Source organism: Vipera ursinii, assembly GCF_947247035.1.
Source record: "Vipera ursinii genome assembly, chromosome: 4".
NCBI lineage: Eukaryota > Metazoa > Chordata > Lepidosauria > Squamata > Viperidae > Vipera > Vipera ursinii.
In genome coordinates this window covers 94,938,610-95,010,698 of record NC_139514.1, presented here as the reverse complement: position 1 = coordinate 95,010,698, position 72,089 = coordinate 94,938,610, and positions in this window count along the sequence as shown.

Below are 72,089 nucleotides of genomic sequence, written 5' to 3'. Positions count from 1 at the left end.
CCAAGGGTTTTTTTAATCCTGTAGTCTGTGTAGGGGCTCTGCTCTAGCTGCTTTCATGGGGAGGAAGGTGTGATAAAAATTCAAGAGCCCCAAGAAAGCTTGTAGTTCTGCTTTATTTTTAGGTGTTGGGGCCCTTTTGATAGCTAATACCTTAGATTCAGTCGGATGGATTCCGTGAGCATCTATCCTATACCCTAGGAATTCAGTGGATGTTATCCCTATCGAACATTTTTCTTTTTTCAGCTTTAATTCAGCAGCACGAAATCTGCTGAGCACCTTTTGCAGTCTTTCTGCCAATGCCCCTTCGTCTTCACCTGCTATTAGGATGTCGTCAAAGTACGAACACACCCCTGGGATGCCTTTCAAAGTTCACTCCATGACTTCTTGGCAGATACCAGGAGCAACAGAAATGCCAAACTGCAGTCTGTGAACTTTGAAAGCCCCGCGGTGTGTCACGATCGTCTGCGCATCCGCCGTCTCCCTGGTAACAGAGAGCTGCAAGTAAGCATGCGCGAGATCTAACTTTGCAAAGATGGTGCCGGACTAAATCGCGGAGAAGACGTGCTTCACCACAGGGACAGGGTAAGCATGGGGGTTCAGGGCGCAGTTGAGGGTGGCCTTATAGTCTGCGCAGACCCGCACCTCCCCATTAGATTTAACTGGGGTGACAATTGGGGTCTCCCAGGTTCCCCCTTCCATGGGTTCCAGAACTCCTAATTTTACAAGGCATTCCAGTTCGTCCTCAATTTTTTGTTTGAGGGCGAACGGAACCCTTCTGGCCTTAATTCTAACTGGGAGGATGTCGGGCTTTAATTTTAGGTTGATAGGGGGCCCTGTGTATTTCCCCTAGCACAGTTTACAGACCCTAGATAAATAAACTGTCCTTGTAGACTAGTGATTTGTGTACAGATAGGACATTTTCCCAGTTTGAAAAGAGTGCTGCGAAAGACAGCTGCAAAACAAGTGTTGCACTGAACTAAGCCAGACATGCTGAGATGAAAGGAATCTCAGCTGCACTTGCCCTGAATGTACCACCACTATTTTTGATTTTTAGTTATGTGATTTGCGTGCTGTTAGGCGCTCGGGCCGCTACTATGCTCCTCACCCACCTTAACTCACAGTATTGCAGCTTTTCCCAGCAGCCTCTGGCAGTTTAAAAGCAAAGAGGGTCCAATCAGCAAGGGCTTAGCTACTTTGCTTCTCACCTACCTTAACTCAAAATGTTCAGAAAGAAGTAGCTGGCATTTGTCTAAGCTCTTTCTATAACAATATGAACTTTCACAATAATTTGGGTAATCAAAATAGCTGGATGTTATATTTTGGAGAAGAAAGAAAAACTTGTGTTTTTATTGCACTGCTTACTGTAAAATCTCATTAAGCTGAAGAACTAGACCTAGTTTCGATGTGCTGCAAGCATTAGTTTTCTTTAAGCTGTTGCCCTTCAAATACATTTTCTTTTCGTTCCCTTCAGCCATCCTATTTTATGGGTCTCAAGCCCACCTATCTAGAAGGAATTGTTCATGCCAAAGATTCCAGTTTGGGACAAATCATGGATGTCGCCACCAAAGGAAATTTGTTAGGGAGAATTTCTTACCATTCAGTCCTAGGTTAAAAATGTGTCCTATATTTATTTCTTTTTGACTCTCTCCTCTTCCTTGCTGTTTCAGGCAGCAGAGGAGGAAATGGAGAAGGATGAATTAGTTTTCTCTCATCCCTCCTGAACATATTTATGTTCAAATTATTAGTGATTCAGGCCTAAAATCCAAAGAAAGTGATAAAAAGAACAGTTTTGATAATGTCAGGATTCCACTTGTTCAGAACCTTCTTATTCAGATGGTACAATTCACTACAAAGGCTGCATGTTGCTACACATCCATGTTAGTTGAGTAAGTTCAATAGATGTGAACAGCTAAAAGAAATATGAACAAACAATTCAGAATCAAACAACTGGCTTTCTTTGAAAGCTGATTTTTGCTTGAATTTAACTGTTCCTCCACAAAGACAGGCCTAAATCTAATTAAGTGAACTCTGTGGAAATTCAGTGGCAGTTCTTGAAAACACAAGATTTATGTAGGTCTCAATAAAACAGCTAAAGAAACAGCATTCTTTTCAAAAGCTTCTGAAACAGTGGTTGGTAAAGCAGTGTATTTAACTGATTCTCTAGAGTATCCTAGTTTAATAACATGTCACGCTATAGTACATCAGATTAGAGTACAGTCTTGCAGCGATAATATAAACTACAAGACCATGAAGTCATAAGACATGGTAATGAGACTTCCCAGGCTGGTGTAATGTGGCCTAAAGAAAATGGCTGCAGTTGGTGCTCCCTTTGGCAGTGTTGAAAGAAAAATCATCAGATCCAGTTCCAAGCTGGGAGTAAACAAAATGAAGGCTAAAATGGAAGTAAAAATGGAGGCTGCTTAGAAAGAAGATTCCAATTTATTGATGAGCAGAACCAGCAACAGCATGCAGTTCTGGGACAGCTGACCAAATGGAGTTGAGAATGGATGGATCTTTATAGGGCTCCAAGACTTTGAAGTGGAAATGTTTCTGGGTTAAGATTTTTCCCCATTACTCCTTCAGGGAAAATATTCTATCCTGCCTTTTTAATATTCCCCAAAATATTTCATTCTCTTGAGGGTGGGGATGCTGACTTTCTACAGCAGCACATATTGAAACACTACAGAGATCTCACCCAAAGCTGGTTTCTGTTGGATATTTCTAATCAGTGTGATATATGGTGATATTTCCCATAATACGTGAGTTTGCACATGTTCACATTGTGCATGTTTTGCAGTTGTGGATGTAACATCAAAAAATGCTCGACAAATGTAATGAAAGAGCACGTTTAGTGATTTGAAAGAAGGTTGGGACAGTCATCATCATCATTTGTTTATAACAACAGAGTTTGAAAGAAAGTAGGTTTTTTCAGAGGATCTTTAAGGTTAGCTGAAAAAAATACTTCTCTTCTATTTTTCTCAGGTTATAGAAGCTATAACAAGAATGGAATTGGGCAGGGAAGTAGCAGCATTTGCTTGGATGTTGGTCGGGCTTAAAATCAGTGATATTTAAGGAAGAAATCCTTTTTAATGAGAGCTGTCTTGCTCTCTCTGTCTCTCCACTCCTAACTTGAATGCTCAACTATAGAACTGCGGTGAAGTTGTGCAGGGAAATGCCTTCTTCATTGCGGTCCTTCGCTTTGGATAATGGTTTTGATGTTCCCGCTCCCCAGTGGCTGAGTGGCTTCCAGATGCATGGGTTCTGTTTCCACAGTGTTCCCAAGTTCCCATGGTGAGCCATGGTTCTCGATAGCCCAAGGCTGCTTTCCAATTTTTTGAAATTTATCTGTATTTTCAACAATTGTAAGCAAAGATTAATCCATATCAATACTCTGTCTGATATAGATTTGGTAATGGATCAGATATAAGCATTTTTATCACGAAATGTAAATAAATGTCATTGTGTGTTGTGGACAACTCTTTCTCCATATGGCTGCTCTAGACTATAAAAGCTATTGGCTATCCAGAGTGGCTAAGCCATTATCATAAAGTTGGTACTACACCAATCTCTCCTGCCACTTTTGCAGATCTTTAAGAGAGAATTTGACAAACATTTGAGATAACTGCCCCCTTGAAGCTGTTTTGTGAAGTAGCACAGTCCCTTTGCTGCCAAGAAAAATGGTTTGCTTTTCTATGCAACCCCTTCAAAAACAATTTTGGCTTTTGTTAACACTGGAGGGCGGTAAGAGGAGGCTGAGACAGTGATTTCTACTATAGTTTAATCAATCTCCCCACTGTTTAATTTATAGTGTTTTCATAGCCTCATCCAGTTACTGCTGAAGTGATAGAAAGATTGTTCTCATTGTTCCTATTTTGGCAGAACAACAGCTGAGAAGCTGTATGTTGCTAGTAGGGAATGCATGTGAAATCTTTAGCTCTTAGAAAAACTGCAAGAATTTTTTGCACACATATAAAGGGTGCTTCTAATTCCTTTGTCAGTTTTGGGGGTATCAGAAGATACTTCTTCTGCCTTTGAAAGTAATGGAATTAACTAAGAGGGAAATAAACAAACAAGCAAATAAATAAGACAATGGTGAGACATCAAGGAGATAGGAAATATTGTGTTGTGGCATACTGCGTCAAAAAAGCAAATTATGTTAACTTCACAGTGTGAGGCAAATCAAAGCCAGCTCTCACAGGCTGGATCTTTGATGATGGCTGCATCATGCTTTTGCTATTAATGTCTTCAAGATAGTCTCCTCACAGATTTCATTGTTTTGAAGTTTTATTCTAAAACAGGGTGCTAAAAGCTTTTGAAAGTTTTTTTCCCCCTGTAAGATTCTAATAAAAGGAAATGCTTATCCCACCTCACTCCTTGAAAGCATTTAAAAAGCAATTGAGAGTCATGATGCAGACATGGCAGTGAGCTTCCATGCTGTCAGCAATACCATAAAGGGACTATAATACAAACATTTGAATTTATCACAATTGAAAGCAGACCTGGAAATACCAGAAAGTAATCTGCATTACATATTTTCCCAGTTGCAGCTATGAACTCCTAAACAACAGCCTACCACTTCCATAAAGTAAACCATGGAATTTGTTAAATGTTATCTTTTGAACAATTTTATTCATTTTAGGATACTGGGTAAAATATGTATGTTGTTACTTGGATTTTCCAGTTTCCAGTGGTGCAAGATTGAAGATTAGTATTTATAGAGAAAACGAAATGAATGTGTTGCCACCCCTAATCAGCTCCCTAATTTATAAGTAGCATCTTTGATGCCACGCTCAAACAAGAACAATCAGAATGTTCAAAATACTTCTGATATATTACCCAGCTCCATAGACCTTATAATAACTAGTTGTGAAATTTCTTCCATGCTGATATTATTTCCAACCTCTTACTTCTGTAATAAAAATAATTTTGCTTTCTTGTTTAAAATGTTTCAAGGTGCCAACATTCATTTATGGCTTTACTTGCCTCAGTGACCTCTCAGTGACATTTACAAATGTTACACACCTCTTGATTTCCCATAAGTCACCTCTGGATAAATTCCTCAAGGCATATCCATTTTTCAAATGCATACTGTTAGCACCCTGAAAAATTGTTCTGCTGACAAGCACAAATATTCAAGTTTTGATCTAAAATGTACACAATCAGAGCTTGGGTTTTGAAATAACACTTCAAAAGTTAATTTGAAGCGACCTCCTTTAATAAAGAGCCTATCTAGATGATAGTGCTCCCACTGATTGTTTGTCAAATATAACAATAACAATATTACACAGAATATGAAACAGAAAACTATCTTTCTTGAACACTATTTTCCATGTGTTATGTATTCTATTAAATTAGTGTTTAGGCCCACATTTTTTAATTATTCTAAAGATAATAAATTAATAAAATCCTAATGTAGATAGATTGCTTTTCCAGATATATTTAATAGCCATTTATAGTTATATGGAGACATATAGCTAGAGCTGACTTAAATGACTTTCAAAGATGGGTGTTAGAAATTCTGTACACTATATAGCCTTACAGAACAAAGTGCACAGTCCACGTGGCCTTTCTGCTTAACTATAATGGGAAACCTCAAATTTTACTCAGAACAAAAAGACATAGAGGATATAGCATAGAATGATCTTGTACTTCCTCATATACTGATGTTATTATGCTGATTTACAATATTCACCCTCTAACTTTCCTCCAGCTCCTGTTCCATATAATTTTTCAGAGGAAAAATGGTTACTAGGAATAAATATGTTTACTGTGTGTGGACATAGTGCTCTGAGCAAACCCATAGATTTGACTGCTAATTCTATCACTCTGCTGAGGGGGGGAGGAGCCAAGATGGTGGACAGGCAGCAAAGGCTGTAAAGAGCTCCTCCAAAAATAAAAGCTTTATTTTATTTTACTTTATTTTAACTTTTTAACCTCTCTTAATATTGTATTTTTAACCTACCCTTTTTAATCTATTTTAACCTTTTTAAATCTTTTAAACCCATTTTTAACCCATTTTAACCCTTTTAAACCTATTTTTAAACTTATTTTTAAACCTGTTTTAACAAACCTGAATGGGGAAAAGGAGGAAGAGACAGCACTCTGCAGGAGAGAGTTTATCCAAGCCAGTGAAGCAGCAGAAAATGGAAGATTATATTGCAAACAGACCGTCTGTTCCAGTAAGTAACTCATTCACAGGCACCTTATCAGATAAATTTAATTTATGTGACTCATTGGAATGGGACTTACAAACCGAACTGGAAGGCAAACAGCGTGTAGAGCTGTCCTCCTCCCTCTCGGAGAATGGCTCCCCTGCTTGGAACCCAGCAGCAGCCTTTTTTACACAGGAGGGAGATGTAACAAATTTAAGGGGGAAAATGTCTAGACTTCCTCTCTAGACAATGTTTGCTTACAGCTCAAACTGTAAACTCAATATATGATCTTTTGTCAATTGTCATAAATAAGGTCTACTGCCTGAAAGAATCTTTCGCAAAGTTTGTTAGGAGCCACCCAAATACTGTAGAAGGACTTGGGAGGACAACCACGGATAGACATGGGATGGCTAATTCAGAAAATGAAACTAGAGAAGGACCTTGTCTTCCTTCCAAAAATTTGAACACACATAGAGAAAACACTCAATCAGGTAAAGGCCTAAGACAGGGGTAGGGAACCTGAATTGGTGAAAGAGCCACTTGGAACTGGTTCCCTCACCAAAAAAACCCCCTGGGGGCCGCAAAATGCATGTGCGCATGCACATGTGCGTGCTCATGCACAGAATAGGGTTTGATTAAAGAGTGGAGCCTACCTAAGGCGAGATATATACCGGCCCTGCCCCCTGTCCAGCTCTGGTATGGACGGCTCCGCCGTGCTGGCTTTTCCTCCCCTCAGAAAAGACTGCTCCGAGGGAGCGGAGGAGGAGGCCGAGCCGACAGGGAGAAGGAGCTGCTGCGGCAAATCTTCTGAGGCTGCTGCTCAAGCTTGCGTATTTTATTTATTTATTTATTTTATTAGATTTATATACCGCCCTTTCCCGAAGGACTCAGGGCGGTTTACAGGGCATTTTAAAATCATACCAATACAAAATACAAAGTTAAAAGACAAATAAAAGATTAAATTATCCCTGAAAATAAAACCCCAGTTAAAATTCTCAGCCTGGGCCAGAGAGCTCAAAGAGCCAAGTCTTCAGGTCTCGGTGGAATGAGCGTAGGTCAGGGGTAGTCCTGAGCTCCACGGGCAGCTGGTTCCAGAGGGCAGGCGCACCTCCCCCTGGGTGTTATCCGCCGGCAATCTTTTACCAGCGGCACCCTGAGGAGACCCTCCCTGTGCAAGCGCACTGGATGAAGGGAACTTGATGCTGGCAGCAGGTGTTCCCTCAAATATCCCGGACCCAGGCCATTTAGGGCTTTAAAGGTCATCACCAGCCTGCTGCAGGATTTGGGGGTTTTTGTGGGATTTTTGCATGCAGTTTATTTATTTAATAGTCTGTCATCAAAATTATACACAAAAATTATTACAGCAAATAGTAACCCCTACTGATTATGGCATAATTGAAACTGTAACCATTTTATAAGTTTGTTTCTTTTTACTAGTAAAACGCCTTCCCAGCTGAATGACAATCCATCTGAAGGAAATGACCAGGCTGAGCCCGAGGGAGGGGTCAAACACATCATCAGTCATGAGTCCCTTCAGTCCCTTCCTAGTCCAGCCCACCTTGAATTCCTTTGACACTTATCTGCCACCAATTTGCTTTGACCCTTAATAGTTCTGACTCTTGTAGAGAGCTTAAGTTTGCAATTAATCTTTTATGCTCATTTGAACTGCCTGGATTTTCTGATTTTTCTGCAGCTTGACACCAGTTCCTTATCAATATGACCAATATAATCTACAGTACAATTCTAATTATCATTTGTTAAAATAATATTTAAAATAACGTAATTAAGCAACAAGCCGATATAAAGTTGGCTGAAAGGAGGAGGAGGAGGAAGAAGTGCAGAGCAGCCAGTCAGAGCCCTGATTGTTTGCTTATTGAGAGAGAGAGAGAGAGAAAGAAGGAGGGAGGGAAGGAAGTAAGACAAGAAAGGAAGAAGGAAGGAAGAATATGGGAAGGAAGGAAGGAAAAAATAAAGAGAAAGAAAGAAAACAGTTGCTGCTTGACTTGCTACGGCCGGGCGTGTTGCGTGGCTGGCAGCTTTGCGCGGTCAGGCAAGGGGGGCTTCTCCCTCTGGGCTCTTCCTTCCCCTTTTCTGGTCTGGTCTGCAATCTTGCCCACTGCTTCTCTGCCTCCTCCTTCCTCCTCCCCCCCTTGCAGAAAAAAAGGAGAAGGCAGGCGGTGGGGCAGGGGGTTTCCTTTCCTTGCTCAATTCCAATGTTTGCAAGAGAGGCAGAAGTGATCGCCCTTTTTCAAGCAGGAAATCTTGCACGGGAATTGCAGCCGGGGATTCCCCTTCGCCCCCACACTTTCCCTGGCTTGCCCATATCTGGAGTTTCCTTCCTCGCGAGGAGACCCACAATACCCGTGCTCTATACAGTCAGTAAAAACAAGACCAGGAGCTGACTGTGGCTCAGATAATGAGCTTCTCATTGCAAATTTAGACTTAAACTGAAGAAAGTAGGGAAAAGCGCTAGGCCACTCAGGTATGAACTAAATCATATCCCTGACGAACATACAGTAGAGGTGACAAATAGATTTAAGGAATTAGAACTGATAGACAGAGTGCCTGAAGAACTATGGATGGAGGTTTGCAACATTGTACAAGAGGTAGCAACTAAAACCATCCCAAAGAAAAAGAAATGCAAGAAAGCAAAATGGCTGTCTCAGGAAGCTTTGCAAATAGCTGAGGAAAGGCGGCAAGCAAAAGGCAAGGGAGAAAAAGAAAGATACACCCAACTGAATTCAGAATTCCAGAGAATAGCTAGAAGAGATAAGAATGCCTTCTTAAATGAACAGTGCAAAGAAATAGAAGAAAACAATAGAATAGGGAGGACCAGAGATCTCTTCAAGAAAATTGGAGAAATGAAGTGAACGTTTCATGCAAAAATGGGCATGATAAAGGACCAAAATGGCAGGGACCTAACAGAGGCAGAAGAGATTAAGAAGAGGTGGAAAAATTACACAGAAGAACGAGCTTAACATCCCTGATAACCACGATAAGGTGGTCACTGACCTCAAGCCAGACATCCTAGAATGTGAAGTGAAGTGGGCCTTAGGAAAACTGAGCAACAACAAAGTTAGTGGAGGTGACAGTATTCCAGCTGAGCTATTCAAAATCTTAAAAGATGATGCAGTAAAAGTGATATACTCAATTTGCCAGCAAATTTGGAAAACTCAACAGTGGCCACAGGATTGGAAAAGATCAGTTTACATTCCAATTCCAAAGAAAGGCAGTGCCAAAGAATGTTCAAACTATCGCACCATTGCACTCATTTCTCATGCTAGTAAAGTTCTGCTTAAAATCCTACAAGCTAGACTCCAGCAGTATGTGGATCGAGAACTACCAGAAGTGCAGGCAAGATTTCGAAGAGGCAGAGGAACTAGAGATCAAATTGCCAACATACGCTGGATCATGGAGAAAGCTAGGGAGTTCCAGAAAAAACATCTACTTCTGCTTCATTGACTATGCTAAAGCCTTTGATTGTGTGGATCACAACAAATTGTGGCAAGTTCTTAAAAAGATGGGAGTACCAGACCATCTTATTTGTCTCTTGAGAAACCTATATGCGGGTCAAAAAACAACAGTGAGAACTGGACACGGAACCACTGATTGATTCAAAATTGGAAAAGGATTCCAGCAAGGCTGTATACTGTCGTCCTGTCTGTTTAACTTATATGCAGAGCACATCATGAGAAAGGCAGGGCTAGATGAATCAAAAGTTGGAATTATGATTGCCGGGAGAAATGTCAACAACCTAAGATATGCAGATGATACCACTCTAATGGCAGAAAGTGAAGAGGAACTAAAGAGCCTCTTGTTGCTGGTAAAGAAGGAGAGTGCAAAAGTTGCCTTGAAACTTAACATTAAGAAAACCAAGATCATGGCATCCGGCCCTCTCAATTCCTGGCAAATAGATGGGGAAGAGATGGAGTTAGTGACAGATTTTATTTTCCTGGGCTCCAAGATCACTGCAGATGGGGACTGCAGCCAAGAAATTAAAAGATGCTTGCTCCTGGGGAGGAAAGCCATGGCAAATCTAGACAGCACACTAAAAAGCAGAGACATCACCCTGCCAACAAAAGTGTGTATAGTCAAGGCTATGGTCTTCCCAGTTGCAATGTATGGCTGTGAAAGATGGACCATAAGAAAGGCTGAGCGCCAAAGAATTGAGGCCTTTGAACTATGTGCTGGAGAAGACTCCTGCAAGTCTCTTGGACTGCAAGGTGATCAAACTGGTCAGTCCTAGAGGAGATCAACCCTGACTGCTCTTTAGAAGGCCAGATCTTGGTTGAAACTCAAATACTTTGGCCACCTAATGAGAAGGAAGGATTCACTGGAGAAGAGCCTAATTCTGGGAAAGGTTGAGGGCAAGAGAAGAAAGGGACGACAGAGAATGAGGTGGCTGGATGGAGTCACTGAAGCAGTAGGCGTGAGCTTAAATGGACTCCAGAAGATGGTAGAGGACAGGAAGGCCTGGAGGAACGTTGTCCATGGGGTCACAATGAGTCGGACATGACTTCGCAACTAACAACAACAAACCTTTATTGTCATTTTTTTACTGTGGGCACAATGGCACCCATCAAAAATGAAATTTAGTTGCCCACTCTCAAAGTGGAACACATAGATGACACACACCTTACCATGCTATATACACATATGTATAGACCCACACCTCTACGTATACATAACAAATAAATATTAAATACTGTCCATCTTGAATATATAACGGTAGGAGGAAGCTTGAGAATTCACAAGGTTAATGATGCAGAAGCTGAGCCAATCATAGATTATCTCAGTTTTCTATGCCAGCCTCACAGCTTGTTGGATCAGCATGGCAAGAAAGCCAAACTGTCTAATACTTTGAAGCTTTGAGTCAATCGTGGCAGAATGTGTGCTGACATTTTGTTGGGAATGCACAATTGAAGGCATATTCCAAAACTTATTCCATACTGAACAATCAAATATAATATTGATATAAATATAAACAATATTCATTTCCAGATTCATACTGGATGCGTGCTCCATGCTTGAATGTTTTTGTGAAACTCACATGTTCTTCAGTTTTACTTTACAAAAGCAACTGATGGAGGAAAAATGATTTGGATTCGGAAATATTTTGGATTTCATGTGGACACAGCTTGTCTCTGCAGTTCATTAAAACTGCCTGATCTTTTTTCAGACTTTTACATAAGTTTTGATAAAAAGCTGCTGCTGCTTTAAGAATGCTATTCACATTCAGGAATGGATTCCTTAAAACAGTATGTCTTTTTATTCAAGCTTATAGAAAGTTCTGAAAAAATAGGTTTACTTTGATGATTAGCCAAGATGTGCTGCACCAACATGAAACATGACATTTTTCAAAAATTATTTTTTGATTTTATTTTCAAAGCATGCTCAACTCTAGTTGGTAGTATTCCTATTGCATTTTGCCTTGAATTCCAATGGTGCTAATGAAACATAATAGGGTATATGTTATACCTGTGTAATGACAAATCCTCTACATAGTTCCCTAGAGATAAGATCCACTAAAACTTAATGACATATATGTGTGAGTAAGCATGCATAAGACTGAAGTCTTAGAATGATGAACTCAGACTCTATGAATCCGAGAAAGCAATTTTATAACTAGTTTCCCCCCCCCAACACTTTTCTGCACTGAATTGGCTGATAAACAAGTTGACTTGTCAATTTGAATTTGGACCTATTTATCTAATTTCATGATTGTCCTAAAACCAAACCTGCTTTTCATTAAGCAGAACAATTATGTCAACAAAAGGGTTACAAATGTATTGAAAATAAGAATGCCATGACTGATTTTGATTTTCCATATCAATTCTAGAGGAATTTTCACTAGTGCAGCCATCTATCCATTGGGAATGATACTGCTGTATATTGGAATGTGGAATGATAGTAATACATTGGATTCCAAGCGACCTTGGTACTGAAGGTCTACTTAAATGTATCTCAATACACCTCAGTAACTCACTGCCAGTTCAAATTTGATGCCCACTACCTATGGACATGGATAGGTCCAGTCTCCACTAGAAGACTTTATCCTTGAAAGGATTTCATTCCTGGAAGCTGCAGTTATCATTTGTAGCCTATGTAGCCCATCAAACTCCTTCCTTGAATTGTCTCAGAGACCTCTATCCCCATTATTTAGTTTAAATGTTCCTCCAAAAAAGCTGTGATTTTATTGCCAAGTAACTTAGTCCCTTTCTTGGATGGATGCAGACCATCTCTTTTATACATTTTTTCATTGGACCAGCTACAGACATCATGACTAATATAACCAAAGCCTTCTCCTTTACACCACTCCTTTAGCCACATATTAAATTCTGCTATACGCTGGCCTTTTCCATTTTGCTCCTTATACACTGGTAAAACCTCTGAAAAAGTAAGCCTACAGCCTATTCTGCTAAGTTCCTGCCCCAAGCTCTGGAAATCATTCTGCACAGAGAGTACATCTTTTTGGGACAGATCATTAGTGCCAAGATGTACAATAGCCTCCACATCACAGTCCTTGCTGGCATTCTTGATTATTTTAGAAATACGCTTCTTGTCCCTACTGGCAGTAGCACCTGGAAGACACCTGACCTCTTTCAAAACCTCTGTGTCCTTTCCTAAATTTACATCCCTTATAATTGAATCACCAACCAGAAGGTGGCTTCCCTTTTTGGATGCCTTTCTGTTCTTGCATGACTGGTGTGTAATACCAGATTCACACTTCTCCCTGTCGAAAACAAGTTTTTCATCTTGGACCACAATCCCCTGCTTATTTGAGTTATTATCACAGATACCTTTACCTGTCTCCTTAATGTCCTTATTAAGGTCAGAAAGGGCACTGTATCTGTTGTGCAGGGACACAGCGAAAGCTTTGGGTTTATGGTTCACAGATCTCACCTTGCCAGATCCCACGGTTGTCCACACTGCCCTTCTGCATGATCTTTGTGGTAGAGGGGGCTGATAGCACGGAGGCTCAATAGGGTAGAAGGGCTGAACTGGACACCTAATTTCTGCCTGAAGAGCACAGATTACAGACCATAGATAAATAATCTGTCCTTGTAGACTAGTGATTTGTTTACAGATAGGACAGTTTCCAAGTTTGAAAAGGGTACTGCGAAAGACAGCTGCAAAACAGGTGTTGCACTGAACTAAGCCAGACATGCTGAGTTACAACGAATCTCAGATGCACTTGTCCTGAATATACCGCTGCTGTTTTTGATATTTAGTTATATAATTCCTTTTTTGGTGCAGCCCTTGCAAAACGTACAGTCAGTGGCGTAGCGTGGGTTGTCAGCACCCGGGGCAAGGCAAGTGACGTCACGGCACCGCCGAAAAGACGCGCCCAGCAGTGGCGTAAACTTTCCAAGAAGAGTTGCGCACATGCGGGATGCTTCCGGGTCCCTCTCGAGGGTGGCTGGGCGGGGCTCCAACCTGCAAGAGCCGCTGCATTCAAGCTCGCACGTGAGCACCGCTAAATAAAGCCACGCATGCGCATGAAGCTAGGCCGGCCAGCCGGCGGGTCCGTCTTTGCTCGGCCAAGCCTGCCGGGGCGCCTGTGGGGCGCTTGCGGTTGGCCTGAGCCTGGGCGGAGAGTTGGGCACTTCTATTTATTTTATTCAGTTTATGTGGCCGCCCATCTCACCTGCCGGACTCATTTCGCTTTGAAAGAAAGAGCAGCTCGAGAGCGGAGCCAAGCCGACTCTGTGCAGCCCTTGGGACTCCCTGAGCAGCTCAGTGCAAGTGCGCCCCCTCCAGATGTTGCGCCCAGTGCGGCTGGCCCCCCCTGCACCCCCCACGCTACGCCACTGCGTACAGTATGGAGCACTTCCCAGCAGCTCTGAAAGTTGAAATTCTGCTGAAAAGCGATGGAGATCCAATGAGGACCCCAAATACAGTTGTTTATCCTAGTCCCATTCCTGCCCTTGCTTTGGGACTGTACCTTTATGTATTTGTGCATGATAATGGTTGATGTCAGCTAAATCTCCTGCACATAACAATTAAGAAAGGTACAGTATGTCTTTATCATATCCATTAATTTTTACTTCTCCACTTTTCTTTTATGAGCCTTCAATCCGTTGTTGGCTTTCCTGGTGGCAGTACAGTTGGAAAGTCACAGAGGAGTTGTGCAGTAGAAGTAATGAAATTGTACATTAATCTAATGTGCCTCTTTGGAAAAGTAACACATTCTCTTTTAGGCTTTATTGGTCTACTGTGCTGGCTGGAGAGAAGATTGAAACTGGAAAAAAATCTTTGGTAGCTTGGAGAGTTCGTTTCATTGTACTTCTTAGCAAACAGAGTCAGAATCAAACAGTTGAATAAACTGCCCAAGATAAAATTTACTTGTTGAATGCAGTCAGACACTTTGGTCAAATGCATCTGGTGCTTTGTTAGATCACAGATAACATGTCTTAAGAGTGCATACAAATCAGGAACATTCTCTATGTAGTTACCCTCCAACAGGTTGGCAATGGTCTGAGAAACGTCAATCATTATATATTACTCCTTCATTTGCATCGTATTGGTATTCTAATAGCACCCAACCTCCCTAAAAGTAAATGCATTGCCCCAAGGAAGTCAACACTTTACAATAATTCTTGGCTGTCTGAAGCAGAGATCTAAGAGACCACTTTGTGTCAGTCTTTGAGGCAATGTGGATTCCCGTTTCTATTCATTTCTAGGGATACCTGCTGCTAGAAGACTTCAAAGATATTTTTTCCCTTCAACATATAAAATAAAGTGGCAGTATTTGATTTTACTGTGAAGCAGACTTGTTGGAGGAGTGTCTCCATCTTATTTTCTTGTATGTTCTACCCTTTATAGTTTTTCTCCGCCTACTCTAACAAATCATAACTCAAACTGCAAGCCTGGATAGTAGAAGATGGGTTCTGTGGAACTCGATGCAGCTTTCTGCTGAATATGGATGGAGGAGGTTACACTGTATATTTTTTGAAGGAAGATGATAGCATTTTAGTTCTACGCTTTGGAAGCACTAACTGAGAGTTAAATGGCTTTATTAACTAGGCTTGTAAGGAGAAAAAGAAATTAATGGTTGATCTTGTTTTGCAAATCTAAAGAGGTGGACAAAATGAAAAGATCATGAAACAGTATCTACAATAGTATTGTGTACATTTTTGTGATAGTCAATCCATCTCAAGGAATGGTAGAATCCTACCACTCTAACCCTATGATTGCAATATATTTGAGGCCCTGGCGACCTTTGGCTGGTTGTAGAAAGCAGGAAAATGGATCAGGGAGAAAACGAAGAGGAATAGCAGCGGTTATCTCACCTCTTGCTATGCGTGTAACATTTGAGTGGGATGAACCAATGAATCTTTGTTCTATGACATTGAATATATGAGTGTGGGTCCACACTGGAGTCTCATTAAGCCAGCTTAGTTGCAGCAACTGTATAAGGGTGACATAACTGTTGGGTTTTCCAGCTTGGCATCCACATGTGCCATAAGGCTAATAGCACCACTAGATGGCACTCCATGACCTCTCTCTGGGTCTCTCTTCTTTCAGATTCAAAATTCTCCTGTTTAATTTGATGTTTTTGTCTACCATGTCGTATACTTTCCCAGAGCCTCACAACACATTTGAATTGCAATGTTCAAATATTGCAAATAAATAAATAGGCCCCAATTTTGCCAGAAAGCCATTCTTGGTTCTTGTATGAGATCCTAGCCATTTTATCCTCTGAAGAATATTTAAATATATTTACTGTCTTGGTACCCACAGTAAATATATTTACTGTTTTGTCAGCCATGACATCAGACCTACTGTATGTAATCTCTATCTGTAGATCTGTTGTGCATCATAGAGTTACCAGTAAGAGTGAAATTCACGACTGGTCCCAAGTAAATGATTTGAAACCAAGCTACACCAAATTTCAGAGAGTTGGATTCTTAAATGCAAATTAAGGTTTGGAAAGGGATTTTTAAAATGCTGATTTCACTCTGCCTTTGGTCAGGAAGCTCACATTTGTGAGAATGTGTACACCTTTGGACCTATCACATGGGTCTATTGTGTGTGTATTTTCTCTTACGGTATTTGGGGAAAAGGAAAATAGAATAAAAATATTTCATCCCTTTAAAAACCATAAATTTCACAAGTCAATTATCCTGACATGCATTGTTGCTGGAGATGAAACCACAGATAAATTACTATTTGACAAACATCTTTTTAATCTTCACCTCATTTGTTCAGTGGCAGCTATGAATGTTGCCTACAGAGATGTCTGGAGGGCAGAGGGAACAATTCAGGATGACTGAAGCCCTGCTTTTTTTTTTTACATGTTAGATATGTAACAAATATAAGAACAAAGGTTGCAAGGGTCATGTAATGTATTGGCCTTTCTTATAGGTTTGTTTGCTTATGTTGCACTGCTTGCTAATTGCTTGAATTCAACTGCTAAGTGCTAGTTCACGTGTATGCTTGTAATGGTTGCTAGCCCACCCAGACTGGTTGTCTCCAGCTGGTTAAGTAGGTCTTGGCGGGAAACCTCTGCTTCAAACCTATTGGTCACTGCCTATTGGCCAACCGTATAAATAGCTGCGCAGCAGCTCCCTTGTTGCTTCTGTTATGTTGCCGTTTTGAACCTTCCGTCTCGCTCAATGCCTGCAAAGAACTGGCTACACAACCCTGGCAATGAAGGTGGAATGTGCTGCTTCATCGTAAGAGGCTGAAGTCACTAGGGGGTGAGACCAGCACAGAGCCTGGTAGGGAACAGTGCTCCCCCCCTCGGTCTGCCTAGCAAGCCACGCTGGAGACCACCTCGCCCTGAGGATCAGTCCCAGGGCCTACACAGAAGCCAGCAGCACGAGGCAATGTGAGACATGAGCCGTGAAGACTACGCACCATGGCGAAGGTCGGAAAGCTCGAGGAATTCGACGTGATGCACCCAGAGAGATGGTCATCCTATATTTCCCATGTGGAGAACTATCTGTATGCAAATCAAGTCAGTGAAGATGGGCTGAAGGCTGCGACCCTCCTCTGCATGTGCAGCACAGCCACCTTCGATATCGCTGAGAACTTGGTTACCCCAGCACTTCTAGAAACTGTCACATATGCTGACCTCAAGAAGAAACTGTGTGACCATTTTGAGCCTAAGCTATCCGTGATAGCATGGAGGCACAGCTTTGAACAACGTGAACAATAACCTTGTGAGTCGGTGACAGAATTCATTGCAGTGCTTCGTCAAGCTTCACGAGACTGCAATTTCTCCAACCTAGAGGAGCGACTAAGAGACCGCTTAATCTGTGGACTCAGGAACAGAGAGCTCCAACAAAAACTTTTTGCAAAGGAGACTCTCTTACTTCAAAAGGCCTTAAAGGAGGTTATGGTGGATGAAGCCGCTGGAGGGGCCATGAAGGCACTGCAACCCTTCAAAAGCATGACATCTACAGAAACTGTCCACCACGAGGACACCGAATGAGTGGAAGACACTGACTCTGATCATGAAGTCGACAAGATTCAGCGGCATCACGAAAGAGGAATGAGACTGGCTGACAAGGCAGTTCTGTTCCTGAGGTGCTTGGACTGTGGAGGCCGCCATCAATGTGCAGATTGCTGTTTCAGGACAGCCACATGCTGGGTGTGTGGAAAACCAGGCCACATCACTGTCCTCTGTTGAGGTCACCAGAGGGACTGCCAGCCAGACGAGACTTTCAGGAGAGGTACTGGGGCCCCAGGGCAACATCGAGTAGGGTTCTGTTCCAGCCGTTGGAGCATTTTTCACACTGGTGCCCACCGACCTCTTAAACAGAAATTGTAACTGCAGGTCAAACTTCAAGGAGTTCCATGTAAAATGGAACTGGACACAGGCTCCACTGTGTCCATCATCTCCATTGGAACTTTTCGGCATGTTTGTAGCCGTAGTAACAGATGGGTCAAGCTACGACCATCTAATATCCTACTGACTGACTTCCAGAATTCCAGAGTGGCAGTCAAGGGTGAGGCCACACTTGCGGTGAAGTTCAAGGGGTTTTCAGGCCCACTAGATGTTATTTGGGTCAAGCCCCACCATGTGCCATTTGCGTTAAAGCATAAAATTGATGCAGAGCTGGACAAGCTTGTTAGTCAGGGGATTTTGCAGGCTGTAGACAGTGGGGAGTGGGAGACCCCCATTGTAACACCACTCAAGGCCAATGTAGAAGTATGAATATGTGCTGACTACAGGTATACCATTAACTGGGCACTACAGCAGCATGCGTACCCCGTCCCAGTTATCAGCCATATTCTGGTGTCATTGCAAGGAGGCCGTGTGTTCGCTAAATTAGATTTAGCACAGGCCTACCAACAGCTGCTGGTGGACAAGGCCATGGCAACCACCCAAATGATTGTTATGCACAGGGGGGCCCTTCAAGGTAAAGTGTCTTCAATTCGGGGTAAGTGTAGCCCCAGGGATTTTTCAGGGGATCATGGAACACATGCTCAAGGGCATTCCGGGGATCTGCCCCTACTTCGATGATGTACTCATTGCTGGGGAGTCCACAGAACTTCTGGCTGAGCAGCTTAGAGCCGTCCTTCAGTGGTTCCATGCCGTGGGACTTAGATTAAGGAGAGACAAATGTAAGATTGGGGTTCCATCCACAGAATTCCTTCGATTTCAAATCGATGCCAAGGGCATCCATCCTGCAGAGTCAAAACTGAAAGCGATTCAGCTGGCACCAAACCCTAGGTCCAAGAGAGAGCTTCAAGCCTTCTTGGGCCTCCTGAATTTTTATCATTCATTTCTCCCCAACAAGGCCACAGTGGCAGAGTCACTACACCAGATCTTAGACAAAAAATTCCCATGGCAGTGGACCAAGCTCCACGAAAGGAGTTTTCAGGCAGTCAAGGTGTTGTCCTCAAACTCAGTGCTCATGCAGTTTAACAAAAAGCTGCCAGTTTGCATCACATGTGATGTGTCCCCATATGGGGTTGGAGCTGTGCTGAGTCACTTGGTGGATGGGAGACAGTCACCCACTGCCTATTACTCAAGGACTTTGTCCACAGCAGAGCGCAATTATGCGCAAATTGACAAAGAGGCCTTGGCCATTGTGGGGTTAAGAAGTTCCATGACTATTTATATGGGAGGCAGTTCATGGTCTTTACTGACCACAAGCCCTTGCTAGGCTTGTTCACAACGGACAAGCAGATACCTCAAATTCTGTTGCCACGAATGTTGAGGTGGTCTGTCTTCCTTTTGGCCTATGACTACAGGTTGGTTCACAAACCCGGCAAAGAAATGGGCCACACAGACAGCCTTAGTAGATTTCCCTTGCCGCATGTGGAACCCGATCCATCTCCAGCTGCACGCATTTTAGCAATTCAAGACTTGCCAGAGTTTCCCCTACATGCAGGAGATATCACTGCAGAAACGGTAGCCAACAAAATCCTAAGTCACGTGTTGGCTTGCATTAGTACAGGATGGCTGGAAAATAGAGGGGGGCCCGAGTTCCAGAGTTTTTTCAGTCAGAAAAATGAGATTTCGGTTCACAAGGGGTGCATCCTTTGAGGTAGCAAGGTTGTAGTCCCCAGTTCACTCAGGCCCAGAGTTCTCCAGTCTCTGCACGAAGGCCATCCAGGCATCGTCCAGATGAAGGCACTGGTGAGGAGCTACCTCTGGTGGCCATGGCTAGATAACGCTATCGAGGCCCAAGTACACAGGTGTTACACGTGTCAACAGTCCAGACCACAGATGCTGCAGGCCCCTGTCCACTGATGGGAGGAAACGCACACACCGTGGTCAAGAATCCACGTAGATTTTGCCGGGCCCTTTCAGGGACAGTTGTTTTTAATAGTGGTCGATAGCCACTCTAAATGGTTGGAGGTGGTTCCAATTCCCAATATGACTACTGCAAGGACCATCCAGATGTTACAATCACTGTTTGCAACTCATGGGCTTCAGGATGTCGTAGTCTCCGACAATGGAGCCTTGTTCACCATGGCAGAATTCCAGGCCTTCCTCAGGGCCAATCTCATTAGGCACACCACATTGGCTCCTTTTCACCCTTCATCAAATGGGCAAGCAGAACGGATGGTTCACACAACCAAAGAGTCCCTTAAATGCATTACTACAGGGGACTGGCATCACAGGCTGGCTGACTTCTTGTTATGCCAGCATACAATGCCTTGTACAGCAACAGGCAAGACCCCCACAGAGCTGCATTGGGCAAGAGACTAATAACAAAATTGGACAGACTGCACCCAGATATATGGCCTCCAACACAGCATGCCCGAAGTCACCTAGGTATTTACAGGTGGGGGACCGGGTTTGGACTTGGAACTATGGGCAAGGGCAGTTGTGGGTGGCAGCAGAAGTTGTTAAAGTGTCAGGAACACTCTCCTATGAGGTGGTCCGGAAGATGGGTGAGTCATTCGCCGACATGTCGATCAGTTGCGCCAGCAACTAGCAAAGCAGTCATTGGCTCAGGACTCCCAAGGGGAGCAGACCTGGAGCCCATAACCTCACACTTCAGCAGAGCAATTCGGATGCTCTGAGACATTTTGCGCGAAAGAGAATGGGGCCGGGGCAGTAAAAGAGCTTCCCCTGACCAGACCACAGGGGCCAGGCAGTCACCCAACACCCAGCAGCAGCCATGCTGATTTAGTAGCACCGTTAGACTTTGGGCTGGGCCAACTGGAACAGGCCAGCCAAAGGGACTTGAGTTGTTTTGACTCCACACCAAACCACAGAGCCCGGGTCTACCAAGCACGGCAGACGAACCAGTAGACTGGGAGATTCTGGCAACTCCTCGACACTCTGAATGAGCCTGAAGACCCCCCAAATATCTTCGAGATTTTGTAACCAAATGAATGTGTATTCCATCCTGGGGGAAGGGGTGTAATGTATTGGCCTTTCTTATAGGTGTAAGTGTTTGCTTATGTTGCACTGCTTGCTGATTGCTTGAATTCAACTGCTAAGTGCTAGTTCATGTGTATGCTTGTAACGGTTGCTAGCTGGCCCAGACTGATTGTCTCCAGCCAGCTAAGTAGGTCTTTGGGCGGGAAACCTCTGCTTCAAACCTATTGGTCGCTGCCTATCGGTCAACCGTATAAATAGCTGTGCAGCAGCTCCCTTGTTGCTTCTGTTATGTCTGACCTTTAATGAAGTCTGTTGCTGTTTTGAACCTTTCATCTTGCTCAATGCCTGCAAAGAACTGGCTACACAACAGGTTTAATTATTTACCCCTTCTCCCTGCAAATGCTTCTACTACAACTTCCATTGTCTATTCATTCACATTCACATCTTCTCAACTCAAAATTTACGTATCCAGCCTTGCTGTGAGTTCCAGTACAATTCACACATGTTACCAAGTTTTTGGGTGACTTCTATGCCCAATTTATTTTCTATGTTCCAACTAGTCTTGACCTGTGCCACAATATCTGCCCTGTCACTACTTTGGGACTTTTCTCACACTTGTGGTACTTTGTCAACCAAAGAATCATTGCCTCATCAAATTCATATGGGAAGTGCATGATGATTTTGGGACCATCTTAAATTGTATCTTGTTTGGATTATTTATTTTTTAAATTAGATTTTTTTTAAATCTACCTTTATTATTCTTATAAATAATTCAAGGTGGCAAACATATCTAATACTCCTCTCTCCTATTTTTCCCCATAACAACAACCCTGTAAGTGAGTTGGGCTGAAAGACAGTGACCAGCCCAAAGTCACCTAGCCAGCTTTCATGCCTATGATAGGACTGGAAATCACAGTCTCCAGTTTTCTAACCTGGTGCCTTAACCACTAGACGAAACTGGCTTCAAAATTATTCTGGCAATTTTTTCCCAAGAACACCATTCTGCTTGGAGCATGTTTGATAGGGTTTTACAATCTTTCATGCATGCCCAATTACCCCAATACAGTGCATAAAATAATAATTATGCCATGGCATGATGTTAGTGTCAGTATACTGGCATTGTTATAATGATCTGTAGTTTATTAACTAACATGTCTAGATATGGTTATTATATTCTGACACTACTAGCATGCAGTAGATGTGCAATTAAAAATTTAAATTTTTAAAAACTTTTTAAAAGTTTCTATTTTTTTTTAAAAGGGGTGAATTTTAAAACAATAAATGCAATGAACCAATAGTATAGTGGACAGTAAAATAAACTCTTCACTCCAGTCTAGTGCAGGCAATTTACTCATGGAGTGTACTTTTGGATTTTAACCTATTGGATTAGCTTTATTTCCTGTTTCTTGTTTGTATCTCAGTTTTGTAAAATGAGTTTGGTTATCGAGTTCTTCTGAGCAAATTTATGAGAAGCATCCAAATAAAGATATTTTTTTCTTTCAAGCATCAAAAGGAAGCTTTCTCAGAACTGAATGTTGATAGCTAATAATATCTCATTGTGCCAAAATTTGACTCTAAATAGAACCGATCCTGTAACATTTAAAAAGCCTTCACTTCAAATGTATTTTATAGCTGCCTGGCTGCAATTATTTTGAATGTAAGTGAGGCCAGACCGGAGATCAGAACCCAGAAGAAAATCACTTCAGCATGCAGCTGCTCTCCTCCTTAATGACAGAAGTTGCATGGGAAATTAATTTTCAGGGTCACATTAAGCAAGGCTGCAGAAACTATTGTGTTTTTCAGTTGGGCAAAATTGCTTGAGCTGCTGGGAAGATGAGTGTCCCTAATGATATTTATTAAACAAAATGAATAACATTTGGGAACCATGGAAACCAGCATCCCAGAACTGGTTAGATGCTCTAAGTGCAAAGGACACAGAAAGCTTTTTTTGGCAATCAAAACATTTCAAGGAGAGGAATAGATATGATCAATTCACAAGGACTTGGTTCTGGAAACCTCCTTAACAACAGCATCTATTTCATTTTTTTTCAATGGAAGCTAACTATTTTTGCTGATACTGATCTAGCTTATTTGTACATATTTCTTTGGGTTATTGTAACAATATCTGTAGGATACACTATCTATTCTTGTTTGCATTCATGTATACATTGTGAGATTTATACCCTCTCTTTATTCCAGGAGCACAAAGCATAGTATTCTCTTTCATAACTCTTCTTACTACCACAACTCTAGGAAGTAGGCTGTGTGAGGTAGCTTTGCACTAGATAAGCCTTTCCTTAGATAAGATTATCTGCTAGATAAGCCTCCTTCCCAATACATAAGACTCCCCTTATGGAACTGAAGAAGTAATAACTCAATGAAGCAAATTGTCAGTCTCCTCTTAAATCTCATTCAATGCCTAGAAAAAGCAGTTATTTCTTTCATGGATCCTGTGCTTGTGTCTTTTCTAGGAGAAAAGTTGCCATGCTGCTTTTGTGAAGTAACTTTTTGAGGGCTCATTGTTTCACTGAAACAGAGGCTCTCCACAGAAGATCTGCATACTCTAGGATAGGCTGGCTTGGGAGATAGTCTCTGGTCCTGAATCATTTACAACAGTAGATTGAACCCTCTTTTGTTTTTGGTAATTATTGGTAATTTTATTATTATTTTTATTAGACTGATGTTTTTAACTGTTGTGAGCTACCTAGAGTCACTAAGGTGAGATGGACAGTCATGCAAATCAAATCAAATCAAATCCAGTCAATAAAAAAACCTTGGTCTTTCCCAACCTAGTGCAACAACTTAATCATCATACTACAATACATTGTATCTCAGTGATGGCCATGTCTGCTAAGAATTTTTTTTTAAAAAAATGGAGAGAGAATGAAAATGAGAGGATATCCAGGTTATCAATCCAGCCCCCATTACAAATTTCTGTGATCACAAGCGTGGTTCAGTTTTTATACATCCATTCTGAAATAAAAGGAGGCTAACGATAATATACTCAGCATAATCTGAAAAGAAAAGAATATAATGATAGAGCAATGGAAAGAGCAAAAGCAGGAAAGAGTCCACTGTTGCAAAAGATTAGTAGGAGAGTAGTAGAAGACCAGAAGCTGCATGGGTTCTCAATGGAAGAATTTCCAGAACTGAATTTTTGCTTCCAAAAAGTGCTTCGCTTTTTTGATACATTTTGTATCTTAAATAGAGCAGACGTGAGATGGTATCTTAAACAAATAGATGGGTTTGCATGAATATCAATATTATTCTCTAGTTTTCATTTGGTTGAGTGTAAAATCTTGGCCATTCCAAAAGTGCATATAGAGAAGCCTTCTTTTGAGAGATAGAATTGCATGAAGAAAAATGTGCGTATGTAGTGAGGAATGAAAGAAAGAAAGACACAGAGAGAAGAGAACAAGAATGAGAGCTAAGCCAGAACAAGAAACTCAATGGATATATGCTACAGGCTTAAGCTTATGCCTTTATGTATTTGTGTGGGCATATGCATGCTTGTGCAGCAGGCTGAGACAAAGAGGCAGTCCCAGAACCAGCAAAATCTGGGGGCTGGACAGAGGACAGATTGTATCTGTCCTCAGTGTGGAAGGGACTGCCACTCTCAAATTGGCCTTTTTAGCCACACCAGATGCTGCTTTAGGACCTTTTTCCAGAGCACGATACCATAGTCTCTCAAGACTGAAGGATGCCAATGAGATGCATGCTTGTTCTTTACTATCATCCTGCACTCTTTTAGCATTAAATAATAATTGTCAGTTGTAACAGTCTGCAAGCGGTGGCTTAAAAAAATCTGGCCGAGCAATTCCATTTTTAAATTAATTTCAAATTAAATACGGAACTAAAATGGTCCAGAATATAATAAAATGGAGGATGGAGGGAGGAAGATGCCTTTTTCTTTTTCTTTCATGGAAGAAGTGGGAGAATTGTTTTTCTCCCCCTCCTTTCAGATGCAAAAACTGGCTGGATTTCCAGGAAAAAATGCATTTATCTAGGAAAGAATGAGCTAGGTGTAGATAAGAATTTTGGAGTTTTATTATAAGGAAAATGATTTGAGTTGTACTTTATATTTTGCTCTGTCTTTTCCTCATGTCTGTGGGTGTAGTTGGGATCAATCTTTTAGTAATTTAGTAATTTCTATTTCCTTTTTTTTAAAAAAAACCTCCCCCTTAGTTCTTTAACCCTGATCAACATAATAATTAAGGGTTGAACTCTTATTGAATCAATGTTTTTCATTCTGAAAGGAGTTTAACCCAGGCACATACATCTCCCTACTTGATTAAACTACAAAAAGGAAGAGGGTGTCATTTCACTAACTCCTGGAAATTCAGCACCAAAGATAATTTCTCTAGGGAGAAGTCACTGGTGGCGGTGTTTACCAATTAGGCTCTCCTCAGGAATGTGATAAAAGGTGCACTAGAGATTGTGGGGGAAGAACTTTAAACTTTTCTTCAAGGAAGCCAGAGGGGCCAACTTGCCAGATCCCAGATGTGCATATTTACAAGCATCCTATTAGACCATCTGCTTCATAGAACTGCTATACCAGAATAGTTAACAGACTGTTCTAAGCAAGATAACTCAGAAAACTGAAAACAGATAAGAAATGTTGAAATTGAAATGAAGTTTCCACTTAGGGATGAAGAGAGGCAGTCAGAGAAAAAACTGGCACAGCTGACAAAAATTTGGGAGATGGTTTAAATTTCTTTCAGGGAAATGAAACAGCTGTGGACACCATTCAAGCAAAATCACAACATCTTAGGTTATATTGATTTCATCAGAAAAAGGAGTTAAGGTTGTGATTGTTATGATACAGTTGAAATCAAGGGGATTTAACATTCTCAGCTATGAGGGATCGTTTCCCTCGCTTTTAAAGCCATTGCAGAGAAAATAGTACAGAAAAACTCATTTCAATCAATAGCTCAGATTGCAATGACATTGCTGTAAAGCGGCCTGAAGTCAATTGGACGTGTTGTGTAAACAAATATCTAATATTATGCTCAATGTAACACAACCAATTGTTTATTATTTGGGGAAACAGGAGAGTGGAGCATTTCCAATGACTGAGTAGCATTCATTGCTTTTAAAAAAGCATCGCTGGTTTTTTTTGACTTGTAATCACAAATATCAGTTGCAGCTAAAAAAAATGAATGCAATCATATAAGGTCATAGAGGTAGTATTCTTGGGTTCCTTGTAGAGAAAATGAAAAAAATGTTATGTTCCATCTAGCTTGTATATGTCAGTAAAAATTACTTACTATGTTTTATTTCTGAGCATTTCACAGGCTTAGATGCACAAGCAAGCACATACTGTAATCAAGTGTATCTATTATCTTGTCCAGTTAATAACTGTCTATGATACCAGAACAGACTCGGCTTGTCCATTAGCTGAAACATCATAAGGGTGCAAATGTCTTTTAATGTTCAGCCATCTGTTTTCCATTAAGACAATGCAGGAGATGAAAAGATGCCAGGATCTGTTGTTGTTGTTAAATAAGATAGCTAGAATATGCCTGAAATATTCCTAAAATCACTTTCAGATACACAAAAGAATCTCTCCTATATGTGGCACATCCTATTACCTTGGCCATTTATAAGCTCTGTAGTCGCTTTCAGCTTTTTCTGTGGAAATATTTTATCTTACTCCTAAGGTTGCACAACAGAGTTCATGCGAGCCGGGTCTGAATTCACAGTCTGTATAGTTTATCCAGGAAGAGCATCAGACACATGCACGCAACTCTATAGTCATCCTATGGTTTACTAAATGCACACTACTACAGACTCAAACTTGTTCCCCAAGAACCCTGTGATCTATTGAAATTTGTAAGCAAAAGCATCATTATTAAATTATGGTGGAGGGCTTTCCATGTGCTCTGGGTTAATTCTGTTGGCTTGAGCCTTACAATGTTAAGATAGATTTGGTACTGAAAAAATCTGTTTTTTTTTTCCTTCAGATCAGCATTTCTCAACTTTGGCAACTTACAGGGCAATTCTGGGAGTTGAGGTCCACACATCATAAAGTTGCCATGTTCGAGAAACATTGCTTTAGATCAGGGATGTCAAACTGCCGGCCCACAGACTGGATGCGTCATGCCAAAACTGCACCCACCCCATTGCCGGCAATGGAGAAAAAGTCACGATACATCGTGACACACCATGTGACATTGCGAGTTTGACACCCCTGCTTTAGATCATGAAATCAAATGCTCTCTGTTTCTTATGTTTCCAGTTTGATGCTTTTCAGATATTGGCTCCTTTGTTGTAACTGTTGATGGCCCTTAAAACATAAGTGAAGAATTTTTATGACAATCAGGAAAATGCACAGAAGCAACAGGAAGCAAATAAATTGTTCAAAAATTGGGAAGCAAATCCAGCAACTTCGAATGCTGCCTGCTTATTTTATTTATTTATTAAATTTCTACACCACCCATCTCACTTAAGTGACTCTGAGTGGTTTACAACAACATAATAAAACAATATAAAATCATGAATCAAAGCACAGATTAAAAATGGAACAAAATTGAAACTTACAAGGTAAAAGTGAAATTCAAGTTAAAAATTCAGTAGGCTAAAACCAGCCATCCCCCAGTACCATCGTATTCTTGGACTCCTATGCTAATTGGTAGAACCAGGTCTTTACAGTCTTCTGGGAAACAAAGGCTAAGAAAGATGAGGGCAACAGCAGAAAAGACCCTCCTTCCAGATCCCATCTGTTCAAATTTCTTGAGGAAATGTTTCCTGCCTGAGCAGGGGGTTGGACTAGATGACCTCCAAGGTCCCTTCCAACTACGTCTTCTTCTTCTTCTTCTTCTTTCTTCTTCTTCTTCTTCTTCTTCTTCTTCTTCTTCTTCTTCTTCTTCTTCTTCTTCTTCTTCTTCTTCTTAGTATTAGTATTAGTATTAGTATTAGTATTATTATTAAATATTTATTTTTATTTATTTTTATTTTTAATCCCATTTATATCCCGCCCTTCTCCGAAGACTCAGGGCGGCTTACAATCTAAGCACAAATCAATGTGCTTAGCAATATACAGCATGCTCTCCCTGCTTAATACATCCCCAAAAACTGTATTAGAAGAAATAGAATATGTGGAAATAGAAGAAATAGAATATATGTTGGGAGAACAACTGCTTTGGATATTCTGATACTTAGATATTTCATGACCAGAAATAAGGAAGACTTAAGAAATCTGTCTTTCAATATAAAGATTTTAAAAAGTATAGAAATATGGAAGAAATAGAAAAAGAGATTATAAAAGAATAAAAGAAAAGATAAAACACCCAATCTTCTTTGCAGCAGTTACAAAACAGCAATTAGTATCTTCACCTTCCCATAGTGAGTATCATAGTTCCCATCTTCCCATCAATGATCTTTTTAAGTTAATAAATCCTGAAATCATCAGTCCATTTTTATCCATTTTCAGCCAAAAAAAGAGTCTATAAAGGATTTCCAGTTTTTTATAACAGTAGTTTAGGTCTCTCCTTAATCAAACATGTCAATTTAGCAATTTCTGCAAACTCATCTTTACAATCCATCCCTCTATTATTCCATTATGTAGACTTCCATCTTTCTTTTTTTATATAAATATGTTATTAATTTTCTAATTTTACAATCATGAGTACTTAATAAACAACATGTTGTTTGGGTCCATTGGTAATTCAGTGGTACATATTGACTTTCTCAGTCTAGTTCCAATACTACACCATCCAGTGCTTCCTTGATCCTCTCTTCTTCCGGTCGTATGCATTTTTCCACACTGGGCAAATACAATTCTTGTTACTGTTAATACATATACAATTAAATATAGACATCTTCATCAGATTTTTTTGGTATTATACATAATATCGATAGTGTCAGTTTATAATATCTTTTCTAGCCAGTACGCACTTAAAATCCATTTGTTCAATTAATATCCTGTTTTTCCCGCGTTTCTAAATTTTAATTTCCCATCAATGTTCAAAATACCTCTATTGCTTATAATTTTCTCATAATAAATTATATTTGGGTAACCAAAAGCTTCACTTATTCAAATCCTTTTACAATGTTCATATTTCTCATCTCATAACAAAGTATAATATTCTAGTTACAAATCCTATCCTTCTAATTATAATAATACTTTAATTTCTAACAGTTATTTATTTTCTTAACCACATTCAAACATCTGTTTAATAGTATAATATCCCATCTAATAGGTCAAAACCTCTATTTTCTTCAGTCTTGCTCTAGCTTTCTTCCTTTGCCAAATAACTTTCAAAGTCAATGCATTTGAATCATCAAGTAATTCTTTCTCTGTTTTTGTATATATTGTTTGGAATGAGGAAGAGAATTTGATAGAAGTAGTTATATTCATTAAACAGCCTCCATCCTTCTCCTTCAGTTTTTCTTTTCATTTCTTGTTTGTTAATATTCAAAATTTCTCCTAACAGCTTTATCATCCATTTAATCAGCTCTTCTTCCTTGTCCTCAAATGTGTTCTGAGATCTTGACAAGTAAGATATCTTTTCCATTTCCGGTGTTATCACTGCATCTTCTAATTGTTCATTTGTCTGTATCTGTCTGTTAATTCCTTCCCTTAAGTCCTCCATTTTTGGATCCATTTCTTCTAATTTTCCTTCTGTTTTCTCGGTTAATAGTTCCATCTTTGTAGTCATTGTCTGGATTTGTAAGTTTAGGTTAGAAAATTGTTCTTTTATCTCATTTGCGTTATTTTAGTCTCATCATGAAATAAAACAATTGTCTCTTGGATTGATTTCAATGTAGAAAGAGATTCATTAACGTTTTCTTGTTGGCATATCAAGATGGGGGCTTCGGAGACAAGTGTCAAAGATGGTTTCTTACCATTTGAGGCTAAGTATGGAAATCCATTTTGTTTTTATATGTAGTCTTTATAGTCCAATAGAGTCCCCAACACAGATAAGCAACCCAAGAGGTTTTTTTTCCTCTTTTCCCAGTTGCAGTCTGCAAAAGTAAAAGTTTCCAGGAACAACAAAGAGTCTTATCTAAATCTGGGTTTCAAGCAAAGTTTCCTTTAAACATAATAAATTGTAGTGCCGTGATTCACCACTAGATGTCATTGACACCATCTTTCAGCTTTCCAAATCCAAATCTATTTTACAGACTTTCAAACATCTTTTCTAAAAAGAAAAGTCTCAAAGGTACTTTTAGTCCCCAAATTTCAAAGCTATATATCTGTATTAATTCCAAATTGATCTTGTAGTTTTTGCTATTTTCCCCCAAAGCAATTAATTCACTTTTCTTTTCCTGAGGGAGCAGGGCAAAAACTTCCCTCTCTCAGGGAGAATTCTTTGCTTTGGGCATTCTTTTTTCCAGGAAACTAGTATTAAAATCATAAAAAGAGGATAAAGTCTCACCCATTCCATTCACATTGCTCAAAAATTGCTAGTTAGTGCTTATATTCGGTTGTCAGCAGTTTCTGACTGGCCACACAAATGTAGCCAGTCTTTCCCTCACTGGTTTGGAGGGCTTCCTCGGATCCAGTGGAAGGGCCACCACTCCTACACAATTGATGAGGGTCCCTTCCTTCATCGCCTCTCCAGGGTGACTTTTGACCGTTTTAGGGTCCCCAGTGGGGCGAAATCAAACATGGAAGACAGAGCCCCATCTTCCGGTGCCTGTCACACCACGACACCTAACCGGAAGTCCTAGACCACAGGTCGGCAACCTGCGGCTCCGGAGCCGCATGCGGCTCTTTGAGCCGTCTCTTGCGGCTCCCAGCCGCCCGGTGCGCGCGCACCTCTTCCAACGGGCAGTGGTGCGCGCGCACCTCTCCAAATGGAGAGTGGCACCGCCCGTTTGGAGAGGTGTACGCGCACCTCCCCGAATGGGCGGAGGTGCGCGCGCACCTCCCCAAACCTTTGGAGAGGTGCGCGCGTACCTCCGCACGAATGGGCAGCGGTGCCGCTCTTTCAGGAAGCTGCCGCGGCCCGTCTGTGAAGCTGCCGAAAGCGGCAGCTTAGCAGACGGGCCGCGGCAGCTTCCTGAAAGAGCGGCGCCCCTGCCCATTCCGAGAGGTGCGCGCGCACCTCTCCGAACGACCGGAGTTGCGCGCGCACCTCCCCAAACCTTTGGGGAGGTGCGCGCGTACCTCCGCGCGAATGGGCAGCGGTGCCGCTCTTTCAGGAAGCTGCCGCGGCCCGTCTTGTGAAGCTGCCGAAAGCGGCAGCTTAGCAGACGGGCCGCGGCAGCTTCCTGAAAGAGCGGCGCCCCTGCCCATTCCGAGAGGTGCGCGCGCACCTCTCCGAACGACCGGAGTTGCGCGCGCACCTCCCCAAACCTTTGGGGAGGTGCGCGCGTACCTCCGCGCGAATGGGCAGCGGTGCCGCTCTTTCAGGAAGCTGCCGCGGCCCGTCTTGTGAAGCTGCCGAAAGCGGCAGCTTAGCAGACGGGCCGCGGCAGCTTCCTGAAAGAGCGGCGCCCCTGCCCATTCCGAGAGGTGCGCGCGCACCTCTCCGAACGACCGGAGTTGCGCGCGCACCTCCCCAAACCTTTGGGGAGGTGCGCGCGTACCTCCGCGCGAACGGGCAGCGGTGCCGCTCTTTCAGGAAGCTGCCGCTTTCGGCAGCTTCACAAGACGGGCCGCGGCAGCTTCCTCAAAGAGCGGCACCGCTGCCCATTCGCGCAGAGGTACGCGCGCACCTCCGGTCGTTCGGAGAGGTGCGCGCGCACCTCTCGGAATGGGCAGGGGCGCCGCTCTTTGAGGAAGCTGCCACGGGCCCGTCTGCAAAGCTGCCGAAAGCGGCAGCTTTGCAGACGGGCCGTCGCCGTCGGGCAACCGGGAACCGGTTCCATCTCATTTTTAAAAAAATGGCAGCCGCGTGCGTCCGCGCATGGACACACGCACGCGGCTCCCTCTTTTTTTAATTTGTGATGGAACCGGTTCCCAGTGGCTCTTTTTCTTTTTTAGGTTGCCGACCCCTGTCCTAGACTATAATAATAATAATAATAATAATAATAATAATAATAATAATAATAATAATAATAATAATAATAATAATAATAATAATAATAATAATAATAAGAAGAAGAAGAAGAAGAAGAAGAAGAAGAAGAAGAAGAAGAAGAAGAAGAAGAAGAAGAAGAAGAAGAAGAAGAAGAAGAAGAAGAAGAAAAAGAAGAAGAAGAAGAAGAAGAAGTTTGAAGGGACCTTGGAGGTCATCTAGTCCAACCCCTTGCTCAGGCAGGAAACCCTATACTATTTCAGACAAATGGCTGTCCAGTCTCTTCTTAAAAACTTCCAGTGTTGGAGCATTCACAGCTTCTGGAGGCAGGTTGTTCCACTGATTAATTGTTCTGTCAGGAAATTTCTCCTTATCTTTCTGCAGATGCTACTACCATAATAGTCTCAATGCAGTTACCATATATAAAATGATCATCCATGAGCCTTTTCCTGTTGAGTGTCCATAGGTCCTAAGGATTAACATGTGATTTCATCCACATGTTAATTTTTAAATCTCTTGGCATGATCATTATATATTTATATCTAATATTTTTTCACCTTTTCACAATTCTGCTATGCATGATAAAAGGTACTGATACATCTTAGATAATGGTATATCATTTTTAAAAAGGTTTTTTTAATTGTAGGACAATGTGAATGTTAAACCTTTTAACCACATTCTCTCCTATTGATGTATTTGAATATTATAACCAAAATTCTTGGCTCTTTTTGCCATACATTCTTTAATTTGCTCTTCCTGCATCTCAAATCTCAACAAAAGTTAAATGCTAATTTTAGCAAACACATATTCATCATTTGTACATAATCATTTCCAAACTCTGTTTTATCATATTCTGTTTCTGGTACTTTTAAGTCTATATTAAATCTTTCTCTTATTTGTGCATATGGGAAGCATTGAAAACAAATTCCTCTGCAGTCAATTGTTCCCTTGATTTCATCTGAAGCTCCCCATTTTTCTTTACTGGTAAGTCTTCATATATTAACCATTTGTCTTTTCCCCTAGTTTCTTTTCTATAAAACATGTATTGAGCTGAGGCCAACAAAGGTATTTTCGGGCATAGCCTGAATTTGTATGTATGCCCTATTCGTAGTGTGATACTACTAATATAATGGTCAAATGCAGGAAATCAGGAGTCCAGACAGTTCAAATGAATATAAAGCTTATTGTATGCTAAAGCTCTCTACAAGAATCTGAACCACTAACGGTCAAAGTGAGTTGGCAGTATATAAGGGTCAATGGAATTCAAGGTGACCTGGACTTAGATCTTTTGTGGGGGCAAAGGGACTCAAGACTAATGATGTGTTTGACCCCTCCTTTGGGCTGAGCTGGTCTACACTACAAAGAGGCCCCTGCCCAATGCAATGTGAGGCTCAAGTTTTATACAGAAGCTGCCTCATGGCAACCTCATGCTACTTGCAAGCAGGTACTATTGTTGTGAGTCTGTATGGGGCTCCATTTTCAGGAAGGCTCACAAACAAATGGAGATGGAGAAAAAAGAACAGATAAGGCTGAAACAAGGGAAATAAATGGAGAAGAATTAGAAGACAAAATTCATAGAAGTTATGACTGTTGACATGAAATAAAGGGACATCTACTTGGGAGGAAGTTCTGGACAAAATATTAAATTACAGAGATCCCATATTACTCTAAATTTATAGTTTATCATCTGTGATAAGCTACACCATTCATAAAGTTGAGATTTCATTGCATGGAAAGGTGAGAATCCCCAAGAGGAAAATATCTACTGGAACAATAGGATTTATTTTTTTGTAAATTGGCTATTATATTTTTAGTGTATATTTTTTATCATAGATATTTTGCTTCTGCTTTATCTTCAATTTAGAAAGAATTATCTTTAATTTTTCCTGATTATATGTAAATAATCTTTGATAGCATGCATTCATTTGAAAGGGGAAGGAGAACTGAGAAGAGGGAGCTGCAAGAATGGAAACCAAAGTAGGAGAAGAGAATTAGCATCTGTTCATTTTCCAATATAAAATGTTACTTTGTCCTACTGTTGTAAATGTTTTTTTCCTGAATTTTCTGCAGTAGGTTTCCAAGAGAAGGTAACTCCAGGTTCAGATATTTACCATGATGCCACACATGGGAGCCGCTCTCTGCTTTAAAACTCCTTGTATTACTTTTTTCGTTTTAATAGAGGATTTGAAGCAACTAATGCACTTACTTAAGAGGTTCACTGTTGCGTTATCAACAGGGCCGGTAGAATTGTGACACAGGTGATTCTCAAATCATATAAGGTGATAAGAGGTGAGATAAAATGTGTTTGGCTATAAATCTACCATTCAATGCTCACCCAACTGCTGCAGCACAAATGAAAGATAAATTGTCCCAAGATGGTGGGAAAGAATTGTGGAACAGATCTGAAGCTTGACCCATATGGGTCAAGAACTTCAGCAGGTTAGTCCAGGTGATTCAAAAGAAAAAAAGAAAAACCAAACCATGCCATTAAACCAGTCATGGCAATGAAAGAAAAACATTTCTTCAAACTGAGCTTTGAACAAAAGCCTTAGAGATTATTATCCCTGCAAAAGAAAAGGAAAAAAAAAGGGGGGGGGAAAGCAGATACCAGTGATGGGCAATCACCTTCTGAAGTCAATAGAACAAAACATGTTGAAATTTCTCTGAGAAATGGAGTACCTTCTAAAGGGAGATGAAACAATAACTGTCTTTTTGAAGCAATGTTTTCATGAACATATTCTTAGCAAGAAGTCACTTATTTGGGTTTCTAAGTTATGGACCAAAGATTTCATCAAACCATCCCCAAGTACTGCCTGCCAGCGACATCACTTTTTTAAAAAAATCCCTAGCACTAGATCAATTATCTGAGTTGAGACCAAAATACTGACACAATGTGCTATCAGGCTATCTTCAGGTTTATTCCCCATCTCTTAAAACAAGGTGACAAAAGCCCACAAACAGTCTGAATTTGGTGTGGATATAAAGCCCTAGGACAGTGATGGCCAGGAGTAGGCAACCTTGGCTCTTTTATGACTTGTGGACTTCAACTCCCAGAATTCCCAGTATGGCTGGCTCAGGAATTCTGGGAGTTGAAGTCCACGAGTCATAAAAGAGCCAAGGTTGCCTACCCCTGGTGATGGCAAACCTTAGAGTCTGAGTGCCCAAATCGCAACCCACTTATTTATTGCAAAGTGCCAGGGCCGCATCAGCATTAGGGTACCCTCGGGGGGGTGGAGGGAATGGCCCACTGGGTGGGTGGGTGTGGCTTGGGTGGGCATGGCCCACTGGGTGGGCATGGCCAGCTCGTCATCACTCACATCAGGGGCACCTTTGCAGGCATGGTAGGTGCAGGAGGGCAAAGTGTATGGGTCAGAGGGAGGCCCACTCCCTCTCCATGCTAGGAGACCTGGCTTTGTAACCAAAGCATCCTCAGCAATAGGATGGGAGACCACTAGGGAATGGCAAAAGGGCCACAGGGCTGATGGTGGCCATGTGCTAAGATAGGACTTCCATCAGGCCCTCCCTCCCTCTCATTCCAGTCTCACTCCCTCCCTCCCTCCTTCCCTCCTCCTTCCTTCCTCCTACCCTCCCTCCCCTCCTCTCCTTCCCTGCCTCCCTCCTTTTCATTCCCATCTCCTTCCTCCCTCCCTCCCCTCCTTCCCCTCTCTCTCTCCTCTCTCTCTCTTTCTCCCCCTTTCTCCAAAGTCCAAACACGTGTGTGCTACTTCCCTCACTCGCCCTGCTCACGGTGCACATGCCCACAAAAGGGCTCTGTGATAGAGGATTAAACAGCTGGGTGATTTTCAGCCAGTCATTCTCTCTCAGCCCAATCCATCTCCCAGTATGTTGTGAGGAAAATAGGAGGAGAAAGGTGTTGTATAGTGAGTTCATTGCGCAGGAATGAAGATGAGGCAAGTGAGTTCAGCAATGGTCATGTTTATTTGCTTGCAGGATCTGAACTGAGGAACTGAGCTGCAGCCTGCAGCAATTTATAGCCTAGCCCTTAGGCAGCAGCCAATAGGTTTAAAGCAACCCATTGCCGCCTAGGGGCAGCCAATAGCAGCACTGGAGACGGGGTGTCTGAGTTGCTGGGAGCTGTTAGCTAGTTCCAGCTTACCACATGGTGTTACAATTAAGCCCAATACATAACACCCCTTCCCTCTTAGAATGGACAAAAATCATAGCACAATAAGCATGAAAATAACAAATTACCAGATTTAACAATAGTATGAATAGGTTTCCATTAACAGTACAATAAGACAGTTAACAACATTATAGCTCCATCATTGTTTCAGTACAGTCTCATAGTCAACAATTATCACAAGTACATACATTATAGTTCCTTTATTTTATTATATAATCTCCTGGCTGGCTTATGCAGCTCGGGAGGGGACACAAGGCTGGTTTCAGGCGGTCATCTCTGCTTCTCTGAGTGAGGGTCACTTCCCTGCCTCCTTGAAGGAGGCGGTGGTGAGACCTCTCCTCAAGAAGCCCACCTTGGACCCAGCTACATTGAATAACTTTCGTCCGGTCTCCAACCTTCGCTTCCTTGTGAAGGTTGTCGAGAGTGTGGTGGCACATCAGCTTCCTCAGGTCCTGGATGAAGCGGATTATCTAGACCCATGCCAATCGGGCTTCAGGCCGGGCTACAGCACAGAGACGGCATTGGTCGCTCTGATGAATGATCTCTGGAGGGCCCGGGACAGGGGCCATTCCTCTGTCCTAGTCTTATTAGACCTTTCGGCGGCTTTCGATACCATCGACCATGGTATCTTGCTGCGGCGCCTCAGGGGATTGGGAGTGGGAGGCACGGTTCTGCGGTGGTTCTCCTCCTTTCTCCTGGGACGCTCGCAGTTGGTGTTGGCAGGGGGACAGAGGTCGACTCTGAGGCCTCTCGTTTGTGGAGTCCCTCAGGGGTCGGTCCTCTCGCCTCTCCTGTTCAACATCTACATGAAACCGCTAGGTGAGATCATTCGTGGTTTTGGAGTAGGGTACCATCAGTATGCTGATGACACCCAGCTTTTCATCTCGACTCCAAACTGCATCAGTGATGCCCTCGACGTGATGTCCCATTGCCTGGAAGCGGTTTGGGAATGGATGGGGAGGAACAGGCTTCAACTCAACCCGGACAAGACTGAATGGCTGTACATACCGGCATGCCAGGATACTCAGAGCATTCCATCCCTTAACATCGGGGGTGAGTTATTACCCCCTGTCGATAGGGCCCGCAACCTGGGTGTCCTCCTAGATTCACAGCTATCCTTGGAAGATCACATAGGAGCTGTGACCAGGGGGGCCTTCACTCGGGTTCGACTGGTGTGCCAACTACGACCCTATCTGGACCTGGATGCCTTACGTACAGTCACCCATGCCCTTGTGACCTCTCGCCTAGACTACTGTAACGCTCTCTACATGGGGCTGCCCTTGAGATCCACTCGGAAGCTTCAACTGGTGCAAAGTGCAGTGGCACGGACACTCCTGGGAGCCTCCCGATACTCCCATATCACACCTCTCCTCCGTGAGCTGCACTGGCTTCCAGTTGCCTTCCGAGTGAAATTCAAGGTGCTAGTGATGACATACAAAGCCCTACATGGCATGGGTCCGGATTACCTACGGGAGCACCTACTGCCAGCGTCAACACCCCTCCGTCCTGTGTGCTCCCACAGAGAAGGCCTCCTCAGGGTGCCACCGGTCAGAGAATGCCGGCTGGTGGCCCCCAGGGGGAGAGCATTCTCAGTGGGTGTGCCAACCCTCTGGAACTGCTTGCCTACCGAAATCCGGATGGCCCCCGACCTTCGCACCTTCCGGCGCGACTTAAAAACCTACCTGTTCCAGCAGTCCGGCCTGGCCTGATAGCTCTTGGGGTTTCATTTGTTTTTACTATTGTTTAACTGTATACTTACCTTGCTCTGTACACCGCCCCGAGTCCCTCGGGAGAAGGGCGGTATATAAAAACAAACAAACAAATAAATAAATAAAATAAATAAGCAGGAGGATTGTGTGCCCTTGTGGAACGCCTCAGGGGTTCAGTCACTTTCTGATCTACCAGCTTACCCACTGGGCTGGGCAGACCAGTGTCCTTTGATGCACTTGAGCCAGAAGGATTGAATGCTTTCTGGCTGGCCTCTCAACGTTGGCCCACCCCAGAGTCAGATTGTTTAGCAGAGTTAGCATAGTGGCTGTGGAAATCAGGTTGGCTTGCTCCGTCAGGGGATCCATGTTGCACTTCCGGACTCCCCTCCTCTACAGCCAACTCCTCGTTGCTTGTGCTGTGAGAGTCTTCAGCATCTATGCATGGGCTGACTTGGTTGCCATTTTGGGACCTTGGGAGGGACTTATGATGCAGTCATCGCTTAGTGGCCATTCTGGAAACCACTTTCTGAGTTTGTCAATGTGGCGTCTGACAATTCACCCTCCCTCCAGCCTCACTTTGTAAGAGAGGGGACCAGATGATTTAGTGATTGTTCCAGGAACCCACAGATTCCCATGCCTATAGTTTCTAGCCCACACCCCATCACCCACTTGCAGCCCCCTTGGGGGTTTTGGTCAAGAGGCTTCTGCTGTCACTCTATCTGGATGCAGCCTGTCCAGTTTTGTGATCAAGCGCCTCCCCGATCATAGTTCTGCAGGGCTCTTCCCAGTGGCAGTGCAGGGCATGGATTGCTGGCAAAGTAAAAAATCTGCCAGTCTGTGATGCCAGTCTCCAGTTACTATGCATTTAAGTGACTCCTTTGTGGTTCTTACCATGCATTCAGCTTGACTGTTACTGGATGGATGAAAGGGGGCAGACGTTGTGTGTCTGATGAGGTATGCCCTTAGGAAAGCCTGAAATTCAGCAGCAGTGAATTGAGCTCCATTGTCTGAAACTAAGACATCTGGCAGCCCATGTGTGGCAAAAAGTTTTCTCAGCACCTGGATGGTCCTAGCAGTAGTCATGTTTGCAACCGGAATTACTTCAAGCCATTTAGAATAGCTGTCTACCACTATGAGGAAGAGCTGTCCCTGAAAGTGCCCAGAAAAGTCTATGTGATTTCTAGACCAGGGAGTATGCGTTTCCTCCCACCTGTGAACTGGAGTGTGTGGCATTTCAGGCCTTGATTGCTGGCATGTATAACATCCATGCACCTGTGCCTCAATGTTGGGCCCCGGTATGGCATACACTTCTGCGGCTTGCACAAAACCCCACAGTAAACGGCCCCTGGGCCCAGGTACCTCTCCTGGTCGGATCTTCTGACTGGCACTTCGATGGCTGGACCCTCTGGTGAGCTCTGCATACTGCTGTGATGTGGACGGTTTTGCTGCAGGCCCAGCACGTAGCTGACCAGAATCTGCAGTCTGTGCATTGCTGGCGGCCGCCGCAACCTGGACATCTAGGTAAGAGATCTGCCTTGTGAGGAGTCTCTTGTTGCTTGCTGCTGCAGTGCTGAGTGTCGGGGTGTTTGTGCAGCTTCTCGACCTCGGCATCTTCTTCATCTTATTCTTCAGTGCGTTTGGCGTCCTTGTGGTGGATGGTTTCTTCATGCTGCATTGTTTTGGCGGGCTGGATTGTTCGGACAGCTCCCCTGGCGGCTTCATCTGCCATGACTTCGTCCTGGGTTTCAGTGAATGACAGGTTAGCTCTAGCAAAAGTTTTTGCTGCAGCTCTCGATTTCATAGGCTGCAGATGAGCCAGTCTGGAAGTTGCTCTTTGACATCAGAAAATTTACACAGGCATGCAGCCTGCCTCAAGGCTGCAATGTACTCCAATGTGGTCTCACTGGGCTGCTGTATTCGTTGTTCGAAAGTGTAGCGCCAGGCAATCACCAACATCTTCGGTTGGAAATGTTCTCCGAGCTTCTTCTTTAGATCAGCGTAGGAGACTGATTCCAGCGGCATTGGTGCGACCAGGTTTTCAGCCAGATCAAATTTTGCTGGGCTGCACACACAGAGCAGTGTGGCAGCCTTCAGTCCATCTACTGCAACCTGGTTCACCCGGAGGTAGTTTTCGACCTGACACAGGTACGATGGCCATCCTTCTGGTCGCTTGATGTCGAACTCTCGCAGCCTGCCAACCTTGGGCATTCTTCAGGTCTTCTCAGATGGTTCCTGCATCTTCTGATCCTGCTTCTCCGATGTCCAGGGACTGATCCACTGAGCTCGTGGTTGCTAGCGTGTCTGGCTAGCTGACCGTAGAGGGGGGGAAATGCCTTTCTTTCCAGGCATGTGCTGCCTCTTCCCTAGTGACTTTCAGCTCCTTTGGAGAAGTAGGATCCCACCTTTGTTGCCAGTGTTGTGTAGTGAGTTCGTTGTGCAGGAATGAAGACGAGGTGAGTAAGTTGAGCAATGGTCATGTTTATTTGCTTGCAGGAACTGAACTGAGGAACTGAGCTGCACCCTGTAGCAATTTATAGCCTGGCCCCTAGGCAGCAGCCAATAGGTTTAAAGCAACCCATTGCCACCTAGGGGCAGCCAATAGCAGCACTGGAGATGGGGTGTCTGAGTTGCTGGGAGCTGTTAGCTAGCTCCAGCTTACCACGTGGTGTTACAATTAAGCCCAATACATAACAAAAGTTATGTTGGATATGTTCGTTGCCTTGAGCTATTTGTAAAAATAGTATAGGCGAGATATAAATATAAATAAAATTAATTAATTCATTAAAAATACTGGATTTCAGGATCTGTACTGATTTTCTAGACACATAGGGAAACCAATCCAAAGTAAGCAGCAGGTTGCCTAGAAAATAATATGAACTCCCTTCAGAAGGCTCCACTTTGCAAAAGATGAGAGAGAGAGAGAGAGAGAGAGAGAGAGAGAGAGAGAGAGAGAGAGAGAGAGAGAGAGAGAGAGAGAGAGAGAGAGAGAGAGAGAGAGAGAGAGAGAAGATTCATCTTTTCCATCTCCAAGTGTAGTGATGCAAATATGAAAGTTGGATTAATTGAATGAATAGGAAATTAGAATGTAGATTCATTACAGGAAGCTACTTTGCTTTACTTATTGATAATTCATTTGAACTGAATTTAATTTGGCCTGTACTATAGGACCAATGGAGATGGATATTAATTTTAAATTAAAGAAAAATCCATCTCCACATAGGTGCCCAGACAATCTTCCTTCTCAGCAGGGCCTATCAACTCTGGTTTGTGCTGTGTTCTGTGGGCTTTTGCAGCTGAGAGTCGAAGTCCACTCAGCATGGGGCCCCCAAGCTGCTTGACTCCTGCCGCAAAAAGTGGGGAAAGATGCCAGCTGCAGTGGCGATGTCAACTGCCGCTTTGGCACCATCAGTGGGAGAGTTTGTGTGAGAGTGGGCTGGCAAGGAGCACATGGAAAGGCTACCACTCCCTCCACTATCAGCCAGTCCTTAGCAGGCGCTGAGCAGAGAACAGATTTGCAGCATGACAAACCCCCACGGCCTCGACAAGGCACTGAAGATGTCTCTGCAAAGGAAGACCAAGATTCATTTGGCAGCTGGTGGGTGTGCGCGCTCATCATGAATGAGTTTGGGAGGAGGAAGAGGGAGGCTGGATCCCTCCCTCTCTAATCCTACTCAGCGCAGCAGACCCCTGCCACCCCCCCTTCCATTGTGCATCTTCCATGGGAGTCATGTTGGGATTTAACAGCAATATTACATTTTCCCCGCTTCACTCATTCAGTGAATTCACATCAGTGTGTGTGTGTGTGTGTGTGTGTGTAACTGTGTGCATCCATGTCTTGCCTCCTGTTTCCTGCAGTCCATGGAAAGGAGCAGGGACGAATAAGTAAGGGCTATCTTGCACCAGCCTCCCTGGGTTTGGTCAGTTTCCAGTTTCTTCTTTTAACGCTCTTGAGGGGGCAAGAGAAGATTTGGAATTTCTCTCAGGCTAGTTTAGCTGTTGGAATTGCTCAGGATATTGAAAGCTCTGCATTTGTATGTGTGTGTGTGTGTGTGTGTGTGTGTGTGTGTGTGTGTTTGCATTCTGTGTTTCACAGTCTCATGAGTTTAATGAGATTTATTCCTAGATATAGATGTACAGGATTGGCATCTTAAAAATAGCTGTTCTCTCAGTACACACAGATTTGAAATGTTGGTAGCACTGGATAGATTGGATTTTACCTTGTTGCAAAGGATGGCTTCAAGCAGGAATGATGCAAGGAGCTCAATAATCTTCCCTCCTTTCTTTTTTGAAAGCGGAACCAGCCTTTTATGTTAAGGCCCTGCTCACTTTCTCAAACTCTAAACTCGTGCATCCTATTTCCCTCGCTCACCTTCCCAAACACCAAACTCACGTGTCCTACTTTCCTCGCTCACCTTCCCAAACTCCAAACTCGTGCGTCCTACTTCCCTTCCTCACCTTCCCAAACTCCAAACTCACATGTCCTACTTTCCTCACTCGCCCATCTGCACTGTCGCTTCCAAAGGCTGTGCTCTCTTTCATTTGCTTACTTGCTCACTACACTTCTCCCTGCAAAACCTGCTTTTATAGGTTCCCATCTCCCCACTCAGGTCTCGCAGCTGTTCCCAGGCTCCTGGTGCAGAGAGAGAAAGAGAGCGAGAGCTCTGCTGGATTTGGTTTCCCTGCTTCCTCCAGCTCCCATTAGTCAGGCACGTTTGAAGAGGGGGAGGGGAGTGTCCTTCTGGGGCAATGGCACGCATACCCATAGAAAGGGCTTTGCAAGCCACCTCTGGCACATGTGCCAGAGGTTCGCCACCACGGCCCTAGGAGGTTGCTGTGAAATTGTGGGCTTTGCCATTCCTGAAGTCTTACCAAATCGGACAGAGGCAGATTGGTATCTCTTTCTTTCTATGTAAATCTCATCATATTTATTCAATAAAATTCTCTTTGTCCTTTCTCCCTGGCTTGAGGGTATTGCCTTGCCACCAGGTACTATCCTAGCCTAATGCATTGGATAAAAGCCAGATCACAGCACACAAAAAGTTTTACAATGAATGCTTGCTCATAAGGTGAAGGATACGTTGGTCTCTCAAATCCAAAGAGGTTGAGAAGATTCAACATGAATCTTACTTGAACATTGGCAATAGGACTGAGGAATTTTAAGGGCTAAAGGCAATGTTTCTGGGAACACACAGCCCCATCCCATGTAGGAAAGAGTAAGAGGACAGTGATAGTTATCCTTAATCATGGCCATCTAGCACCCAATTATGTGAAGTAATTGTCTAATAGAGGACTGGTTGACCTAGCTTACACAAAAAATATGAAAATTATTTTCCTGGATACTTGGTTTTACTCCATACATCTAAATCAATACAATTACCTATATATCTAGGGCATAATTCTGAATTTTCCCTCAATAAGAAAGCTATCACGCTTTATTCCTTGTCTCAAAATTTTACCTCTGCACCACTGGTAAATGTTATATTTATATGTTTGGTACAAAGCACATAAATCTCATAAATTTTAATAGGATTGAAAATTAACCTTCCCCATTTTCAAGACTTCCTTTTTCTGCACAGTGACTCTTTCAGCTGACATATACAGACTGCCTGGTTTTCATTACCTGATGCCTCCATTTCAATCTTTTTAATGTTCAATTGAGAATAAGTTCTTTCCCTTGGTCTCTTTCTCTCTGGTCTTTCTGACATCTCAATCAATTAGGGTCATAATGGAAATGATTTTTTCCCTGCTGCCTGAATCTGAGAAATAAAATTATCATTTTGTAACCAAGGACTTTAATATCTAATAAAAATTGAACCTTGAGAAACAACACTGAATTCGTGGCTTCAGAATATCATGTTAGCAGGAATTTCCAAGCAGTTCCAAACATTTCAGGAACATTTGTCAGGAAGGCTCCCGGACTCTAGCACTCTAATCCCAGGTAGTTTAGGGTTACCTAATTGCTGCCAAAAGCCACATAACCACTAGGAGGCAGTGATGAGATGGACATCTCTTGTTGCTGTCATCTAATGGCTGTCTTAATTTTGACATTCCATTTCAGTAGCCCTCGAGGGGTGAGGCATTGGTGGAAAAGAGATGGTATTAAGGTGAACATGATGAAAAAGCACCTTCTTATGTATACTCAAAAACACAAACATACTTCTAGAAACTTACCAGATATAAAATTTTGGAACTGGTGCAGAAAGAGACATTGGGATCAAAGTATATATGGTTCTCTTACAACTTCATGGCCTTCATTCCACGTTGCTGATTTTTTCCCCTAGAGTATGAAGTCAAAACTTAAAAAGTTAAAATTCAGCTTACTTAACTTATATCTAAAATAGTCACAATGATCCACATCAGGCGTCACTAACATGACCTCTTTCAGAAGCATTGAAACCTTAATTTTCTTTAAAAAAAATATTAAAAGAAGATTTTAAAAAAACTACAGAAACTAAAGAAGCAACTAAAGAAGCAACTCCCGATCTTCTTTGCAGCAATTACAAACATAGGAATTACTATCTCCACCCTTCTACATTTCATATCATAGTTTCCTTCTTCTCATCAACAAACTTTTAAAATCAAGATAATCCAAAACCACTAACTCTTTTTATCCGTTTTTAGCAAAAAAATCCATAAAGGGGTTCCTACTTTTTTTATAAATTTATTTGGAGCTCCTTGTATAATCAGACAAGTCAATTAGCCAATTCTGGAAACTCAGCCAGCTTCACAATCCATTCCTTTGTTAATGGTGTTTCTGTAGTCTTCCATCTTTGTCCATATAAAAGCCTCACTCTAACTTCAACTTTCTAAACAGAATAGCTGGCTGTTGTAATCCCTGTGCATTTAGAGAATGGTAAACTGGATAAAGCAGATACAGATTAGACATACATGAGATGCCATCTGAGCTATTTGTAACCTGTCTAAATTCTGAAATGTCTGGGACCTCAACAGCGTTCCTAGCTAAAATTCACAGATATTGTATATATTTTCTCATGGGTAAAGAATTATGCAACTTGTACCTTCTGGATGCTTCTAAATCCTTCTATATGCATACTTACTACCATCATGTTTATGCAAAGAACAGTCAAGTCTTCTATATTATAGAGGGCTGTCCTCTGAAGGGCTGCCAGGAGACAATCCAAAATTTGCTTCCAAGTTCTTTTAGAAAGGCTGCCTGATGGACTCATGACTGTTGTAAGACTCTTAAGAAGAAAGTGGCAGTGCCTTAATGTCCATCAACTAGTTAACAATTAGACAGCAGCTTCAATAAACAAGTAGATCATTGTCACTGTCTTTTTTATTAGACTATATATTTATTCTAACTACAATGCTTTTCGTAAATTTGTATCTATAAATATAAATTAGCACTTGCTAACCTTTTAGCTTATGCTTCTCCTTCTATCATCTTTTTTTTTTAGTGATCCTCTTCTTTTGCTGATGAAATGTTCTCTAATGGGATGATGCCACATTTCAGTTAGTAGCACACACCTGTGAGCTGGAAAGGGAATTAATTTTGCATTGTTTAGATTCTAACAAAACATGACAGATGGTCTGGGATTTTCATGGAATTAAAATTGTTGTAGTTCCAATTTATCCAATTGCATTAGTTCTAATAACAGAGAGGGAGAAAGACACGATCCGTTGATTCCATTTGACACGTTTGCAGATTTTCATTACAGTTTAGATGTCTGATGTCTCTGTTCCTCAACATAAAAAAGCAAAATAAAAAGTACCCACAAAACCTGCAGAATAATAAGATCATACTTACAGAGTATATATAGGATATGCACTACTACACAACACATTGGAATGACTTTCAAGTATAATTATTTTTTTCTATCAGGTTGATTTTGATGGGTTCCAATATAGTTTTCTAAAAAGCTTCAGAAGTCCAATCATTTTTTGGGATAATCTTCTTCCAGACTTTTCCAACATTATGATTTTCTTCTTTTGTTCTGTGACAGGATTATAGTTGCTCCTGAGGTGTCAAATCTTATTTCACCTTTATGGAAGACATTTAGCAGACTCATTTACATGTTGTCAAACTTAATTTAGTTTAGTGGTATTCAGACCACACTACACACAAGCTTTGTTGAATTTAGAAGACCACGTCACAACACATGGAAAAATGCTCACAAAAGAGGAGAGATTTTTCATTAGCAAGTTAAGAATAAAATCTAAGATGGAAACATTGAGTTTACTAGGGCAAAAACCATCTTGATTTAATCATATGCAGTGAATTGGCTAATTACTTTATTGATGTCAAGATTAATAAGACTAAATTGCATAATCCAAAGGATCTTTTTTGGTATATTTTAGAACAGACATGTCAAACACAAGGCCCAGGGGCCGGATCTGGCCCGTGAAGTGGTTTCATGTGGCCCGCGAAGCCATCCTGGAAACAGTGAGGGAACAGCCCTCACTGCCTTGGCCCTGGCCCAGAGATCCTCCTTCTGCCAGAGACCCTCAGATCTGTCCCACTCCTGACCAGGCCCCCACAGGCACCCTTGATGCGAACAATGTAGAGCTGGCCACGCCCACCCAGTAGGCCACGCCCACTCTGGCCACACCCACCCAGCCCCCTGAGGGCAACCGCAATGCTGGTGCGGCCCTCAATGAAATTGAGTTTGACACCCCTGTTTTAGAACATCAAGACTATGGGCGTATGTAATGGGGTGATAAAATGTGCATTGCAATATTTCGATACAAACTTCATTCCTTCTGTACTTCCATGGTAACATTATATGCAAGAAAATTAGGGTTGGGCCCTGTGTTATGATCTCATTATCAACATTTGGTTATTTTGATAAAACATCCAGTTGTTGTGGATACACATCAGTGAGACAAGCAATTAACCATAATTAACCCAATGAGGACAGAGAACAAAGATGAGGGAGGATAAATCTAGAATGCTGCAACTTTGTTCTAAGCCTTGGGTTATATGTCCTAAAAAGGAAGGCTTCAAGCCCTAGAAAAAAATAGGATACTACTGCCAATCTAATATAAGGACCAAAATCTGGATGGGGGGCAGGGGGAGATTGTTTCATTTGTTATTTTCTGTTAGGACCCCATTTTATTTTCATTCATACTGAGTTATTGCTTTCTTCATCGCTTCTTCATTAGTATTACTTTTGATTTATGTTTTGTGTTATGTACTGGGCTCTTGGAAACACCACTGTTCTGTACCAGCCTGCTACCGGCCCTGCAGAAAAGGCAGGGACAACCCCTTTACAAGGAGGCAAGAGGCTGGAACTAAGCCTGCCAAATTTATTAACATAAAACAGAGCAAAGGGAGCAAACACAAACCATGAAACAGGAGCTATTCAAACGGTTGCCTTCAGCAAACCAGCCCTCCCATGCATTCCCCTTTTAAACAGTTCAGGGCGTGGCTTCTCTCTGCCTCCTTCCGAGGTGCCCCATTGCCTTCCTTTGTTTACTCCTGATTGACTGCCTCCTGCGTCGGGTGTCCTTGAACAGGGCCAGCTGTGGGTCATCTTCATCCACGCTGTCAGGCTCACACAGCTGGGTCTGCGTCGTAACCAGGTGGGAGGGGCCTGGCTGAGGGCTCTCATCAGCAACCTCTCCAACACCCTCAGCAACCTCTCCAACACCCCCCTCCTCCTCCTCTGAATTGTCCGACCCAACTGCCGAACCCACAGGCTGACCCTGAATCACAACAACCACATGGGTTGCTGGAGCAGCTAACGGCTCTCCAGCAACCCAGACTACAAGTCTCCTGTGCTGTAATTGGCTATCTCCAGGCGGCAATGGTTGATTCAAACCTATTGGCTGCTGCCTAGGGGCTAGACTATATATTGCAGCTAGTTGCATACATTTCCCCAGTACAGTTCCAGTATGAAATAAACAATGAGTTATTCTGTACTCTGTTCCACGTCTTCATTCCTGCACCAAAGAACCCACTATTTAACAGTGGTGATGAGGATGGGATCCTGCTTCACTGAATAAAGAGCTGAAGTCTTCGAGGGAAAGGCAGCACACGCTGGAGGGAAGAGGCATTTTCTCCCCCCCCCCAAGGTCAGCTAGCAACTACGATAGTGACCTCGTGCTCAGGAACTCATTTCCTGAGCCTGAAGCAGGATCCAGAAGAATGCAGGAACCAGAAAGAAAGAATGCCGAAGGTTGGCAAACTGCGAGAATTTGACATGAAACACCCGGAGGAATGGCCATCATATCTATCGCAAGTAGAAAACTACCTCAGAGCCAATCAGATCGTGGAAGAAGGACTGAAAGCTGCAATGCTACTCTGCGTGTGCGGCCCAGATACCTTTGATTAAGCCGAGAACCTTTTCATGCTAACACCAATCGAAGCGGTCTCTTATGCAGATTTCAAAAAGAGGCTAACCGGGCACTTCCAGCCCAAGATGTCTGAGATGGCTTGGCGGTTCAGGTTCGACCAAAGAGTGCAGCTTCTCGGGGAGTCAGTGTCATAGTTCATAGCAGGCCTAAGGCAGGCCACACGCCTATGCAAGTTCTCAAATTTAGAAGAGCGACTACGAGACCAGCTCGTCTGTGGCCTACAGGACAGAAAGCTTCAGCAGAGACTATTTGCTAGGCCAAATTTAATGTTTTCCAAAGCACAAGATGAGGTGATGGCCAAAGAAGCTGCCGGGGGCACCGTTCAAACTGTACATCCCGCCAAATTGACAAAGTTTGAAGAAACGGTCCACCGTGAGGACGCCAAATGCACCGAAGAACTTTCTGAGGAAGAAGTACCTGAAATCAACTGACTCCAAAAGCAACCCAATGCAGCACACCGCAACGGCCAGCCGCAAGAGGACAATTACAAGGCAGTTCTCTTACTGAGATGTAAGGGGTGTGGCGGCAACCATTTTTGCGCCAACTGCAGATTTCGTTCAGCCACGTGTAGAGCTTGCGGAAGGACAGACCACATCGCGGTGGTTTGCAGAGCCTGACACAGAGACCGGCCACCCAAACACCAGTTGGAAGAACCAACTAGGAGAGGTACTGGGGCCCAGGGTCCAGTTAGTGTGGGATTCTTCAGAAGCTGTTGAAGTGTATGCCGCACTGGGTCTTGGCGCCCCCTCAAACCCAAAGTTAAGCTCATGGTTGAGCTACAAGGAGTTCCATGTAAGATGGAATTGGATTTTGGCTCTGCAGTCTCAATCATTTCTCAAGACACTTTTAACTTTGTGTCTAGGAGCAGTAACAATTGGGCCAAACTAAGACCCTCAGATATAATCCTAACAGATTTTCAAAACGCTCACATTAAAGTTAAGGGAGAAGCCACCTTGTTGGTTAAGTTTAAAGGGTTTTTGGGGCACCTGGATGTAATAGTAGTAGGAGGCCAGAGAACAAGTCTCATTGGACTCGATTGGTTTGATGCCTTAGGTATTCAGATTACTGGCATAAAGCGGATGCAAACTGCAGACCTCGTGTCAGTGTGCAAGGAATACACGGATGTTTTTGATTCAACCCTTGGAACATACACAGGCCCACCTATCTCATTTAAGCTTGATCCCTACATAGTTCCAATCAGGGTTAAGCCTTGTAGGGTCCCCTTTGCCTTAAAACATAAAATTGATTTTGAAATTGATAAGCTGGTAGAACAGGGCATGTTACAGTCTGTTGATGGTGGGGAGTGGGAAACTCCTATAGTCACCCCACTTAAAGCCAACGGGGAAATGCACACTAAATAAAGCCCCCAAGCAACACGCTTACCCAGTCCCAGTGGTCAATCATATTTTAGCCTCCTTGCAAGGGGGTACTATTTTTGCTAAACTTGATTTAGCACAGGCCTATCAGCAATTGCAGGTGGATGAGGCCAAAGCCGCGGCTCAAACCATCATGACTCACAGGGGGCCTTTCAAAGTTAAATGCTTACAGTTTGGAGTCAGTATTGCACCAGGTATTTTTCAGGGAATCATGGAGCGTACACTCAAGGGTATTCAGGGCATCTGCCCTTATTTTGATGATGTTCTTATTGCAGGGGAATCCCCAGAAGTGTTGGCCACTAGGCTCAAGGCTGTTCTGCAGAGGCTTCGTGAAGCAGGCCTCAAATTAAAAAAGAACAAGTGTAGTATTGGGGTTTCTTCAACAGAATTCCTGGGTTCTTCAACAGAATTCCTGGGTTTCCGAATTGATGCTAACGGCATTCACCCCGGTGATTCTAAAGTGAAGGCCATTAAAAAGGCTGTTCTGCAGAGGCTTCGTGAAGCAGGCCTCAAATTAAAAAAGAACAAGTGTAGTATTGGGGTTTCTTCAACAGAATTCCTGGGTTTCCGAATTGATGCTAACGGCATTCACCCCGGTGATTCTAAAGTGAAGGCCATTAAAATGGCTCCTAGGCCCAAATCAAAAGGAGAGCTATAAGCATTCTTGGGTCTCCTAAACTTCTATCACACATTTCTACCTCATAAGGGTGCAATAGCAGAGCCCCTCCACAGGCTGCTGGATAAGAAAGCTCCATGGAAATGGACTAACTTACATGAAAAAAGTTTCCAGGAATTAAAAGCACTATTGTCAGAAAAGTCCACTGTAACTCACTACGAAGAGTCTAAACCTGTATGTCTTGCATGTGATGCATCTCCCTATGGGGTGGGGGCAGTTTTAAATCACATAGAAAAAAATGGGAAACAGGTTCCTATAGCATTTTACTCAAGGACATTGTCTTCTGCTGAGCGTAACTATGCTCAGATTGACAAAGAGGCCCTAGCCATCGTTTCCCCAGTACTGTTCCAGCACGAAATAAACAATGAGTTATCCTATACTCTGTTCGGCATCTTCAGTCCTGCACCAAAGAACCTGCTATTTAACATTTTGCATCATATTGTTTCTATGCAGATACTAATAAAGACTCATCTTATCTCTGGATGCCTAAAACTTTGTTGCTTTCAGATGAGATGAAAGCTGCCTTGATATCACTACTGCCAAGGTTCAGAAAGATTAGACAAAGGGTCTGTCTTTCATAAACATTCATTTTTTTAAAACAACAAAAATATTTCCTAATGCTGTGATTTTTATTTTAGAAAAGAAAGTTTTCATATCTCCCTTTCTGAATTACAAGGAAAGCTTATAATGGAAAATTTGCTCTTACTCTCTGCTTGAACTTCCTGATATACTGGCTCAACCATGCCCCACCCCTTCTATTCATTTCTATATTTTCATTTATAAATGAATAAGAAACCAATAAGGTTATATTCATTTCCATGTTTTATACCTAAACAAATATTTTGTAGTAGATCTTAGTATAGTAAACACGTAAAGAGTAGTCACTTAATATAATGATAGGTACAGTAATGGATAGGCCTAATGGAAATTGAAGTCTCAATCCAGTCAGAGAGGAAGACAATGTATATGCTGGGTTAGTTAAGTAGACTGCACTGGTGTAACACAAGTCCTGAAGTTCCTATAGATCCTTCATATGGACATAAACCCTGCAGTTGAGAAACTAGCACATCAGAAAGGAAAACAAACAAAACAAAACTGGAGCATTTCACCTGCTTTTCAACATTTGTATTTGTAGGGAATTTTCCACATTCAGGAATGTGACCCACTCCTTCCATATCTACTCTGTTACCTCCTTGTAATTTGTGTTGGGACTGAGACAGAGGATCTTTGGAAAACCAAATTGTGGAACCTTTTCTCTTTCCATCTTGCTTTTATGATATTGCCATGTTGACAGATGCATTAACACAATGGTTTAATATACAGTATTACACTGAAATAGTTCTCAGATTGTCAATTGAGGCCTATATCAGGTAACGCCTCCCCCTCCCTCTCTCTTTCGGCCAAAGAAAATAAGGTTTAAAAAGGTCTTTAATATACAAGGAGTGTAAATAATGGTACTCTTGTGAATAAAAACTGCTGAAATTATGTGGTTTTAAGTCCTGGCAGACAATAATCACTTTTGTCTGTTACAAGCAATAGATCTTTTTATTCCTTTATTTTACACCTGGCAGAAAGCAAAGGTGAAAAGAAAAAGAAAGAAAATGAAATACTTGCTTATCTCACAACATTCCAGATCTGAAACGGAATACGATGATTACTCTGCCAGTCATTCATGCCTGTTTTATTCTCAGTCCTTCCTGTTCCTTATTTCCTTTGTGTGCACAATGCATAAGATATTGATCCTAGCTAGCATTATTGATTTATAGTAGTTTATAGTAAGCACGGCAGTTTATGACATTTATGAAAATTAAAAGAACATTTGTGAAAATTAAAAGAACATTAACTGAGAAAGTTAGAAATTGATGAATTGGGAAACATTTCCTGGCCTGAAGTTCTGTCTTTTAGCACATTAGAACGAGAAGAAACCAGTACCAAACGAGAAAAAAGAAACTAAAACACTTGCTACTATCTTTATAGCACATTACTGATAAAGGAAAAGGAAAGGTAGCCTGTTGAGACCTTAGAACAGGGGTGTCAAATGCTGGCCTGTGGGCTGGTTGTATCCTATGGAGGCCGCACCCACCCCAGCTCTGGCAATGCAAAAAAAGTCATGATATGTCGTGACACGTCATGTGACACAGTGAGTTTGACACCTGTGCCTTAGAACATAGAATAATAGAGTTGGACAGAAACTTGGAGGTCTTCTAGTTCAATCCCCTGCTCAAGCAGGAGACCCTATACCCGTGGTGGCGAACCTATGGCATGCGTGCCACAGGTGGCACGCAGAGCCCTCTCTGTGGGCACATGCGCCGCCGCCCCAGTCCTAGGTCTTCAGCTGGGTTTTATAAAACCTTTTCGCTTTAGGCCTCCACTGCCGTGTGCAAAAAAAAAAAGATTTAATCCATCAATCAATTTCAACTTCTCGTGGGGAAAAAATAGTTCTCGCAAAGTTGGAATTGATTGCTTGAACTTTTTAGTCCCACCCAGTCTGCCGTTACCACCGCAGCCATGCCCACCCAATGGGCCACACCCACCCAATGAGCCATCCCCACCTGGCACCCAACGATACATAAGTGGGTTTTGGGTTGATGTTTGGGCACTCGGTCTCTAAAAGGTTTGCCATCACTGCCTTATACCTATGTCATTTCAGACAAATGGTTTTGTCCAGTCTCTTTTTGAAAGCCTCCGGTATTTTTACTATGCATCGTCCAGGAACAGAATAACTTTGACCAAATATAAGAATTCCCCATCCAGCCTATCTTCTAACCCTCTTCCTTCTCTCTGTCTTTTCTCCCCTAAGGCTTGATGTATAGTCAGGGTCAGTTTTGGCATTATTATTCTGATCTTTTGAGAGTCTGGCCAAACTAAAAATTATTGGATTGAGCTTGGATGAGACATGAATGGGAAATCTCTAAGCCCTCAACAAAAAATATAATGCTGTGATGGTACCATAAAGGCAGATATGAAGCATAAAAATAAAAGGCCCAAAACATGTCTATTTCATTTGTAGGTTAAATTCCATTTAATTCATTCCAGCCCAATGCTGAAACCAATCCAAATCTTTTTGAATACTCCTTCTCCTCCAGATACAGCCACCCTTTTATAATGATTCTTTTCTTCATCTCTCTGGCTCTTTCTCAGTGAGGTAGAAGAAACCATCATTCTTAGCTAGTCCTGTTCTTGTACAGAATTATAAACGTAAATCCAGTCAGTCCTGTCTGGCTGGATGTGAGACATATTTTTTGTAGAGGATCTTAGCTTTCCCAAACTGATGTTCTAGAAAGGAATGAACCACCTTTGTATGATTTAAAATGGAGTTTAGGAATTGGTTGCACCATAGCAATTTTTTTAAAAAATCATGATGATACAGAACAGGCAGAGAGAGAGAAAGATTCAGAGGTACTGTAAGTGAAGGCTTAGCAATGCCATTTAAAGTTGGTGTAATTCTTTCTTTTCCCCAATTCATTATTCCAAATTATTATTATTTAAATAATTTCTATTTTATGAGGCAACAAGGCCAAGAATCATAGGAAAGGTGATATATTTCTCATACCTAGGCAGAAGGCTTTAATACCAATTTTTAGGAAATATTCCACTCTCTATTTCAACTTTACTTTTCAAAATGAAAATCAATTGATAAGTAAATGTACCAAAGCAGGCAATTTTTGCACAGAAAAAGAAGTAGGAAATGATTTCACTGACGGGGATCTTGATGTGTTACTCAAATACATTTTCCCAAATGCATATTGTCAGTAAGCCTATGTCCTCAGGGAATGCTCCTAAGATTTCTTCTTTACACTTTACATGCCGGGGAAAAAATGAATATTCACTGGTCTAGTTCCACTTGACTGTTTCTGATAATGAGAATTGGTCCTGCTTATAGCCTGGGAATATGTTTCCTCAGTTCTTTGCAAGCCTTAACTGCCCTTATTCTAATCTCTCTCCCCTTCTCAATCCACACATACACATATACATGGACACACCTGGAAAAAAACCACACATGCTGCATAATGAATAATCAATTGATTCTTTGGAGCTCCACAGAAACCTAAGAATCAGGAGAATTTGCAGAGAATGGTAAAGAGTATCAAGAATATAGTTGTGATAATTGCAATAGTTCTTATATGCATTACACATCCTCTGTCTGTCTGTCTGTCTGTCTGTCTGTCTATCTATCTATCTATCTATCTATCTATCTATCTATCTATCTATCTATCTATCTATCTATCTATCTATCCCTAACTAACTTCACCAGATTGGACCAGTGGGTGACATAATGATGCAAAGTGAGTCTGGCCATGCGATGCCAAAGTCTTCTTCCCTTTTGTTCTAGTACCTGTATGTAAAAAAATAACATTTATCAAGCAGGTAGAGGACCAACTGTTGTTTTGCTTCTTGTGAAAATTAGTTTATTAGGCATAGAGAAAATACAATTTCCATGGTTACAAATGACATGTTAATCTTCTAAATTATTTAATCTTTTTAAACAATGTCACTGCTAAAACTGTCTACTAAAAACCTGCAGTTGCTATCATATGTTTTTACTAATACTGTATGTCTTCCATAAGCACTAATTTTCTTTTTACATCTTTCTGGGCAAGTATTTTTCTGGTGTTTAAAAATAGAATAAAATATACATTTAGTTTTGATTAATTTTTTGAGAATTTCCAGCAGCTGAATATTTGCTTTTACTTCCTTTATTAATTAAAAAGAATTTTGTGTTTGTAATAAAGTTCTGAAGCTGTGAATGAACAATCAAGTAACTCTTCTCCAAGCCAATATACGAGAAATTTAGGATACCCTGACTTCATTATTTCAGTGGAGGAAAAACTGTGCTATACTGTGGGTCTTTTTAGCCTCTGTGAACTGAAGGGACATGCTCTGTGGATTAGGAGAATTCTGAGAAATACTGCAGGTGCTTTCTCTGTCAATGAAAGACATATTTATTATGTAACCTCCTGAAACCAAACAGGAATCATTAGACATTATCACAGGAACACAGTAGGGAAGTTGTTCACTGGGCTTTTCCCGTGCAGAGAATGATCTGATAATTTACAGGTAGTTGCTTTGATATCAAAGTATCCATCAGAATTACTGATAGGCTGTGACAACACTCTTAGTAAATATAATCTGATAACAGAAACCGAGATAAATAGAGGCCTGGTTTATAAGTTCTTATAAATTGTCAAACTATATATTTCCCCTACAATAAGTGAATAGAATAGAATAGAATAGAATAGAATAGAATAGAATAGAATAGAATAGAATAGAATAGAATAGAATAGAATAGAATAGAATAGAATAGAATAGAATAGAGCTGGAAGGGACTTTGGAGGTCTTCTAGTTCAGCCCCCTGCTCAAGCAGGAGAACCTATACCATCTCAGACAGGTGAATATCTAGTCTCTTCTTAAAAATCTCCAGTGATGGAGCACCCATGATTTCTGGGGGTAAGCTGTTCCATTGGTTGATTGTCCTCACTGTCAGGAAGTTTCTCCATAATTCCAGGATGCTTCTCTCTTTGATCAGTTTTCAACTGTTGTTTCTCGTCCTTCCCTCTGGTGCTTTGGTGAACAACCTGGCCTCTTCTGCCTTGTGGCAGCCCCTCAGATACTGGAATACTGCTATCATGTCTCCTCTATTTCTTCTTTTCTTTAGACTAGCCAAACCCAAGTCTTGCAGCCCTTCTCTGTATGTTTTAGTCTCCAGGCCTTTGATCATCTTAGTTGCTCTTCTCTGAATTTTTTTCCAAACACTTGACATCTTTTTTTGTGGTATGGTGACCAAAATTGGCTGCAGTATTCCAGGTGTGGTCTTACTAGGGTTTTATAAAGCTGTACTAATACTTTGCATGATCTTGATTCTATGCTTCTGCTTATACAACCCAGGATTGTATTAGCTTTTTTGGTTGCTGCTGCATACTGCTGGCTCATAGTCAAGTGATTACCCACTAGGACTCCAAGGTCCCTCTCACACTTACTGTTTTTAAGCCAGGTCTTGCCCAATCTGTGTTTGTACCGTTTTTCCTGCCTAAATGTAAGACTTTGCTTTTCTCTGCATTGAAACTCATTTTGTTGGATAGGGCCCATTGTTCAAGTTTGTCAAGATCTTTTTGGATCTTGAGTTTATCTTCTGGGGTGTTGGCTACTCCTGTCAGTTTGGTGTCATCTGCAAATTTGATGAGTTCCCCTTAAATTCCCTCATCTAAGTCATTTATGAAGATATTGAAGAGTACTGGGCCTAAGATGGAACCTTATAGTACCCCACTGCTTACTTCTCTCCATGTGGATGTAGTGCCATTGAGGACTACTCGTTGAGTACCGTTTGTCAGCCAGCTACATATCCACCTGGTGGTGATGTTTTTCTTAACTTACCAAGGAGTAGGTTGTGGTTTACTTTATCAAATGCCTTACTGAAATGTAAATATACCTCGTCCACTGCGTTTCACTGGTCTACTAGTTTAATCATTTTATTGAAGAATGAGATAGGATTGGTTTGGCATGATCTGTTTTTAACAAACTCATGCTGGCTACTAGTTATGACTTTGTTTGCTTCTAGTTGTTGACAGATCTGTTTTTTGATTATCTTTTCTAGGATCTTCCCAAGTATTGATGTTAAACTGGTTGGTCTGTAGTTTCCTGGGTCTGTTTTTTCCCCTTTCTTGAAGATGGGGACCACATCAGCCCTTTTCCAATCCTCAGGTACTTCCCCAGTGCTCCAGGATTTATGAAAGATGTGATGCAATGGTTCTGAGATAACATTTGCCAGCACTTTCAGAACTCCGGGATGTAATCTGTCAGGTCCTGGTGATTTATATTCGTCAAGGTTGGATAGGTGTTCTCTTATCATTTTCTTGCTTATTTTAATTTTTGTTTCTAGTATATGTTTCACAGTGGTGTTTTTTGATATGTTGGGCTAGTTTCTTTTTGTGTGAAGACTGACGCAAAGTGTGAGTTAAGCAGCTCTGCTTTCTCCCTGTTGCCTGTAATTTCCTTGACTTCTCTCTTTAGTGGGCCTACAGTTTCCTTGACTTTTTTCATGTTAATATGTTGGAAGAACCTTTTTTTTGATTGTCCTTGATTTCTGTTGCAAGTCTTTGTTCGTTCTGAGCCTTTGCTTTCCTGACTTCATTTTTGCATGTTCTGGCTGTCTGCTGATAATCAGCCTTATTTATGTGCCCCTCTTTCCATTTTTTGTATTGTCCTTTTTGTCTTTCAGTTTGTTAGAGAGATCTTTGTGCAGCCATGCTGGTTTCTTCTTGGATTTCTTGTTTTTCTTTCTCAATGGTATTGTCCTGGTCTGGGCTTTTGTGATACATTTTTCATGGTTTCCCATGCTTCTTGGGTTGTTTTTCCCTTTAGGATCCATGGGATCTTTCCTAGATTCTCTCTGAGCTTGTTAAAGTTGGCTCTTTTGAAGTTTAAGACATTGGTTGGATTGTTTCGCTATTGTTTGCATTATATTAAATTCCAGTATGAGGTGGTCACTTTCACCCAAGATTCTGGCAATTTCGATTCCCTCTATCACTTCTTCTCTATTTCTAAGTATTAAATCCAGTATAGCTTTACATCTAGTTCCCTCCTCCACCTTTTGGGTGACAAAGTTGTTGACTAGGTTGGTTAGAAATCTGTTTGATCTCCTGCTCACTGCAGAGTTTGTCTCACAGTTGATATCTGGATAGTTGAAGTCTCCCATTACTACTGTGGTATGCTTCCTACATGCATTTGTTAACTGGTTGGCAAAGAGTTCATCAATTTCTTCTGATTGGTTGGGTGGCTTGTAATATACACCTATGGTAATGTCACTTTTTTTCTTTTATATTGACCCATATGGAGATATTTTATCTTTGATCATGTGCATTTCTGTAGAAATGTAGTGTTTTCTTACATATAATGCAACTGCCCCTCCTCTTTTTGTAGACCTGTTCCTTTTGAACAATTTGTATTCATCCATCAGTCCATTCCATAAATGGGTTTCCTCCCACCAAGTTTCTGTTATGCCAACTATGTCATACCCTTCCTTGTGTACTATTGCTTCTAGTTCACCCCATTTGCTCCCCAAGCTTTGAGCATTTGTATATATGCATTTAAGACTTTTATGGGAAAGATATATTATCCATCAATAACAAAGGATAAGAAAAATCTCATCCTTTTCTTTGGTAGTTCTATAAAGCTGCTTTTGCAAAAGAAGTTAATGAACGAATTTTCACTGCAAATACAGTATATCATTTTACTACATTGTCCTTCATTATAGTTTTGCTGACTGGAGAGTTTAAGGGAGACAGCCAAAGATTTTAAAAATAAAGGAAACAATGTGGACTAACCTGGAGCCTAAAACCCAAGGAAAACAAGGTGTTGTGCTAGAAAATGTGAGGCAACAGCTAACAAAAGATGACTAGTGATCTGGCAGAAAAAGCAACTAGATCTGCTTCCTGCTCCCCTTATTATGACAGGTCCATGAATAATAACCCCCCAAAAAATAATAACCCCCCCAAAACAACAACAACCCAGAATCAGAACAAAAATAAAATCTATTTTAATGAAATTGTTAGAAATTCTGTATATAGCCCTACAGAAGAAACAAAGTGCACAGTCCCCATGGGCTTTTCTGCTTAACTACAACAGGAAGCAGGAAACTCTAGTCAGAACAAAAAGACATAGAGTATATAACATAGATGCAAACTTATGAACACTGCCATCTACTGGTTGGCTATAGTTGTTACACAAAATACATGAAAACTGTATTCTAACAGAAATAACTTGATTTTAAAACTTTAAAAAATACAATTCACTGTCATGATTGATCGATTATGTGTCATCAAGTCATTTTGATGGCATAGAACAATTTAATGCAAAGCAGCCACATGTTTTCTCCATGACAATCTGTCTCTTACAACAGGGGTCCTCAACCCCTAGTCTGCGGCCCAGTGCTGGCTGCAGCATGTTCAGAACCAGGCCATGGAATTGGTGGGCAAGGCTGTGCATGAAACTGCATTTGTGAAAGTGGCGCATGCATGCCGTGCGCAAAACCATCCCCTCTCCCCCACTGCCACCTCTGCTGGTCTGCTAAGCTGGAAAGGTTAGGGAATGCTGCCTTACAACGTTGCACCCATCCTCACTATAACCAAGCCATCTACCCTGATGTTCTTTTCTCTTTCCTTCCACCTTTCCCAGCATTAGAGCCTTTTCTGGAGAGCTAGTCTTTGTATTATGTGTCTGAAATAGGATAATTTGAGCCTAGTGATTTGCACCTCAAGTGAGAAGACTTTATTTGTTTGATGATCTATTGATTTAATATTTTTGGTTTTTTGGTTGTCCATGGCATTCTCAGGAATATTCTACATTAGTGTTCCCTAGCCTTTTTGGCTTTGCAGACAGGGAAGGAGGAGAGAGAGGGAATGGTTATGTGTGAGTGGTGGGCACACACAAGAGTGCGCTCAGCTCCACTTGTGTGATCAGCACAAACATGCCCTCCACTTCCACAAATGGCTGCTTACGCAAGTGGAGCTGCGCATGTGTGCACACTCATCCGCTGCTTCCACATCCTAGTTCCAAAAGGGTAGTGGGCTGGAGGTTGTTCTATGTCACTGAAGTTGAAAAGTGTAAATTCTCTTCCTATTGTAATTCATTTTCCTATTTTCTGTTTCTGTCAGCTTAAACTTTATAATTCAGTACCAACCTTTGAAAGCTTTTTTAGGGCTTCAATGAAACTTCTATTGTAAGCTATATGTTATCTTGAGCAGTTTTGATGAACCTGATTATCAACAACCATAACAGGACTTTTTCTAGGCTGGAAATATCCGGGACCAAAATCTTAGCATACAAAAAGTTGCAAACTTTGTGCTATATATTCAAAAACTGGAAATTCCCTAAAGGACTGGGATGGCTGGCTAGGGAATTTTGGGAGTTGTAGTACGTAAGTTACCACATTTGGAGATTCCAGAATCAGACCAAGAGACTTTTTATTGCTTCCAGCACTGTCCTCTTAAAAAATTTGATTGCAATGCCCAGCATCCTTCTATGGAAAACGGAGGCATATTAACTTTCTGAGATTGAATGTGAAAAGATTGTAGATTGAGCTTGTTGATCAGAAGGTTGGCAGTTTGGCGGGTCGAATACCGAGTGCCGTGTAGCAGAGTGAGCGCCTGTTACTCATCCCAGCTTCTGCCAACCTAGCAGTTCGAAAGCACATAAAAATGCAAGTAGAAAAATAGGGACCACTCCGGTGGGAAGGTAACAGCGTTCCGTGCACCTTTGGTGTCTAGTCATGCCGGCCACATGACCACGGAGACATCCTCGGACAAACACTGGCTCTTCGGCTTTGAAACGGAGATGAGCACCGGCCCCTAGAGTCGGAAACGACTAGCACACATGTGCAGGGGAACCTTTACCTTTACCTTATTGTAACAGAATCTTGCCAACCTGACTGAATTTTCCCTTCCCTCCCTCTTACACCCAGAGAGTCAGGGAAGAGTCTGCCTGAATCTTCTCTTAATATTCTCTTTTCCTGGGCTGAAAACCTGCTTTTGTGCATTTTGTTTTTGTAATAGTTCCTGAATTATTTCTCCAAAGTTATCTCCATGGCCCCCTACAGAAAAGGACAAGGAGGTTAAACGGCATGGCAAAGTCTCTCCAGGTTCCCAGCTAGCATCTTTCCTGGCATACTGGAGTGTTGAAACTTTTCTCACACAGAAATGTGCTCTACTGCTGAGTGGAGGATCAGCAGGGGGATTGAATGCCAAAACCTTAATTTTAATATATATGATATGTTGACTGTATATTAGACACTGCTCTTTTCTTTTCCATAAACAGTCACCTAGTGGTGGAAGGAAATGTCTTTTAAGCTTTCCTAGCAAAATAAATATTGTCTAGCAGTAAATATTCAGCTGGTATCTTCCAAACCTGTGAAATATTAAACTTTTATCTTTTGTGAGCTCTTTTTCCTAAAATCTGCTTGTCATCCCTGTTAGAGACTTTGTATTGATGCAGAATGGACAAGAAAAGAATGGAAGTATGTAAAATTGGGATGAAAGAACTGCTCACACCCACAGTTAATCAGTCTTCTAGCACAGGCAGCGTGCATCCTTATTTAAAACTTGTAGTATTAATTTTTCTCCAAACTAATTTCCTCACATGTCAACTTAAGGGTTTTTGTTTTTTACTCTCTTATGGGAATCTTCCCTTATTACCTCCCATTACTTCTCTTGAGGTTTTCCTTCTTAATGTACAAGGTGGGAGACAGCAGAAAGAGCTTTCATGTTACTTGGTTTCACAGAAAATGTAATACTATTCAGAAACATAAATGGGAATGTTCAGCACTGAATGGCAAGTTTCCACGTACATCCATTTGTGAATGAGTCCTCAGAGGCCTTTATATATTGGATGCCAGAAACTCTTGAGAAATGGTCTTTGAAGATAAGCAGATATGCACATAATTGTGTCTTGAATACGAGAATGCCGGGAGCCCAAGAGGCACCATGCTAGACTTTTCCATGAAAAAAATGCATTTCAAGTACAGCTAAGATGAATAACTGAAATCTTTTAGAGGCAGAGTATGAACTGTCATTGTTATGACCTTTCAATTCAACTGTGAATCAGATTACAATGAGAGGAGCAGAGTTTTCCCACATTGGCGCGTAGATTCTTAGCACAGTCCTAACTCTAAGCCTAACATTTGTGCCTGCTGTGATCCCACAACTATGCACTGGGGCTTCCAGGGAAGAAAGTCACTGCTCTCTCATAAAGACAGCATGTATTCCAAAGAGCTCCGTTCAGAATCATAGATACTAGTATCTCAGGCCAAGATGTGGGTCTGTCAGGGTGACTGTAGAATAATGAAAATGGATAACAGAGAGAAAGTAAAACAGACACAACTAGCTATCTCACAACTGCATGGTCAATTTAAATAATTCTACTAAAAGTTATTTAAAAGAAACAAGCACCCCCTTAGAGTAAGGCAGAAAAATGTATGTTTTTTTCATTAACAATTAAAGCTTCTGAGAAATTACTAAGTTTTTGACACTGGGCTAGTTCTGTTAAGTAGTGTATTAAAGCAATTGGTCAGTGATGCACATTAAACCAATAGGTACTCTAAACACAGGTTGACTCATATTGTGCTGAATCTACTAAAAGTCAAATTAGATTGTAATTTCCCTCTTTTCTCTTTTGGGCTCTCATAGGGGCAAATAAATTTTGAAAAAGAGCAGGTTTCACCCTTCTGAATGTCACTGAAGAACACAAGACCTTTTATGATTTGTTAAACTGACAGGTTATCAGCCTCAACTGTGATAGTTCAAAACGATTTTAATCAGATGAATATACTTCATGAAACAACTCTGAAATTGAGCTAAAATGGCTAGGTCACACTCTTATCTTTTATCAAAGTGATTTCAATTGAATCCAGGGTTGTCTCCCCCCCCTTTTTCCCCTCCTGTGAGAGAAAAAAAAAAGGCACTTTTTCATTTTGACTGCAGTGTCATTATGGATTGAGAAAGACTTCAGGTCATATAAACTAGCAGGTCCAGCGGAAAGAGCAGTGAGGAGGGAAGATTGTTCAGTACTTTAAAAATGATAGAAAAATTTCTGACTTCAACTAGGGATTTCATAATAGCCCTGCTTCTGTCAAAGGTCATCGTGAAGGTAATGGAGGGTAAAATAATCTCTCATTGAGGATTATCCATGTGAAGAGGCAACAGATGAAAAAAGTAAGCATTTTAAAACCACTGAAGCACATCTACCCAGCGTAATCTCAAGAATGTCCTCTCTGCAGTAGGTGAAGCAGAATTAGATGGATGTGAATACAGCATTGGTGGAAAGGTGATAGACTGCCAACTTCTTTGATACTCAAGCAAGAACATTTTATATCCTTTCTTCAACATGCTCACCTGCCTATGATCCTTTGCATTTCAGAATTGCTGAGAAGATGACAAATATTGATTTTCTGCTAGGTCTGAACCTTGTACACACTACATATGAGGAATTCTACATATTTAAAATCAGGAAGCTCTGATGATGCTTTTATGTGTGACAGTAAAGCATAAGTGGCATATTACTAATAATCACAAATGGACAGGTTGGAAACAACCTGAATTTGCGAGTTATTCCTGAACTCTGCCTTTAGACTAAAAGGATGGCTTTCCTTTAAATGCTTAGTATATCCATATTTGTACCTCATCATAGAAAGGAATTTATAAACTGTATAAGATATGGTTGTCCAGGAAGGTAAGCAAAGCAGGTTTCCAAAAAGAAGCTAGGTAACCTAGTTCTACATTAAATTAATTTTATTTTTTTTGTTCAAGCATTAAAGCTTATGGAATTATTATTATTATAGATTTAATCTTCAATTCGATTCACAATCTGGGACTGGTAAAAACTTAACAGTTCAAGTCCTAAACAAGGACATAAGAGCTATTAAGGTAGCGTCTGAGTATATAGGCAGCTCCGAGTAGGGTGGTGTTTTTTTTTGCAAAGTCAGTATATTCAGGTCTAATAAGTTCAAAATTTCCATGTATCTGGGCAGCCTTTTGGGTATTACTCCAAGGGCTCCTATTACTATTGGTACAGCTATTGATTTCTTCCTCCATAGTTGCTCAGCTTCAGTTTGCAAATCATGATAGTTTGTTATTTTTTTTCTAGTTTTTTCTCATCAAGTCGTGCATCACCTGGTATTGCAATATCAATGAACCAGACTTTTTTCTTTTCCTCAATAGTAATGTTAGGCATGTTGTGGGCCAGAGGTCTGTCTGTTTGGATCTGAAAGTCCCACAGGGTCTTGACTTGCTCATTTCCAAGAACTTTGTCAATTTGGTGTTCCCAGTAATTTTTGCTGCATTCAAACCCAAACTTTTGGCAAAGCTTCCAATGTATAATTTTGGCAACTTGATCATGACATTGTAGATAATCAGTCTGTGGTATTTTACTGCGACCACTGATAAGGTGATCCACTGTTTCATCTTTCTCATTGCATAAGTGACATTTGCTGTTGTTGCTGACATGTTGAATTTTTGCTTTCATGGAATTAGTTTGCAAAGCTTATTCTTGGGCAGCCAAAATGAAGCCTTCACTTTCTTTCTTCAGCACTCCTGATCTCAACCACCTCCATGTTAGCTTTGTATCTATCTTTCTTCCAATGTCCTTCAGGTATTGACTGTGCATAAGCTTCTTTTTCCAGTTAAAAGCCTGATGCTCAATTGTTTCTTTTCAATATTTTGCTTTCAGTCTTGCTGTTTTCAAGAGGTTTCCTTTGTTCACCTCCTTCAGCAGAGGCTCTTTTGCTTGTTTGATGTAGTCATTTAAGTTGTGTTTTTCTTCTTCCATTGTTTGTTTCACCTGTAAGAGACCTCTGCCAGCCTGAAATCTTGGCAAGTTCAATCAATCAACATCACTTTTTGGGTCATTAGTTTTCTTGTCTTGCAGAATCAGAATCAGAACAGAGTTGGAAGGGAAATTGGAGGTCTTCTAGTCCATCCCCCTGCTCAAGAAGAGACCCTAAATCATTTCAGACAAGTGGCTGTCCAGTTTCTTCTTAAAAACCTTGAGTGATGAAGCACCCACAATATCTGAAGCAAGCTGTTCCACTGGTTAATTGTCCTCACTGTTTCTCCTTTTTCTCCTCAATTCTAGGTTGCTTCTCTCCTGGATTAGTTTCCATCCATTGTTTCTTGTCTTGCCTTCTGGTGCTTTGGAAAATAGATTGACCCTCTCCTCCTTGTGGCAGTCTCTCAAATATTGGAATACTGCTATCACGTTCCCCCCCCCAGTCCTTCTTTTCTCTAGACTAGCCATTCCCAAATCCTACAATTGTTCTTCATATGTTTTAGTCTCCAGGTCTTTAATAATCTTAGTTGCTTTTCTTTGCACTTTTCCCAAAGTCTCAACATCTTTTTTGTAATGTGGTGACTGAAATTGAGTGCAGTATTCCAGATGTGGCCTTACTAAGGCTTTATAAAGTGGTACTAATACTTCGCGTGATTTTGATTCTATGCCTCTGTTTATGCAACCAAGGATTGTATTAGCTTTTTTGGTTGCTGCCGCACACTACTGGCTCATGTTTAAGTGATCATCCACTAAGTCTCCAAGGTCCCTCTCACAGTTACTGTTTTTGAGCCAGATTTCACCTAATCTGTACTTGTACCTTTGGTTTTTCCTGCCCAAGCATAAAACCTTGCTTTTCTCCACATTAAATATCATTTTGTTGTATAGACATTGTTCAAGTCTGTCAAGATCTTTTTGGATTCTGAGCTTGTCTTCTGGGGTGTTGGCTATTCCTGCCATCTTAGTGTCATCTGCAAATTTGATGAGTTTCCCTCATCTAAATCATTTGTGAAGATATTGAAGAGACTGGTACCCCGATGCATACTTCCCTCCATGTAGATGTAGTACCATTAAGGACTACTCATTGAGTACAGTTTGTCAGCCAGTTACAAATCCATCTGGTGGTGATACTGTTTATACTACATTTTTCTAGTTTAGCAAAAAAGTATGTTGTGGTTTACTTTGTTAAATGCCTTGATGAAGTCTAAATATACTATGTCCACAGCATTTTGCTGGCCTTATTTAGTCACTTTGTGAAAGAATGAAATAAGGTTGTTTGGCATAATCTGTTTTTAACAAACCCCTGCTGGCTACTAGTTATAATTTTATTTGTTTCTAGATGTTCACAGATCTGTTTTTTGATTATTTTTCCCAGTATCTTCCCAGGTATTGATGTCAGGCTGATTGTTCTGTAGTTTCCTGGGTCTGTTTTTTTCTCCTTTTTTGAATATGGGAACTACATCACTCTTTTCCAATCCTCTGGTAGTTCCCCAGTGCTGCAAGGTTTTTTTTTAGAGATATGATACAATGGTTCTGAGATAACATCTGCCAGCTCCTTCAGAACTCTGGAAGTAATCCATCAGGTCCCGGTGATTTATATTCATCAAGGTCACACAGGTATTCTCTTAACATTTTCTTGCTTATTTTAATTTTTATTTCTAATCTGTTTTTACAGTTATGTTTTTGATAGGTTGGGCTATAGTTTCTTTTTTGTGTAAAGACTGATACAAGGAATTTCTTATTTTTCTTTCTTAGTAGTATTGTGTTGGACTGGGCTTTTATGATTGTATTTTTCAGTGTTTCCCATGCTTTTTAAAAATGTTTCAATCCAAGTTATCATGTTCTAGCTGAGTCCAAATAATAACAATAACAATAACAATAAACAACAGACATTTTGCCAGTTGAGAGAAAGATACAAATATAACAAAATGCTTATATGTATTATATGTTTTTCCTTTTAAATGGATTATAATTAGTTTTTCATTTAATGTAATTAAATCCATGTATATTCATAATAAATAAAATGCATAAATAGTGCTACACACACTCACACACACACACTGGATCAATAAAAGAATTGTCATTGCATGTGCTTTCTAGTTCTGAGTATGATGCTATTTATCCATCCCTGAGTCAGCAGAACTCAATAAGAGCATGAAATTTGCAACCCCATTTATTCTGCCTCTGTTGTGTCTGTTCTAAGTCACTGCCAACTGGCACTATCCTGATTTTGTATGTGCTGAGATTGGAAAACAAGTAATTGGTCCATGCCTTTGGATATCTTGTCTCTCTCTGGCATGTCATCAGACAGAGGGAAAAACAAATGCCAATAGTGGTGCCTCAAGCAAGAATGGGGTGAATCTGCTGAAGGACCAGATATGTCAGCCTTCAAGATAGGCCAAATCAAGAAAAAGATACTGCAATAAAATAATTTATTGTTGTAAGACCCAATAACAGAATATTGAGAACTGCTCCAAACTTCTCTACCTCATGGAATTGTTGGGTGCTTTTAGTTTAGGGTTAAAATTAACACTGGTACAACTAAGAACAACTTTACATTGGTGATGTAACTTTATCCCATCAACTTTTCCCCATCAACAACAGAAAGACAAGGTCATGAGGACACAGCCTTGGCCTGCTTAGATGGAAGTGGAGAAATTCCTCGAGATGACAACTTGGAAGATTTGTCTGAACAAGGTTAAGATTTACTTCCTAAATAGAAGTATTGGGATAGTTGAATCCTGCAAGAAGTGAAATTATCCACCTATGATCCCACCCAATGATTTTTCTCTTTGGCAGAGATAGGTAAGGATATAGGTGAAGGAGAGGAAGTCTTGGAGACTATAAAGGCATAGGGCAGAACAGATTGAGAGAAGAATTGACTAACTACATGGTATGTAGTTACATGAGTATTTAGCAGAGATATATTGTATGTGTAAGTAACACAAAGTCCAATAGGAGAATCTAATTACAAATCCTTAAGGTCCTAAACCAAAAGAAATGGATAGGAAACTACTTACATTTTAGAGCAGGGCCTAGTTGGGGTGGGGAAGGAGGAAGAAGGTAGGAAGCAAGCCGATGAGTCTTTCATTGGTGGAAAGTAAAGGAATGGAGGCCAAAGAGAGACCTTTGTTATCTACTCCTAATGTTCCTATTTATCAACAAGATGAAGGGTGCAGTACAATGTTTTGACACTTTGAGAGCAGCAGCTTCCAGAAAATACCATGGGGGAGGGAGGGAGATGGCAGTTGTCTTCCGGGTGAGATTCAAGGTACTGGTAACGGTGTTTAAAGCCCTCCATGGCATGGGGCCGGAGTACCTCAGGGAACATCTGCTGCCGGCATCAAGCTCCCTGCGCCCTGTGCGTTCCCACAGAGAGGGCCTCCTCAGGGTGCCACCGATCAGAGAATGTCGATTGGTGGCCCCCAGGGGGAGATCCTTCTCTGTGGGCGCTCCGGAGCTGTGGAATCAGCTACCGGTAGAGCTCCGGATGGCGCCCGATCTTCGCTCCTTTCGTCGCGACCTCAAGACATTTTTGTTTGTACAAGCTGGCCTAGCCTGATGGGGATCGGTGGGGTTGTTTTATTTTTGGTTTTTTAATTTTATCTCGGGGTTTTTTAGAACTGTACTTCTATTGTTTTTAATTAGGGCAATTGTTTAATCACCTTTTAATGTTTGTATTGGCTATTTTATTCTGCCCTGTGAACCGCCCTGAGTCCTCAGGGAGAAGGGCGGTATATAAATGTTATTAAATTAAATTAAATTAAATAAAGGCATAAAGCCACTGCTGAAAAGAAATAGGTGGGTCTCTGAGAAGGCCTGGAGGGAATTTGGAAGAGAGAAGGCCTTGAGGACCAGCCCTGGAAGTGACTTAAAGCTGGAAGATAATGTTCAAATTAGAAAAGGAAAGTAGACTAATGTGGTGCAGAGAAGGAGGATGCTAATAATCTCATCCATTTACTTGGATGGACAGGATGACTACTGCTTGAAATAGTGGGTATATATGAGGAGGTTGGAGAAGCAACACAGGCTTCATGGCATCAACGCACATATGAGACACATTATGTAATTATTTGCTACTGATGCTTGCAATGTTACTGTGGCTAGTACCAGACACCCACTCATATAATTGAAACAACTCACAGAGGGTTTATGGCTGCATTCAATAGCAATTAGAATTACATTTTTTGTGGGAGTTCTTAGATCCTGAAATTGTATATTTTTTTAAAAAAAGAGGAACGATTAAAGTGAGGGTATGAAGTCATGCTATGCAAAGCAAAACCTCTAGCTTGACAAGGTGATAGTCAACAAAAGAGCCTTGGTGGCACAGTGGGCTAATGCCTCCTTCAGTAACACCAGCTGCCTGCAATTAGTGCAGGTTCGCATCCCACCAGGCTCAAGGTTGACTCAGCCTTCCATCCTTCCCAGGTAGGTAAAATGAGGACCCAGATTGTTGGGGGCAATAAGCTGACTTTGTAATAATGCCACTTGGGGGGGGGTGAAAGCCCTAATAAGCAGGCATATACATAGAATGAAGGCTATTGCTAAGCACATTGATTTGTGCTTAAAATTGTAAGCCGCCCTGAGTCTTCGGAGAAGGGCGGGATATAAATGGAATTAAAAAAATATATATGCCTTTCAAAAATGAACACAGACCAAGATCTCCTTCAGTTATAAATGCTCAATATACCCATATTGATTTCCTGATGCCAGATTGTAACTGAAAGCAGAATCTGACCCAACATCTTTGTTCTCAAATTGAAAATGTAATTACTTTCATGGTACTTTATTTGTGTCTTCTTTTATTGCTTTTTAAAAAATGTTTGTCAGTTCCCACTCATTATATACATACACATATACACAGAGACTTGCTCCCTTTTGCCTTTCAAAACATTATCCTATTTTTTGAGATTGTTCTTTCACATTATTCTTGTTGGCTGCCCTTTTTTTTAAAAAAAATGTTATTATATATCTGTCAAGATGATACTATTCCATGTCCTTTATTTTTCAAACTGCATACAAGGAAGTTTAACTTCGTTTTACTCAGGGCATCAACTACACCATTAAACCATGTTATTTTTCAGAATGAAAACTTTGACATCAATTCTTCTTCAGGCAATGTTCATTTGCCAGTGCATTAAAGTGAAATCTCTTCTATAGTTTCAGAAATAAGACAGCATAATACGCCAGTACTTCTAAACAGATATTTTAATGAAAGCTAATGATATCTTCCTGAAGGGAGTGGGGAAATGGGAATATGTTTCTAAGCATGCATACAGAACAATAGATAGCATTCTATCAGATTTGAGAGCAAATCTGTGCCTATCTATGTACTTTCTTGCTAGCTGCAACAGCTTTTCATGATTCTGTAACTGGGAAGAATGAATTGACACATCTTGTTATCTTTCAATTTTTTTCCATTTTTTGGGTTCATTCTACTTCTACACTTTGAGAAATTTCTTTAAAAAACTTTGTATGAATAAACACACACACATGGCTTTATTTATCCACCCACCCATCATGCAAACACTAAATTTTGATTGTGTGCCATTGGGTTGATGCTAATTTTTAGCACCCAAATAGATTTTCTCTAGGAGGATTTGTTCCCAACCTGGACTTTCAGGTCTTTCAATGCTGCACTCATTGTAGCTGTAATTGAATCTGTTCACCTTACCATTGAATGTCCTCATTCTCTCATTTATTATACCTTTTCCATCATTGTTGTGTTCTTTAGTGAGCTGAAGTTTCACATATCTCTGAGTTAGGATAGTCTGAGTCTTGTCACTTGTGACTTGAGTGAGAACTCTGAATTAATTCTGGTTTCTTGGTTCATTCAGTCTAACTACTTTTTCCTCCTTGATATTTCCAACTCCAAACTGTGCAGTCCAAATGTCTATGGAGATTTTCAATCATCCAAGTCATGTTTGTCCCAATGGTGTTTTCCCAAAAGGCAACTGGAATTCCTTGTTTTTTTTCTTTGAAAATGTTTTGCTTCTCATTCAAGAAGCTTTTTCATTCCAAAGCTCATCTCTGATCTATTTCCAGCTTCTAGCCACAAGTAGCATATCTTGCTTGCGTATTTTTTATTTCAGATTGAACTTGATCATAAAACTTGATATTTTTCTTCCCTATCAGTCACTGGAGCATAAACTTGGATAATTATCATATTAAAGCACCCATCCACAAACTTTCTACCTTTGTGGCCTGGTGGCAGCAGTGGTGGTGGTGGTGGGAAAGAGGGGATGGTTAGTGCAAGCAGTGCACAGGTGCATGCTCAGTTCCATTTGTACAAGTGGCAGGCACGCTGCCCGCCATTCACACAAATGGAGATTAGTGTTCGAGTGCGAGTGCCCACCGCTCATGCAAGTGGAGCTGCACATGCTTGCCTGCCACTTTCAGGGCCCAGTTCTGAATGGACCTTGGCCTGGTACCAGTCCACGGCATGGGTGTTGGGGACTCCTGTATTAAAGGATTGATATTATTTGGTCATTGATTGCACTGTAGCCAAGTACTGCTCTTGCCGTGTCTTTCCTAACTAAGAAAGCATCAGCACTCCTTTGTTTTCATGTCATGTATGATAAACAATGTGATAACTTGAAAATGTCCAGTCCTGATCCATCTCATTTTGGTGATGCCTAAAATGTCAATGTGTGCTCACTTCATTTCATCTTTCATTGTGTTCAATTCATGTTCAATGATCCCATTGTATTTTTATTTTTGTAGCTCCAGATTAACTTATATGGCAACATCATGAACTAAACATCTCAAGGACTAGAGTAGCCATACCATGATTCTGCAAGATCATCAAATTTTCCACAGTGTTATGTTGCTCTGTGGGACTCATCAAGTGGCACTGCAGTTATTCTATATTTTCTACTAATGTAGTTTTTTTGGGGAAGAGTAGGAATCATTTATCATTGCCTTCTCTCTAGCAACTTTCTACATTACTGTTATATGCATATGTACTGTATATATGTGCCAAGGCAGTACAGCAGAATTGGGATAGGAGGTCATAACTTAGTCTGTATATGTGGGTTTGTACACACACACACACACACACACACACACAAAGAGGTAGATATATACATAGTATAAATGTGTAGACTGTCTTTTATAAAGAAATTGGATCATACAATTTGGACAGCTGCAAATGTGTCAAAGAATAGATAGGACTAAGTTCACATATTTTTGAACAATGTAAAATTAGTACATTTGCAATAAATTTAAATGGAACAAGTTTCTTTCCCACACCTACCTTAAGAGAAGAATACTTTCAAGGTTTCATAAGCAATATTACTAATGTGGGAAGCTGTATACTGAATGTTTTGGTCTGAAAATGGCACTTGGTATTTGAATGGAAATAGGGAAATTACACCTGGAAAAATAGATGGCAGAAGAACAAAAATGAAATTTCATCTAATTTAATTGTCTGAATCAGTATAATTAAAATCGCATTACATTGACTAAGTACAAGTAGTATGATTACTCCCTGTACATGTGGTCATTTTATTATTCTTTCCCATTAAAATTATAGTTGGCAAAACTTTTGGAGGGCATTTGCAGGTTTTGGGGTTTGCAAATGGCTCATTTTTGTTCAATTCTGCCATATTAAAGGTCACAAATCTCATTATTTGTGTCTGTCTC